Below are 72089 nucleotides of genomic sequence, written 5' to 3' on the forward strand. Positions count from 1 at the left end.
CCCCTTAAGGAATGAGTGGCACACAAAAAAAGTGTCACTAGAAGCAGTGCCACTAAAAGGCTTTAGTGGCACTTTTTAGTGTGCCTCTATAATTCTTTTAGTTATTAGTGGCACTTTTCTTTTAGCCACAATATAAAAAAACAAACTTTTTGTGGCACAATTTTTATGCCTGTAAAAACTAATCCTAGTAATATATCTATACTACTTTTAGTGACACATAATTTTTGCCACGAAAATAAAATGCCACTATAAACATTTATCATATTAATTTCATTAATTTAGCTGTTATTTATTTACGATATAATATAGAAATAAAAATGAAAACATGTAGCAAAATAATAATGTCATAACTTCAACTAAAAGTTCGATCCAAAACATACTATAAGTGTTAGAAAACAAATTAATGTCTACAAAAGAAGTCAAAACGTTCTTTCGATACGAATCATACTCTAAAAAAACTTAGTGCCAAGCAATCCATTAATCTTGTTATCTCTATTCCTCCAAGGCTTCACATGTTTTCAGCTCTGTCATCAATATCGTCACTTCTTGAAGATGATAATTCGTTACTAGGTAAAGAGTTGCTAGGAGCCGAAGAACCGACGCGGGGGACCTAAAAAAATTTAATGAGAATAAATGCTAATACAAAGATATATATATGTAAAAGACCACATAGTAGTACATGTATGTAAGTACCTGTATGTTCATATTGCTAAGAACTGTAGGCAAGTTTGCATCGGGGATACGTTCTTGGATAATGTTCATCATAACGTTCACAACACTCTGAAGCTGATGAATAGTATGTGAATTAGTCGAAGAATCACCTTTACTTTTTGTGGCTGGCATTCTTCCAACTAATCGAACATACCCTCTTTTCTCCGGGCCTTTAACTTTTGAGTATTCATCATTTGTAAAATCATGCGGATCTATAGGTTTGCTTGCAGAGTCACTTGCAATAGCTTTTAGTGAAGCCTAAATACATAATAATATAGGTAAGCTTATAAAAAAGTGAACACGCACATGATATGTAAAAATATTTTAACGCATAAAAATACATTACCACAACATTAGCTGCTTTATCATCAACAAAACTTCCATCTTTACGAGTGCGAGTTGTTATATACATTTCTCCTCGGGTCGGGTATACACCATCATTCTTCGTTGCCTATAATTTTTGCTTAATGATTAGTAACAGAAATAAAAAACAAAATTTTACAATAATATGTCAAAATAACTAGAATAATACCACTTCATGAGCAAGTCTAGCAAACGACTTTGTCCCGGTTACATGAGGCTCCTTCATCTTTGAGCGACTCAATCTTTTTGCAGCGCATGTAGTCTATAGTAAATGGTAATTTAACACATGATAGGATTTCTTTCATCTAGTTTCAAAATTATATATATTGCATAAGAAATCAAATTTACATATCATTGTTACCTGAAATTTCGGAGTGAACCAACGAGTAACAAGTTCTTTAAATTGCGTTGGATTCACTCTATTGTCATTATTAGTTTGTTGCGTCACAATTTCGTCAATAGTAAGGCTTGGATCATATCCACGTGACTTTAATACACCTTTCCACGTTCTCCATTTTTTCCCCATGTTTTGGAATATCCATTCTTTAATCTCACTTGTTTCAACTGGATGAATAGCAAATTTGGACTACAAAAAGTTGCAATATGTTAGTGTATACCTCTTACCTTAATGAATGGATGCATATCATGTTTGATAAAAGACATACCTTAACAAGCGAATACATATCCTCTTTATTTTTCATAGGAACTTTTCTCCAGTCAGAATACTCAATTGATACATGATCAGCCATCCTCACAAGTGTCCCAAGATACTGAACAAGTTCTTTGCCTTCTTCCCCCACTGGTTGTCCATGGTCGTTAAATGTGACATCTATTCTTTCAGTAGTATTCATTTTCCATATTTCGGCCTTTTGGGTATGACCTCCAACCTTTTTGGGAGCACCTAAACAAGTTTCGATAAAATAAGACCTATAAAAAACATAGTCTATGTGTATTATCATCTTCACGAAGTCACAATAATAATGGTAATTTAGTTATATATAGATAACGAGTCGCTGAAGTAAAAGGTCAATATTTTTGCAAATTGCAAGATATTGTTGGTGTAGGCAACATAGTGAGCTTTTGTACTAACAATTGGACACCAAGTTCTAAAGCAAGTGAAGATAAACAAGTGAAGATGAGTTTGGGGGATGATGCGTGGAAGTGGAATAATTTTGCTTTATGTTTTACTAGGACCATCGGTGGAATGCATATACCATTAGATATTCGAAAAAACTTATATGTACTATTGAAAGAGAACATAATTTTGTTAATAAGTTTAATCAGAACCTGTTGCTTTATCTTTTCCAGGGCCATGCAATTGTTCTTGATTATTGTTTTCATCTTCAGAATAGTTGGGATCTGCCATGATTCCATGCTCATCATCTTCATCAGCACCATCTACTTCCATATCCACTTTATTACCTTCTTAAAGCATAGAAGAGTATATCAATATAAAAGGTACTTTTAATTGAATAAACTTTATGATTAACAAAATAATACCTTGAAATATTTCCTCGTCCTCGTCATCAATCATCCTTCTCTTTGCTACTTCTTTATTCGGTTTTGTTGCATTTGAAGTAGACAGAACCTTTTGGGAGACATTTGGAGCAAGCACCCGACGTAGTTTCGTTAGATTAGCAGTTCTACTCATGGACATTGGTGGAATATATTGTGAATGGTGTCGCTAAAACGTATTTATTTTCATTAGATGTCATTTCTATATAAAATAAAATAAACAAAGTTTGAATAATCATATTACCTTTTTGGGTACTACAATACTTCTACCAACTTGTTGGTTATCTTCCTCACAATCATCACCTGAATCTTCACCTGGATCTGGAATATAATCTACATCCCCCGCACGAGTGTTCCGTTTCACTGGTTTTTTCTTCATTTTGTTACTGTCTACCAAACTTGTCATAGAGTCCACAACGTTTTTAACTCCTAATTCTCGTAGTCTTTTTTGGTTCTCCTGAATCCTCGCTAGTCTAGCTTCCATGTACACATTACCTAGTCAAAGTCAAAAACTAACCAATGAGAAGAGAAAAAAAATACATCAGAGAATTCGGATAATTTGCATTAGTTCCTTGTGCATCAGAATTTGCTGGATAATCTTGTATTTTACTGATGTCGGTAGAAGTGATATGTAGTTGTTTGCGCCTACCCATATTGTCTATTCAAAAACATACAATACAATAACAATATTTAGTATATAATATTATAATAACATGCAAGAAACAAAGTGCGTTCGAAGAAGAAACGAGGGCTGCGCATATCAGGTATCAACATCAAGGAACTGAATATGGGTCTAATCTCCAACCGGTGGTGGCGTATCAAGGCCTTCGGCTCCCAACTTTTGGCCTTAGTAGTTAAGGCGAGGTAACATTGGCTGCATTAAAATGATTCCGAGTAGGGGTGCAAACGAGCCGAGCTACTCGAGCTCGGCTTGAAAAAAGCTCGAACAAGCCAAACTTTAACGAGCTCGAGCCCGAGTCTAAAAAGAAGCTCGTTTAGTAAACGAGCCCGAGCCCGAGCTTTGCTTACCGAGCTCGAGCCGGCTCGCGAGCCTAAATGAGCTTTCTGTTTATATATTTTATATTAAACATATATTTATATAATAATAATTACCATTTATATAAATAGAAAAAAAATAACTAAATTATATGTATAATAATTATTAATTACTATAAATTATTTAATAAATACTAAACGAGTCTAGCACGAGCCAAGTTCGAGCTTGAAAAATTATCGAGTCGAACTCGAGTTTAATTAGAAACAGAGCCCGAATCGAGCCGAGCTCGAGCTTTCATATGTTAAACGAGCTCGAGCTCGAGCCTGGTTGAGCTCGGGATCGGCTCGACTCGTTTGCACCCCTAATTCCGAGCAGCAATGACGGGGTTTAGACTATACCACAGCAGTTAACAAGGAGCTTGGGAAAGTTAATTTGGATCTCAATAAATACATCAAGTGTGATTGGAAAGGGCGATTCAGCCTTGTTTTGGTATGACAATTGGACCTAGGGAGATGCGCTAAAGGTCCGGTTCTTGTGCCTATTTCAACCGCTTAAAGACAAAGCAGCTTACGTTTCTCATTACTCTAAGGAGATGGGATGGGGGTAGTATAATATCAATGTACTGGTGAGTCAAGGGTGGTTTTATGGGTCATGCTGGGTGCTGGTGCCTTGTTAGCATCTTGCTAATGGGTACTGTTGTAATTCTTTTGACGTGGTGTGGAATAAAAGTTGTGTTTGGCTGTTAAGAATAAGAAATACAAGTATCCTAAATATAATACATACACATGTATAGTAAGTTTAATCAGAACCTGTTGCTTTATCTTTTTCAGGGCCATGCAATTGTTCTTGATCATTGTTTTCATCTTCAGAAGAAAAGTTATGATCTGCCATGTCTCCATGCTCATCATCTTCATCAACACCATCTACTTCCTTATCCACTTTATTACCTTCTTAAAGCATAGAAGAGTAAATCAATATAAAGGTACTTTTAACTGAATAAACTTTAAGATTAACAAAATAATACCTTGGAATATTTCCACGTCCTCATCATCATCCTCATCAACAAGAATCATCCTTCTCTTTGCTCCTTCTTTATTTGGTTTTGTTGCATTTGAAGTAGACGGAACCTTTTGGGAGACATTTGGAGCAAGCACCCGACCTAGTTTCGTTAGATTAGCAGCTCTACTCATGGACATTGGTGGAATATATTGTGAATGGTGTCGCTAAAACAAATTTATTTTCATTAGATCACATTTCTATATAAAATAAAAGAGTAAATTGCTAAAATCCCTGACGTTTGTTCACATTTGCTAGATCCATCTAAAAAAGGTTTTTTTCTCATAGGAACCACTACTGAGGTTTCAAAAAAGTTGCTAAATCCATCCAAAAAGACTAACACCCTAACAAAACTAACTTGATAGAGGGTTAATTTAGTCATTGTCTTAATATATTTAATTTACCCTTAATGGAAAATGCAGCGAAAACATCAAAGCTATTAAAGCTATTATTAGTGGACTTGAATCAAATCAAAACTTATATCAAATCAATGGACTTAAATTAAATCAATCCTTCGATTGTTGATTTCAAGCAGAAGGCAATGTGCTAGCTAGACATTGTGATTTTTTTAGTTTTATGGTGTTTATAAGATTGCACATCCAAAGGACTTGCTAGCACCAACTTCAATCTTTTCAACAACGAATAAATATTTTTCAATCATCTATTTGGGTGTGCATTATATATTTTCATCAATCATCTATATGGGTCAAACAAACAGGTCTTGAAACAACTTACAGGTCTGTTAGTTGAAGGCCAGCTAGATAGATTACAGGTATGTTAGTTACAGGCCAGCTGATATGGGTCAAACAAACAGGTCTTGAAACAACTTATGATCAGCTGTAATGCAGGTGTTTAACACACCACTGTCGCATCATGCGTTGTTGTAAACGGATACATCGTTGTTTCAAAGAATTTCTATTGACATAATTGAACGAACACAAATGAACAACGATGTATCCGTTTTACATTTATTTGTAAGTCGTAACCACTCATTGCGTTTTGAACGAACATTCGAAGTTATAATGTATCCACCACTGCATTTTCAGTACCTATTCGACTCACAGAAAGACACTACTGTCATGAAATGTGGACACACAATGCGCTCTCAATGTTGTAACGAGATGATAAGCCGTAATAAGTAAGTATTTATATGATTCTTTGGTTCATGTATTTATCTTTTTGCATTTTTACTAAAATTTAATTCTTTTTTTTTTCAACAGATTCTCCTGTCCTATATGCTCCAAGTCAGTAATGGATATGTCTATGATTTGGAGAAGACTAGATGAGGAGGCAAGTCTAGTTAATCATTTTTATCTTCGTTGTAAACGGATACATCGTGAGGTCGTAGCTTCAAAAATTGGGTTTTAGGGTTTTGTTTATAAAAGGGTGGGGGGCAAGATATAACTCTTAAAAAAGGGTAAATTATATATTAAGACAATGACTAAATTACCCCTCTATCAAGTTAGTTTTGTTAGGGTGTTAGTCATTTTGGATGAATTTAGTAACTTTTTTGAAACCTTAGTGGTTCCTATGAGAAAAAAAAAACCTTTTTTGGATGGATCTAGCAAATGTGAATAAACGTCGGGGACGATTTTAGCAATTTACTCAAAATAAAATAAACAAAGTTTGAATAATCATATTACCTTTTTGGATTCTACAATACTTCTACCAACTTGTTGGTTATCTTCCTCAGAATCATCACCTGGATCTGGATTTGGAATATAATCTACATCCCCCGCACGAGTGTTCCTTTTCACTGTTTTTTTCTTCATTTTGTTACTGTCTACCAAACTTGTCATAGAGTCCACAACGTTTTTAACTCCTAATTCTCGTAGTCTTTTTTTGTTCTCCTGAATCCTCGCTGGTCTAGCTTCCATGTACACATTACCTAGTCAAAGTCAAAAACTAACCAATGAGAAGAAGAAAAAAAAACAATACATCAAAGTAGAACTGGCAAACGGATCGGTCGGGTCGGGTCATGGGTCAAAACAGGTTCGGGTCGAAACGGGTTCGTGTCTAAACGGGTCAATTAAAAAAAGGGTTGTTTTGGTTCGGGTCGAAACGGGTTCGGGTCAAACAGGTTCGGGTTGGAACGGGTTCGGGTCGGAACGGGTTCGGGTCGGAACGGGTTTCGGGTCGGTTAAAAAAATGATTTTTTTAAAGTGATTGTACATCAAGGGGCAATTTTGTCGGGTTAAAACGGGTCCGGGTTGGTAACCTTCGAAACTGAAAAAGTTTCTGTGAGATACAGTCCCGCATAACTCCCTTTCACTCTAAATGATAACCGGCTGCAAACACTTGTATCGATCCTAATCACTAATCTTTTCACCCGTTTATTTCAGATTCAGCCGTGAATTCTTTTTTTGTTTTCTAATCACAGACGCAAGCTGCAACTATCAAACTAGATCAGTCTTTTTCTACGTTCGAAAACCCGACTGCAGAAATCGAGTTAGCTGTCGCAGACGCCATTAACATTGAAAAGTCAGTTGCTGATAGATCAGCAGTAAACTCGTAAAATCCAATATAATATGTCGAGTATTGAACCCAAATCAAATCCAGATTAACTTTGTAAATAACAGCAACAGCAACAACACGACTCAGATTCATAACTAAAATAAGCCGTGATATGCGTGTATAACTAGATTTTCTTTGATTTAGTTCCTTCTTTGAACCAAACTCAGATCTTAATCATCAAACTGATCTGATTTCGATTCAAAATATTCTTTCAGCCAATTTAAACATACAAGAAACAGATCTAATATCGATGTTCTGATTTTGTTCTTAAAAAAAAAAACTAAAACTAATCGAAACAATCAACTGAATTCACAATCACTGAAACTTATTTCACTAAAATCAACAGAAACTAATCGAAACAAACTGAATTCACTATGTACTCAATTCAGACTTAAATTTTGTCTGTTATCATTTCCATCAACGACAACAAAATTTAACTTTTCAGTCATTAATTAGATTCAGTGTATAACAATTTCAGTCGTTACTCATAGAATACTGAGATGTGAATCAGTTTCAGTTGTAATAACGCTTATACAGGTCTGCATGTATTAGGGGTACGGGTCGAAATGGTTCGCGTCGAAAATGGTTCGCGTTGAAACGTTCGAAACTCGTCCCGACCCGAAACTCGTCTCGTGCGAAAACTCGTGTCGGCCCAAAACCCGTTGTGATCCGAAACCCGTCCCATGCAGAAACTCGTGTCGGCCCGAAACCCGACCCGAACCGACCCCGTTCCAATCCAAAACCTACGTCGTGCCGAAACCGTCTCGGCCAGAAACTCAATTTGAACTGAACCCACTCCGATCCGAAACCTGCCCCATTTATTTAAGACACTAACCCACATCGACCCATTTCTTTAATGTTGTCGACCCGCTTTGACCCGAAAATAACAAGATGGAATTTCAAGTGACCCATTGTGACCCATTTAATTAAAATATCTTAGCCAAACCAACTCACATAATTTTAAAAGCAACCCAAACTGACCCACTTGGAAGGCTTTGGGTCAAGAATGCCCCCTCTACATCAAAGAATTCGGATAATTTGCATTAGTACCTTGTGCATCATGAGAATTTGATGGATAATCTTGCATTTTACTGTTGTCCGTAGAAGTGATATGTAGTTGTTTGTGCCTACCCATACTGTCTATTCAAAAACATACAATACAATAACAATATTTAGTATATAATATTATAAGGTTCGAAGAAGAAACGAGGGCTGCGCATATTAGGTATCAACATCAAGGAACTGAATATGGGCCTGATCTCCAACTGGTGGTGGCGTATCAAGGCCTTCGGCTCCCAACTTTGGGCCCTAGTAGTTAAGGCGACGGTAACATTGCCTGCACTAATGTGATTCCGAGTAGGGGTGCAAACGAGCTGAGCTACTCGAGCTCGGCTTGAAAAAAAGTTCGAACGAGCCGAGCTTAAACGAGCTCGAGCTCGAGCCTAAAAGTAGATTGTTTAGTAAACGAGCCCGAGCTTTGCTTATCGAACTCGAGCCGGCTCGCGAGCCTAAACGAGCTTTCTATTTATATATTTTATATTAAACATATATTTATATAATAATAATTACCATTTATATAAATAGAAAAAAATAACTGAATTATATGTATAATAATAGTTATAATTAATATAAATTAATTAATAAATACTAAACGAGTCTAGCACAAGCTGATTTCGAGCTTCAAAATTACCTTCGAGTTGAGCTCAAGTTTAATTAGAAATAGAGCTCGAATCGAGCCGAGCTCGAGCCTGGTTGAGCTCGGACTCGGCTCGACTCAACTCGTTTGCACCCCTTATTCCGAGCAGCAATGACGGGGTTTAGACTATACCACAGCAGTTAACAAGGAGTTTGGGAAAGTTAATTTGGATCTCAATAAATACATCAAGTGTGATTGGAAAGGGCGATTCAGCCTTGTTTTGGCATGACAATTGGACCTGATGTAAACCAAAAGAATACGTATATGTATGAACTTATCTACTCATAATGAACACAACAATTGTGTACAGCCCTTTTCAAAATCTACATGGCCGAATTCAGCAAGATTGTTTCTTTGAACATATTTAAATAGAACATAATCATCTATCTTTTACAATTTACTGACCTAAAATTGAAGGTGGTTGAGGTTGCGATTGAACCAATGGTAACCCTTCGATCACTGGCAGTTGACTCCTTCCAGCGAATGAACAAGTTCGTCAAGTTCTAATTTCCCCTGGATCACTGAACTAGGTTGAGAAATGCGGTTTCAAAGCGGTTTTAATGAGAAAGAGGGAAAACAAAAGCTTTTAATTCTAATTGCCGCCTAATATCTTTAATAACCTGTATCCCACTTAAAAAGATAAGTATTAAAATTTAAATAAACTTTTTTACTCATCTCTATCTATTAATAAACCAAATCAAATAAATAGTGTTTATATTACTATTTGGGGGCGGTCACACCACGCGTCATATTATTATTATTATTATTATTATTATTATTATTATTATTATTATTATTATTATTATTATTATTATTATTATTATTATTATTATTACTAGGGTAAATTACTTTTTGAGTCCAGAGATTAATCTTATTCTAAATATCAAATATATGTATTTATTTTTCTTTTATTTTGTATCGTGAGTATTATATAAAAAGATTCTAATATATCACTATACATATAATTTATAAACAACGATTGTGTTAGTAATAATACTATTTTAGTTTCCATCCTTCTACTATATGTTATAACTAGTAATAAGACCCGCGTGCTTTGCGGCACGGGTACCTCGCAAATATCGAATGGATTAATCCAAGCATTATGTGATGTGTTAACGATATGGAAACGCACGTTTTGAAGTATCTGATTGAACTCAATCTATCCTATAGTTGCATTGCGATTGAATCAAACGCAATAGAGTATTACTAAACCTGGAAATAGAGTACTAAAAACTCGGAAATAAGGTATAGGAAAACCCAAAAATAGGTTATTTTAATACTCGGTTTCTTAAGAACCGAAAGTGAACCCTACCCGGAACCGTGCACATTGGGTATAGTTTTTTGGTTAAATAACCGGAACTAGAACCCGTTCCAACCCTTAAAACGTGAAACCGAAACTGGTTATTAAAATTACCCAGTTTGTGCTCCTCTATGTGTCACTGGCCACAACGAATATCTATATGAGCACAAAACAATGGTTTTAGATTATTAATCTAGAGTTAATTGCCATTTTAGTCCCTGTGGTTTGGGTCATTTTGCCAGTTTAGTCCAAAGGTTTCATTTTTAACATCTGGATCCAAAAAGGTTTCGTCGTTGCCATTTTGGTCCAACTAACTTAACCCCATCTAATGAACTCTGTTACTCAGGGGGCAATTTTGTCATTTCATATTTTTTTAAAATTTCACTTTATTTTTATGATTGTTAAAACCATTTCTTTGTTATAATATATAACATATGATTATATACATACAAAGCTATCCCTGATACACTCACCTCCACCTCCGGATTCCCTCTCCACCACCGCCTCCCTCTCCACCACCGCCTGGTCACTATGCCACACACTGCCACCCATCTCCACCTCCGATTGGCTTTGATACTTGTAGGTTGCAACAGATTCTATGGGCCGATTGGGTTAAACACCTGCGGCTAGGGTTCCACCACCACCGTTGACGGTGGTTCGTGTTTCCGGCAATAAACTTTGGGTTCCAGTGAGTTTGCACTGTGCTTTTTTCAGCGACTGGGGTTGTTCTGTGAGTTCCGAGAAACGATCTAGCCAGTGGTAACAGACTAAGAACCCTAAGGCTCCGATTGTTTTCCGACGACTAAGGGAATCCAAGAGCATCGGTGGTTTGATTTTGGGTCTGATTTTGATATTTGGTTTAAATTTGGGTTTGATTTTGATTTAGGTGAACCGTTCAACGGTGGTCTAAGATGTTGGTGAATGGTGGTGTTATGAGATGGTGGTTAACGATGGGTGAACGGTGGTGTTATGAGATGGTGTCGGATCGGACGCCGAAAGGGTTCGTCGGAGTTCCCCAAGTGGTAAGCAGTGATGGTTTTTCATCAAGAATGATGGGTTTTTTCATCCAACCTGAGGAAGACGATGTGTTGGATGTAAGATATTCAATAGGATTTGGCTCGTCGATGAAAAGGGGTTTCACTAGAAGGGGGATGGGGCGATGGTTTCAGGCGGCGGTTGGAGTGGGTGGTGGTGGCGGTGTGGGGTGGGTTCTTGTTGTTGGATCTGAGCAACCATCAACATCTACATCTTCTAGTTTTTCCGGTGGGCCAACGGTTGTGGATAGTGGTGGTTTGTCTTGTAATACAACGAAATGGGTGACCGAAAAATCTATGTGACCTGGGTTTGGAGGGTATCACAGGGAAGAAGATTTAGTGGAAGATGAGGCTGAGTTGAGGGTTTTTGTTAAATTTGTTTGATTGTTTTAAATAAATTAAAAAGGAAATGACAAAATTGCCCCCTGAGTAACAGAGTTCATTGGATGGGGTTAAGTCAGTTGGACCAAAATGGCAACAACGAAACCTTTTTGGATCCAGATGTTAAAAATGAAACCTTTGAACTAAACTGGCAAAATGGCCCAAACCACAGGGACTAAAATGGCAATCAACTCATTAATCTATGTTACATAACATGTAGGGATAAATTCGGTACCAGAACCAAAAGTACTAAATTCAAGGTCATGGATGTCCCATTATGGTCAATTAGGATTAATGGTAGTCGATTAGAATCATTGGTGGTGGATTAGTCAATGGTAACCAATTAAGATAAACTTGGTCAACCACAATCAATGTTGGTTAAAATGATATTCTAGTGGTACATTATTATCAAACACAGTGGCTTATAGTCATATGCGGGTGTATATGACCCATTGTGACTTCTTTATGGAGTGTTATTGACTTATAATGGATCCATTACAACCCATCATGCTGATATATCATGATTATAAATAACAGTCAACTAAAAATATTGATGTTAATTTAAGGCAAATGATGGTGAATTAGGACGGTTGATGTTCTATTATCACCAATAAAGGTAAATCAAGGTCATAGATGGCCAATTGTGGTCAATTAGGATTAATGTTGGTTGACTATGGTTATTGATGATGGATTAGAGTTGGTGGTGACCAGTTAAGGTCAATTAAGTAAAATTTGGTCAACCATAATTAATGTTGGTTAAAATGACAGGCAACAGTGGTAAATTATTATCAAACATAGTAACTCGTAGTCATATACGAGTGTATATAGGGTATACATTTTGAACTCAATACCTGGGACCGAACCAGAATCGGTCATACCCGATTAATGCCCGAAACCGGACAAGAACCAAAACCGATTATACTCGGCTATACCTGATACATGATTCTAATATTTATCCTTTAAATTTATGTTAGTGCATTTATTTTAGTTTTTTTTACATTATACAATGCGTATTTAACAATAACAATATTAATTATTATAATAAACAAAAAGTCGAAAAAATAAGGTAATACAAATGATGTATAAGAATTTATACATCTTTTAAACGTCAAATACGCCCCGTTTATGCGAAAACTCTTTGTATTTTCATTGATTTTGGTACTTATTTGAGTTGGAGCATTTTGGTGACTTTTTCTCTCAAGAATCTGGTCTTGGAAGCTTGTTGGAGCCAAGAAGGAGCCTTGAAGAGGATTAAACCACTTGAAGATCTACTCAAACACCATTTAATTCTTGTCTTTAACTTGGTTAGCTTACTACATTATGAACAATTTATGGTTATTTATGCTTGATTTGGTAGTTATGAGCCTTGTAGGCTAAACATTTGTGTTGTCTAAACTATGTTGAAGCTTATGAACATGTGATAATATGGAAGTAGATGTGATGATTGTTCTTGTTAATCTTCATGTTGTCATTTGATTTTGTTCTTGGAGTTCATATGCATGCTTAAAGTTCTTGTTCTTGAATGTTTGCTCATAAGTATTTACATGTTGTGTTGGAAAGCCCATGTAGAGATTATGATTATTGAATCTTGTTAACTTGTTAGTATGATTCATAGCATGAAACTAGGAATGGTGAGTGCTAATATGATATGAACAATGATTTGAGCTTGTGTGTGAATTCTTGCATCTAGATTTGGAAAGATCAAAAGTATGTTTATATGAATTCTATAGTTTGTGTTCATGTTTGGTTGATGATTTAGGCCAAGGTTGTTAGCTAGCATGACCATGCTTGTGGTTCATATCAAGAACATAGTGATAGTGCCAACTACTTAAAACCAAGTTAGGGTGATTAGTGTGTTTCTCATATTAGTTTTCCCTAATTTGTAGAGTTAGGAGTTTTGACAAATGAATAACTCATCATCAAAGATTAACATCAACTTAGCAAGTGAGCTTAAAGGAATAACTTTTAGGTGATTAGAATGTTAATTCATTTTTAATTTTCCTAAGAATTATAAACTAGGAAACCTTGATTGGGGACTTAGTTAAAATTGGAGCTTGCATCATCACAATCCCTTCCTCTTTGTTGTCACATGTGAATAAGTGGACACTTAGTTTAGGCAACCTTTCTTAGTTATTGTTATTTGTTAGAAATTTTAGTAGTTTATTTATTTTGCATGATAAGTTAGAAAAACCAATCCAATCATTTGAAAAGGCTTTGAAGTAACAAAAGTTTAGTATCGAGACACCGCATCCACGGATTGATATCCGGTTCTTACCGATTAGCTATATTACCACCCGACGGGTACACTTGCCCTTTGTGTGTGTAGTTAGTTTCTAGGTGAAAAACCATTTTAAAACTAAATTTGTGTGAAGAAAAACTCAATTAAAAATATATATAATTCACGCACATCAACAAACGCAATAGAGTATTACTAAACTTGGAAATAGAGTACTAAAAACTCCGAGATAAGGTATTGAAAAACCCAAAAATAGGGTATTTTAATACTCGGTTTCTTAAGAACCGAAAGCGAACCCTACCCGGAACCGTGCACATAGGATATAGTTTTTTTGATTAAATAACCGGAACTAGAACCCGTTCCAACCATTAAAACGTGAAACTAGGGGTGCAAACGAGTCAAGCCGAGCCCGAGCTCGACCAGACTCGAGCTCGAGCTAGATTAACTTATGAGAGCTCGGGCTCGAGCTCATCTTGTTGGTATTTTCTTAAGCTCGAGCTCGGCTTGTTTATTATCTATAAATTAATATATTAAATAAAAATAATATAAATAGACTTTTTAGGCTCGCGAGCTCGATAAATGAAGCTCGAGCTCGTTTACTAAAGAAGCTTATTCTTAGGTTCGAGGTCGGCTTGTAAACAAGTTTAAATAAGCTCGGCTCGTTTACACTATGGCTCGTAAGGTTCGACAAGCCTAACGAACTTCACATGTGAGGCTCGAGCTCGAGCTCGAGCTCGATAAACAAACGAGCTTTATTTTAGGCTCAAGCTCGACTCGGGCTTGATAAGGCTCAGCTCGTTTTGAGCTTTAGCTCGTTTTGAGCTTTTTCTGGAGCCGATCTCGAGTAGCTCGCGAGCCGCTCGGCTCGTTTGCATCCCTAGTTTCAAACTAATTCAAATCTTCATCGGTTTAAATTTAACCTTTTATTGATATATATATACTTAAATTTAGTTTGTAAAATATAATTTATATCTATCATACATTAAAATAAAATATTTTCTGATAGGTTTTGTAATTAGTTTGAAACTAATTTATCTTCCCTCCTTCCCAAATTAATTCCCGCACAATCCTTCCGCCCAATATTTGGATTTCCCACACACCAACACCAGAGCTTAACTTCCCTTTCCCTAACCTAATTTGTTCACTTCTCCCCAGGACCCCAGCGATTATCTGTGTTTTGCCTCCATGGCATCAGTTCTAGGAAGCAACCATGAAGGAGATTCCAGAGCCTGAAAGACATGTATGCTTCACTATTGCTACTGGTTTTATACTATATTCATTGTTCCTTGTTTTTAATTTGATTCATATAACATTATTTAGAGGACTTTGTTGATGATGTACATATATTTCTTGGTTACCAACAACATGCCCACCAAGTGTTCGATGATTTGCTTACCACTAGGGCCTTGATTTGTTTGTTTGTAATCCTAAAACACTGATGATTCATGAATGTTTATTCTGATTTTCAAATTGCTACTCGAAAGTTGTGTGTTTTTAATAATCTTATCTTACTGTTTTTGTTTATTCCTACTTGTAGTTGTCTTGTGGTACGCTTTCAATGCTTTCAGTTTGTCTACATAGAACTATAGGCACTGATTTTTGTTCTTTTAGGGTTGTGGAAGAAGGTTGTGAGGTTTTTTTTTTTTTTTCAAATAGTCACCTTGTAAAAAGACTTTTTTTTTTTGTAGTACTGGTGTGCTGAGTTGTTCCATAAAGCAAATCAAAATCGCCGGTGATCCAAGGGATACCAAGCACGACTAGAGGATCGCAACTTCAACTCCTTCAATTTTAGGTCAGTAATTGTTAAAATTTAAAAAGATTATGTTCAAATGGTCAACAATGTGTGATTGTGGGTATATGTGCAACAATAATGATGTATTTCTGTGATTTTTACCGGTTTGAACAGTGTGTGTGTGTGTGCATGTGCAATAATCAAGTTAGTCGATCATAAATGCCTTTTGTTTGTTCATGAATTATTCACTGAATTTTATAACACCTAGTGCCGGCCAATTATAAATTTAGGTTGTGCTATATGACCCATATCAGTTGTTTGTTCAAATATTTGCTCGTTGGTTCATTTGCTTCAGAACACCAAAAGCTACTTGAGTCATATGAACCAAATGAATAAACAAACAGATCTGACCAAATTCAATCATCTCTATTTTTCAACTAAAAAACCATATTATAGAAATGCTAAGATCAAAGGTGTTGTAGTGATAAACTCCTCCATTTGTCCCAAAGGTCAGAAGTTTGACCCTATTCCACATGTTTTATATTAAATTTGGAATTTGTTTTTTTCTTTTTCTGAGCAAATACAGACAACCTGAAAGTACTGGTCCAATATGGAATTACAAATTACAACACCAGCTTGAAAAACAAACATAATTAAATCAATATCAGCAGCTCTGCATATCTTAACTCCTGGTTTCCATGTAACTCACTTCCATATCGATCAGCACATCCACTAATAGATTTAGTTCACCTACCATAATGTTAGCATGATATTAAGCAATTTAGGTTTATTCTTACAAAGTTTGGCTTCATTCCTCTGTTTGTACTCAGTTATATGTTTTTGTATAATATGTAATACTTACAAAGTTTGTTATTTTTCACTTTGAATAGTAATGGACAGATCATGGATGTACCTTGCACCAAGATCAAGTCAAACTTTTGTTAATGGGGTGCACACGTTCTTGAATTTTGCATTTGAGAGAGCTTGTGTCAATGGGGGGAAAATAAAATGTCCATGTACAAAGTGTCTAAATATGAAATATCAGAGTAGACAAACTGTTCTGGATCACCTCATATGTTCAGGGTTCCGGCCTGAATACTTGAATTGGGTATATCATGGGGAAGGCGCAACGGTTGCATCGAGGAGCACAACCCATAATGATGACGAAGAGATACTTCGCCATGAAATGCATGAAATGTTGGATGATATATTTGAAACAGAAGGTGGAAGTGGAGTGGGGATACATGAGAATGCTTGGAATAATAGTCAAGAGACGAACAATAGAAGAAGCAAATTTGATGACCTTGTTAAGGAAGCCGAAGAAAATGTGTACCCGAATTGCAAATACAGCAAGTTATCTTGTGTGGTGCATTTGTACCAAATAAAATGTCTCGGTGGATGGAGTAACACATCTTTCTCTATGTTATTAGACTTTTTAAAGGATTTGTTACCTAAAGGAAATTTGTTACCTAAAACAACACCACAAGTGAAAAAATTAATGGCCGACATCGGATTAGGATATGAAAAAATACATGCATGTCCTAATGGTTGCATGTTGTTTTGGAATGACAAGGAGAAAGATGAAGTGTGTTCTTTTTGTGGATCTTCTAGATGGAAAGTTCATGAAGCTAATCCAGAACACGAAGTAAATCCTCCCAAGAGGAAGGCTTTAAAAATATTACGATGGTTTCCCTTAAAGCCTAGACTTCAAAGATTGTTTACGTCATCAAAGACGTCTAACCTTATGAAGTGGCATCATCTAGAGCGTGTAAAAGATGGAAAATTGCGGCATCCAGCAGATGCATTAGCTTGGAAAGATTTTGATGAAAAGTTTCCTGAATTCGCTACTGATCCTCGCAATGTTCGTCTAGCTCTGGCAACTGACGGCTTCAACCCATTTAGGACAATGAATTCGGTAAATAGTATTTGGCCAGTTTTTCTTATTCCATACAACTTACCACCATGGTTGGTTATGAAACAGCCAAATTTTATTCTTTCTTTAATCATCCCGGGTCCTAAAAGTCCTGGAAACAAGATAGACGTGTATATGCAACCTTTGATTAAGGAATTGAAGGAGTTATGGGAGGATGGAGTTAATACATTTGATGCCTCAACGAAACAATACTTCATGTTGAAGGCTTCTATTATTTCTACCATATCAGACTTTCCAGGTTATGCCAATCTATCTGGGTGGAGCACTAAAGGAGAACTTGCATGTCCCGTATGTGGTTTTGGTACTGAATCCAAATGGCTAACTCATGGAAGAAAGTTTTGTTACATGTGTCATAGGAGGTGGCTTCCATCTGACCATAGTTGGCGTTCAGATATTAGATCGTTTGTTGGACGCCACGAATTCAGAGTTGCTCCTATTCCTCCTTCTGGAGAGGAGGTTCTACAACAAGTAGGCGACATAGAATTTCTTGTCGACAATGATGTTCGTAGTCCATGGAAAAAGAAAAGTATTTTTTTTATGTTGCCATATTGGGAGCATCTGCTGTTGCGTCACAATCTTGATGTGATGCACATTGAAAAGAATGTTTGTGACAACATAGTGGGGACTTTATTAGGACAAGAAGGAAAGTCGAAAGATAACTATAAAACAAGACTTGACTTACAAGAAATGGGTATAAGAAAAGAATTGCATCCAAAGAAGCGGCCTAGAAGTAGTATCACTTTCATGCCAAAAGCTTGCTATCAAATGACTCGAGGTGAAAAGGCTCAATTTTTAACAACCCTTAAGTCAATCAAGCCTCCTGATGAATTTTCATCCAATATCTCTCAATGTGTACACTTAAATGAGGGCAAGCTAATTGGGATGAAAAGTTATGACTGTCACATGTTGATGCAAGAGTATTTGCCGATTGCATTACGTGGAAGTTTGCCGGATCATGTAAGCTCGGTTATAATCGAGTTATGCGAATTTTTAAAGACCATTTGCTACAAGGACTTATCTGAAGTTGATCTACATTTTCTCGAGTCTAAAGTTCATCTCACTTTATGCAAACTAGAGAAGATATTTCCTCCATCATTCTTTACTATAATGGTTCACTTGGTGATCCATCTAACGAGAGAGGTTAGGCTTGGAGGTCCTGTCGCATTTCGGTGGATGTACCATGTTGAAAGGTAAATAATGTTTTTATTAATGTTATCCATTATCTGCTACATTCCTATATATTTAAAGTGTATCGGGGGGGGGGGGGGGGATAGGCCCAACTGGCTATTGGCTACAAAATTTATAACCTGATTTTACAAGCTAAGCTCCATATAAATTTCAAGTTTCATCAAACAATTCAGGTAGAAGTTCAGTACAACTCGTTTGATTTTGTATGATAATTGGAGTTGGGTTTGTGTATATTGAATGATTTGTGGATGGTTACATTTGAGTATATTGATATTCTGATTTATATGTTGAAAATGATTGCATTGAAGTGCACATAAGTTGGTCGATCATATGCCAAAATGAATTTTTGCTGTTTTTTAATGATCTCTTCCAACTTAGGCTGAGTCGATTCAATTCAGATTGTTCGAACCAAACCGGTTCCATACCCTATCCTACCCGGTTCTTATTGGGTAGGATTTTCCATCCAAAAACTAGTTATGAACCTGGCCCAGTTCCTCTTCCTTGCGTATGGTGTATTTGGTACTCAATACACTATGTATGGCATAACAAACGCAAGACAGTTGTTCATGCATTTTCTAACTACTTACAGATCTAAACCAAGTGTCTTTTGTAACTATACAAGCTAGGCCTATTGTATGACATTAAGTCAAGTAAAAACAACACTTAAACTATAACATGTCCTAAAACTAGTTTATTTTATTTCTAAATGATCAATGACTTAGAAGTATGACATGTACAGGGACCTTCTAAAACTTAAGTCATACGTTCATAATCGAGCTCATCCCGAAGGATCAATTGCTGAAGGCTATTTAGCTGAGGAAAGTATAACATTTTGCTCTAGATATCTATCCAAAGTAGAAACTGTTTTTACTAGAGCAGTTAGGAACGATGATGAGGGTCACCAAAATCACATCGAAGAATCCAACAATCTTTGCCCTGGTCGTGCCTTAGGTCGTAAATTGGATTTGGGAGTACCTATTCGCAAAAGAAGGAGATCTTCAAATTCAGACATTGATGAGAAGTCTCTCACTCAAGCACATCGCTATGTATTATTCAATGTTGAGTCAGTTACACCTTTTCGAGAGTAAGATAATTTGTGTTTGCTATTAGTTACTCTTGCTCTTCATTCATCTATCACAAAAATATATAGTAATATCAATTTTCTTTTAAGGGAACACAAACGGATAGTCAAGGGACAATACGGTTCTCGTCGGATACCAGATTATGAAATGAGCAAGATTCATGGCCAACAGTTTGCTGACTGGTTCAAGAAAAGGGTAATTCAAAATAAATACTATGAATACCTTATAATTTATTGTTTCGGATCTTAGTAAATGACTATTAACAACTCTGTTGTAGGTTGCACGTTTGGAAGAGCAAGGTGATGAAGTAACTGAAGATCTAAAATGGCTTGCTCGTGGTCCGCTTAGAAGTGTGAATCGATACTCTGGATACCTTGTTAAGGGTTATCGTTTTCATACAAAAAGTCGAGAGAAGTCACTAAAAACCCAAAACAGTGGTGTTGTTGTTACTGTAGAAGGTGAAAATTATGCTAGTAGTCGAGATAGAAGGCCTGTTCAAGGTGTGGTTAACTACTATGGTAAATTGAATGACATTATTGAGTTAAACTACTCAGGTCAAATACGAGTAGTTTTATTCAAATGTGAATGGGTTGATATCAATAGGGGCTACAAGATAGATAATGGTGTAACATTGGTAAATTTCTCATACAAGGCACATATAGGGGCTAGTTTAACTGATGATCCATTTGTATTGGCAGCACAAGTTGATAAGGTGTTCTATGTCACAGATCCCAAGCATAAAGACTGGGAGGTTGTCAGATTTGTAAAAGTAAGAGATGTATTTGACATGGGAGTTCTTGATGATTGCACATTTAATGTGCCTAATTTGCATAGGATTGGGGATGATGGTGAAGATGGCATTGACATTACACCTGATATGGAACATGAAGTAGATGTTGAAGAAAACGGCGATGAGTCTTTTTTTTAATTAGTTACAAATATTATGTTGTAAACCTTTGATGTAACTTTGTTTTCGGAATTTAGTATTATGTGGTGAGTATGTTGACTTTAGGATGTTAACCTATGAGGTCGACTTTCTGATTTAGTTCACTTAGAATGCTAACTTTCTGTTTGAATATGATACTACTACATATGGTACAGTTGACCATAGTTAGATCAGTTGACTTTCTAACCAATCATATACTGACCATAATTATACACTGAACTGGTTTTTAATTCTTAATGCTATTGGTTTTTTAGGTTAGTGAACTTATAGTTGCAGTTAAGGGAGAAAAGGAGGTACTTGTGCATGGTGGGATGATGAAACCCACAAAAATTCTTGTGGATATATCGGAGTCAGTGGCTGGAGTTGTGTTTGTGGATGGTGAGTTCCTCTGCCCCTATGAGTTTCTTTGAATTTGATTTACGTGTTTAATAGGAAACTTAGAGGGTGAGTCAAGGTTTTGATTAATGGGTTTGATATGAAACTTAGAGGGTGAGTCAAGGTTATGATTAACGGGTTTAATATGAAACTTAGTGGGTGAGTCAAGGTTATGATTAACGGGTTTGATATGATCTATTCAGGTATACAGATGCATGCATGCCTGCCTGAACCATTAGTGGTGCTTAATGTCATTTGGGCTCAACCGCAACCTGTTTCAGCACTATATGAGGCGTCTAAAAAAGATGAGAAGCAGGTTGATATACGTTACTGGTGAGATGGTAAATATCTCTCTCATCATTTATTAAATGGCCGTCAAAATATGTGAATCGGGTTGGATTAGGTGTCAGATCATGATCATGCTCTGTTAATGTTTGAATGTAAACGGGTTTAAGTCAGAATGGGTCAATTTAAAAAAGGCATCATTTTGCCATTTGGTCAAATTGGATCTCAGACTTTCACATTCGGTGAGCATGCAACTATAACTCGTATTTTTTAGCCCTGATTGTTTTTTAGGGGAAGGTGGGTTTGGATCAGTGTATAGAGGGCATCCGACCCTCGTATTCTTGGCACTGAAGATTATATGCAAACTCCGGGGGTATGTGTGACAGTGAACAAATTGAGAAATTTTGTTATCTGAATTTTCATTTAATAATGTGAATCTGATAACTAACATTATAATTGCAGGTAAGTAGCGGGAGGTTGTCGGTTGGTATGACGTCGAAAACTTTACGGCTTCCAAAACAGGGTGAGATGCTTCTGTCTGTCCATGGTTCGCCGCTTGGTGTTTCATTTATTTTACTTATCTTTTTCGTCAGTACAGATAATTTCTGCTATGCTGTATTGCTTCACACTCCTGCAAAATGTTATTTGGTTTGTGTTTTGAGATACACTTTTCAGTTAATGTAAGATTATTAACCATCATTTGATAATTCATCTGCAGAGACAGAGGAAGAATGAATTGTTGGCTGCAGGTTATATCTTTTTAAAGCCTCAAAAGGTTTATTTAGGGTCGCTTCTAATAATATTCATCGTATTAAAAATGTATGTTGCGTGTTGTTTTTTTATGCTTGAGCTTTTCGCTTCAATTTATCATGCTATTTGCTTGCTTTTCATTACACCTGGCAAACGGGTCGGGTCATGGGTCAAAACGGGTTCGGGTCAAAATGGGTCAATTAAAAAGGGGTTGTTTTGGTTCGGGTCAAAACGGGTTCGGGTCGAAATGGGTTCGGGTCAGAACGGGTTTTGGGTCGGAGCAAGTTTCAGGTCAGGTTGGTTACAAATGTTTTTTTAAAGAGATTGTACATCAAGGGGCAATTTTCACAGGATTTGGGAACTGAAATCTATTTACACAGATATCATGTCATCTTTTTTGTTACAGTTGGTTCGTGTAGTGGTTTATTTGGTTCACCCTTTATTTGTCCAGTTAAATGATATACCGAACACCGCTCAAACAGCAGTTAATTTGGATTTGAATTCCGTAGGTGGGCATGAAACTAACAATCGTGCTTCTACACTTTATTCGTCTAGAAGACGAACTGAACTTCTTCGGCGGTCTTTATTGTCTTCCATTGATTCACAGGCTAGTAGTAGTGGAGGGCAAAACCGTAATCTTTTCTCTAGAATTCCACCACATGTGAATGCTTCAGCTTCACACGAAACTGGAATCCCGATTGTAAATACTATCACGGGTCATCATCATCATCGGGCAAGAACCTTAAATAGACAGGTTAATGGTGCTTTTGGTTTCCCGTATCTATCATCAACAACATTTTCTGGTGGAAGTGAAAGGAGAGGCAGACTTGTAGCAGAGGTATGTTTAATGATTTACAAAGTTATATAAATTATGATTTTATCTTTTTGTTATGCTGAAAACATGTGGTCTTTCTTCGATGCAGATGCACAACGTTTTGGATCGTATACGCAGGGGAGAGGGTCTGCGATTCGAGGATGTTATGCTTCTAAATCAATTTGTCTTTTATGGCTTGGTTGATATTCATGATCGGCACAGGGATATGCGGCTCGATATTGATAACATGTCTTATGAGGTAATGAAAATAACATTCTTTGTTCATTTTATTTATAATGATGCAATTATGAATAGAGATAATATAAATTTTAATATCTGTTCAGGAGCTGTAGCCGTTGGAAGAGCGGATTGGAAACGTGAATACTGGATTGACCAAAGAAAACATTTATAAACATTTGAAACAGAAAACATACGCGAGTGTAGCGGGTGAGACAGATGCCAAACCTTGCTGCATATGTCAGGTACGCGTATATTTCTTTTATTTGTATCTTGGCGAAAATGTTAGTTTGGTTTGTGTTGGTGTAAACTTTGATGGTTTAACAGGAAGAATACAAGAATGGAGATGATTTGGGAGCACTAGGTTGCGGGCATGAGTTCCACACGGGTTGCATCAAACAATGGCTGCTTTAGAAGAACGCATGTCCGGTCTGCAAGTCCGCGGCTTCAAAATGAGAGATTTAAGAGGAGGTTTTTGTTGAAGATAACAATTACTTCATCATACTGGATTGGATCAAGAATCATGAAGGTGGAGTTGGTCATGTTTATTCAGGCAAATAGTATTCTTCAAATATGAAGTATATTGGTATTCTTTTAATGCCAGTTATTTATGACTAAATAGTTATTAATGACTAAATAGTTAAGAGTTTGTTTACATATCTATACTGGATTTTATTCTCTAGGAATATAGAAGTTTTCATAATTATCTTTTGTCACTCTTGATTTTGTTCCATTTTTTAGGCTAATCGATGTGGCGTGGCGCCCTCCACGTAGGCTGTCAAAGGCGCCAAACACCGCCCTATCCATAGGCTATTTAATTTGCCCAACCCAAAGAGTCGTTGAAGTAGCTGTTTGGGTCCAAAAAAATGGCGACACCGTTATTGAGCCGTTAGTCAGATTGTGTTGTAATATTAAAATGCAATAAGTAAATATTTGTGTTAATAGATTCATTCACATTGTTAGTATATAATAAATCAACGTAACCCGTCCATCGGACGGGTATTAAACTAGTTGATTATAGATAAACCCTAGGTCAAAATTTCCACCTCTAAATTATATACAAATTCAAGACCAACTAAAATCTTTAGACATGCTTAATAATCTCAAGATGTTAATATAGTTTGTTGATGATGCATGCAGGACTTGCAGAAAAAAAAAGGTGAATAATGCGGCACAGAGTCACCCTTTGGTGGCTCACTTACATCTGAATCAAGCATTTACATTGTGGACACATTAGGTTGCAAAGTCATGCTTTCACATTTTTCTTTTCTCCGAGTTAGTTTTGCGATTTATACTAAAATAAGATATGTTTTTAATATATGTAGGTGCAGAGGTTATTTTGCCAGGGAAACAACACATCTTAGACTGTGTACTGACTACACTATTGCCTGCTTACATAAGCAGCGCAACGGATTACCTTTGAAAAACTTGCAACTAATGGGAAACTGTATGCTAATGACAGGAAGTTGTACGCATAAGCGTCTCAAATTTTGTTCGGTGCACTATAAACAACACCATGATAGATTAATGACAAACTGTTATTAACATGAGGAATGCTTGTAACCGTACCTAATTGAATCTAAGTTGTGATGTTGCGCAACGACTGAAAAGGAATACCCCTAGTTACTTTATATTTGAAAAAGCACGGCTGGAAACAATACCCTTCTTATTTTGGGTCGTCTGATTGTCAATCCACGGTTATAGTTTTAGAGTAGCTTTCTTGTAATATGTATATTGGATGATGGTTTTAGACCATTAGTCTATGTATATTGTTGAAAGAAACAAAGTTTAGAAAATGAAAAGTTGAAACAAAATGGAGATTAGGTGTGTAGATACCGAATTTAACATAGACTAATGGTCTAAAACCATTGTTTTGTGTTCCTATAGAAATACGTTGTGGCCAGTGACACATAGAGGAGCACAAACTGGTAATTTTAATAACCGGTTTTGGTTTCACGTAGGGGTGCAAACGAGCCGAGCGGCTCACGAGCTATTCGAGACCGGCTCGAGAAAAAAGCTCAAAACGAGCCGAGCCTTATCAAGCCCGAGCCGAGCTTGAGCCTAAAATAAAGCTCGTTTGTTTATCGAGCTTGAGCTCGAGCCTCACATGTGAAGTTCGATAGGCTCGTCGAACCTTACGAGCCATAGTGTAAACGAGCCGAGTCGAGCCGAGCTTATTTAAACTTGTTTACAAGCCGACCTCGAACCTAAAAATAAGCTTATTTAGTAAACGAGTCCGAGCTTCATTTATCGAGCTCGCGAGCCTAAAAAGTCTATTTATATTATTTTTATTTAATATATTAATTTATAGATAATAAACGAGCCGAGCCCAAGCCGAGCTCGAGCTTAAGAAAATACCAACAAGCTGAGCTCGAGCCCGAGCTCTCATAAGTTAATAGTCGAGCTCGAGCTCGCCTTTGCTCGTTTGCACCCCTACTTGAAACTAATATAATCACTCCTTTTTATTTTTTTAATATATATTATTTTTAATGTTTATGTGTTTAAATTATGAGTTTAAAAAAATGAAAAAAATAGTATAACTTATTTGCATGGATCAGGTTGTCACAAATTGTCATGAATTATGGCTTATCATATCTATTTTTTTGGACATTGATGGATTCATTAGTTAAAGTGGTTCTTAACTAACTATGATGAAATATTGTTTGTTTTTTTATATATTCTTTTTGTTAGTATTATTTTACATTTTGGAATTAAAGATCAGATATGGGTTTCAATAAAGGAAATTAGAGTTGCTTGAAATTATCAATGATATACGCAAAGTGTCATTATAAACATAAATTAGTGGTATAAAAGGTAAATGCCAGTAAAAGTATGTGTTAAATAAATGTGGCATGCACAAAGTGCCATTAAAAATCTATATTAGCGGCATAAAAACTATATGCCACCAAAAGTGTGTGTTAATCAAATATGGCATACTCAAAGTGCCACTATAAACCTAAATTAGTGGCACAAAGGCTAAATGTCACTAAAAGTGTGTGCCACTAAATGGCATTTTTTTTGTAGTGTTTTCTAATATTGTGTTCTGTGCAATAGTGATCGGAGTAGCAAAAGCGTTGTAAAACTCTTCTTCCATGATTTGAATTCAAAATTTTCACAAACTTAGTCTTTCAAACGAAATGATATAAACACGGAATGAATTTTGGTGCGAAATGACCTTGTCAAACGAAATAACCTGCAAGATAACTTCAAACGAAATGAATTCACACGAAATAGAAACTTTCACACGAAATGAATTGATTTCGTACGAAATAACTGATTTCGTACGAAATAACTGATTTCGTACGAAATAACTGATTTCGTACGAAATAACTGATTTCGTACGAAATAACTGATTTCGTACGAAATAACTGATTTCGTACGAAATAACAGAAATTTCAAACGAAATAAGAATGCTGTTTCATACGAAATGAACTTTTGTTGCAGTTTCAAACGAAATAGTGTTTTCGTGCGAAACGAAATAGTGTTTTCGTGCGAAACGAAAACCAAACAAGCTATTTCGTGCGAAATGAAAATATTATTTCGTGCGAAATAAATGAGGCTGAGTGATTTCGTGCGAAATGAAATCCTCAATTCATGCGAAATGCTGCTGATGTCATCATCTTGGCGATGATTTTGTCAAATTGATCAAGTTTTAGTCCGATTATAGATTCAATTCTCTCAAGGCTTTGTTAAAACACAGTTTCACATATAATAAGAGAAAATTAGACCAGTTTGACCCAGAAAACTTGTTGATTTTGTGAAAGAAGGTGTAGAAATCAGATTTTCAGCTGAAATGGTAAGAACTCTTCCTCCTGAGCTCTGATACCACTTGTAGGATCGTTTGCACGACCGAAACAAATCGTTCAGAAGTGTTCTAAGTAATACGAGTGGCGGAAACAAACGTATTGGAAACACAACAAATTACAGCCTGGAGACACTTCGGCAGCACTTCGGCACCGGAATCAGATCGTTACAAATGAAATGGCATGACATGTATTTATATACAATTGATTTCGTACGAAATCAACTCACATGAAATAGTGATTGCGCATGAAACAACACAAACAAAATGGCCAGCTCATTTCGTACGAAATGACCAAGTCATTTCGTGCGAAATAGCTTCCCATTCATTTCGTGCGAAAAGCCATAAACACTCTTTTCTCGTTTTACGTGCCCTGATCTATCTATTCTAATACAAGACTCGATACAAGACCAAGTCGACAAACGTATGCACCAACAATGGCTACATATAAGTTTTCTTCACATCTGGACATTATATTTCAATTGAATGCATAATGACGGAGATCTGAACAAAGGATCTGCAGAACCGCCTGAAAAACTTGAATCAGAATGAATATTCATCAGCAAATGGCCATGGTTGTCTGAAATTTCTTCAAATCAGTCATGAACAAACGCGTTTTCAGCAGTTGATAAGGCCCAATTAACAATATCTGGCCGAGATTTGGAGCCACATCCATTGTGCAGTAGCAATTTCCCTTGGCGTTCTTCAGATCTGGCGATGATCGCCTCCAATTGCGTTAAGAGATATGAAGGTGGAGAAATAGAACCTGAAGACGAATCTGGAAATTGTGAAATCGATCTAGAATTAGACCTCGAATCCTGATGGTGCATCCAATTGAGAACGAACTTCTGGAATTCTCGTTGTTGCGCATAAGCCTCATTCACAACCTTCAAAGATGCCTTGATATCAGCGAATGAATCCTGAAGCATCTCATTTCGTGAATATCCAATTGTGAATCCAAAGCAGTGGCCATTGATTAGCAGAAACTGAAATGGAAATTCAAATTGAAATTGAACTGGGAAGAGCAGAGGTAGGGCGGGTCAGACCAATGATAGAGATAGGATATGAAATGATTGTGATAGATTAGATTTAGAGAAGATAATAGAAACAAGGACAAAAAGATTGTATTGCCGAATACGTAAAGGAACAATTACAGAGATAGGCCTAGCCCTCTCTCATTGCACAAGCAGGAGCCCTAACGAACTAACAAACTCAATCCTACTTCCCTAAGGATTATTGATACCTATTTAAAGAAATATAAGTTGCACTTGACCCCCTCCCAAAATAGATAAATGACATTTAGACTAGAAACTAGAACATGATTCCTATCAATAGTCTTCATTCTTTCTGTATATACCTTGTATATTGTTTATCAGAAAGACATAGATAATATATAAACTTTAATGGTATCAGGGCTACAAAGATTCAATACCTTCTTTTTCTCCCTAAATCTTCCCTGTTGTTCCTTTTTTTCTCTAAACCTTTTGGTGACCCAATTCTGGCAACTATTCACACCACGCCGCCTCGGTCTTGAATCTCTCTCAAGAGACTGACTCAACCAAACGTATGGGTGAACCCCCATTTTGTACCTTTTTTTGTTAAATTATATTCAAAATCTTATCATTCACTGAAGATATAAAAATCATAAACTTCAGAGTACCAAAGGGTGTTATTGTGTTAAAAGATTAACCCACAACAATGAAAGTTAATGTGTTAAGTTGATGCCCATGGCATTATAGCCTTGTGGCATATTAGCGGGTGGAATAAGGCTTAGAGACCATTAAGGGGGTTCTTACCCGTTTCCTCCTGAATTGGGGTATAGGCATTATAGCCTAGTAGAGATGGATATGATGGTCAGGGATCCAAATTTGCCATTAAAAATATGTGTTAAGTTGCTAAAAAGGTTAAGAAATAAAATATAAAAATTGTGGTTTTGGTCCATGTGGTTTATTAGTCATTGCAATATTTTACAATATTGAAATTTCTTGCAATTTTAATACTAATCTTCTCATTTTATTGCAATTTCAATCCACCTTACTAACTCCATCCATAACCTAGTTAAACCAAGTCACATGTTTATTCACATTATGTTCTTATTCATGATTCCTTTTTAGCTTGTGGTTGCTGTTAAAACAGTTAAACTGGTAAACTGTTATATAATGCAATGAATCTGCTAAACTGGTTGCTGGTAAAACAGTTTAAACTGTTAAACTGTTAAAACTGGTAAACTGTTAAAGCTATTAAAACAGTTAAACTGATGCCAATATTAGCCATTTGGTTAAAGATCGGCTATTAAAACAGTTTACAGTTAACCTGTTAGAACGTGATGCCGTTGTAAACTGTAAACTGTAAACTGTTTTAAAATTTATGTGAGTGTCACGCAGCAGCGTCGTTAAGTGCACACGCAGCAGCATCGTTAAGTGCACACATAGCAGTCGGACACGCGCAGCAGCGGCGTCGGCTGCACGCAGCAGCGGCGTCGTCAGACGCGCGCAGCAGCGTCGTTAAGTGCACACGCAGCAGTCGGACACGCGCAGCAATGTCGTTGAGAGCACAGGCAATAGCGTCGTCGGACGCGTGCAGCAGCGTCGTGAGATGCAGCGAGCAGCATCGTCGGACGCGCACAGCAGCGTTGTCGAGTGCACACACAGCAGTAGCGACGGTCGCGCGCAGCAGCTTTGTCGGGCGTGCACAGCAGTGTCGTCGAGTGCACACGCAGCAGCGGCGTCAGTCGCGCGCAGAGCGTCGTCGGACGCAACGCAACAGCCTGTGTTGAGATATTTGCTGGTGCCATTGCTATTAATCAGCGTGTGTTCCAAATATTCTTGAAGTAATAACCCTGCAGTGAGATATTTGTTGGTGCCGTTGTTGTTAATCATATAGAAATTGGATAAACTCGTTAAATAATTAGAAACTAACATGATATTTTTTTAAATAAAAAAAGAAGATATGAGAATATGATTCTTTTTTTTTTCTTTGTTATATTATTCAGGTCGAATAGAACAGAAACTACAAGCTAAAAAGGTAATAAAAAAGTGAAATTTATTGATACGAATCAAGAATAAGAACCAATGTGAATAAATTATTACAAAAATATATAAACTAATCAGAGTAGTTAAATAACATTCTTTCTTTAAATTTAGGGCTATTTACGATTTTAGCCTTGCACATGACTAACACGTGAGTTTGTTTTAACTAAGATATGGATGGAGTTAGTAAATTGGATTAAAATTGCAATAAAATGGAAACATTGGTATTAAAATCAGAAGAAGTTTCAAAATTGTAAAATACTGCAAAGGCCTATAAACCACAGGGACCAAAACCTCAATTTACTCTAACAAAATTCGAACTTGCAAACATTACAATTTCTTAAAGAATAAACGTAAACATTATTTGTGGTTCAATGACGTTGTCTTCTGGTTTCATGGATTCCGCACCTGGTATTTGTGGTTCTTCCTAACTCATTATTTATATCCATATCTTGTAATTATTTCATGTTTGTATGATATGTGTGCTTGTAACAATTTAGGGTTTTTGGAATTCCACAGCCTTCGAAGTTGTGCTTTTATCATAGTAATCTGTGTTTGCTGATTTTCCAGTTGCAATCGAATTGGATTTTCCCAGTTGTTTTTTTTTTTTTTTTTTCTTTATCAAGATTGACTCTAACCTTGACTTTTTATGTGTTCCCAAACAGGAGACTGGTCACCGTCAAGATTTCCTGCAAACTATGCATGGTTAGTCCAACGCACATTTGATCTTCTTTTGAAGTAATATTATTTTCGCTGCCATCCTTGGGTTTACATGAATTATTTTAGTGGATATGAAGTATATGGTTCTATATTTAAGGGTTTTTTTTTTTTTTTTTTCTATTGGGGTGTTATATTCTTCCCAATTGTGTTCCAAAGTACATATTACAGCCTCATGGAATTGATATGTATGTTTAGTGTAGAAGCCTGTGTACCCTATCTTGTGTTGTCTTGCAACATTTTGTACGTATTTGAGAAGTGTAGCATATAAGCAAGTCCCATCTTTGTAACTTTGCATCTTTTGTGGCTTTTGCATGTGCCAAGAACTCCCATAATAATTATTCTTTTGGCAAGTTCATGGTTGTAAAAATTGCTAGGCGTTAATTAGGTGGTGAGGTACCGGCTAGTGATTAATCAGATTATTTTACAACAAACATATATACACACACCTACAAAGTTTTTCAGAATTTTATATATAATTTTTCAAACTTATTAACCGAATTGGATTAATAAGCATAAATTCTAAAATAGTTTAAAGATTTTGCCCAATTTTGACTGCCTTCATCCGATTGCCGGTTTAGGTCCAACTAGGTGAAATTTAATGGGTAAAGTTTACTAATAAATTCCGATTTTTACAATGCTGGGCAAGTTTAGGAATGGCTAGTACAAGTGGTCAAAATAGACTTCTAACAATGGTTCCAAGTCTTAGCCATGATGTGTTATGCAATTTGGATTCCTTGATATTGTTTCATTCAGTTGCGCTTTGAAAATCATGGATGTCGCTTGCATTCTCTAACAGGAACATGTTAATCAAATCCAAACAGCCAATCAATGTCTTAAATAGTGAGAGGCGCTTTGAGGTGATAGATAGGTCCCTAGAGCCAACGTGAGAGGTGAAGGCACTTGTAATACAAAACCACTTCAAATTTTTATAAATCATATTTCATAAACAAAACACTATAATACTACATCTGACAACTAATGCACCAATGTGTATCATGTCATACCACAAGTGTTCTCATGATTTTTTGTTCCATATAGCTAAAATGCATAAGCAGGAAGTAAAAATATATATTTTAACTTCATTTATCATATTCAAGCTCTTAGGGTAGGTATGCTTGATATGGGGTAATGGAATAGGCGGTGGAATGGAATGGACAAGGTAATGGAATGAATGAGGTAATGGAATTGATCATTACCATTCCATGTATTGTTTGGTTACCATGTGATAATGGAATGAATCATTACCTTTTGTTGTTTGGTTGACAAGAAAAGACGAATGAATAAAATTGGATGGTGGTGGTCAGTGTTGGGCAATGACGGTGGGTGGTGACAGGTGGCAGTTGTACCGGCGGCAGTGGTAGGTGGTGATGGCGGCGGGTGGTGACAGCGGCGGTGGTGGTGGGTGACGACGAGGTGGGTGGTGGCGGTGGCGATGGTGGTGGTGGCGGTGGCGATGGTGGCAGTGGCGATGGTGGCGGGTAGGTGGTTGGACGTGGTAGCGGTGCCGACGATGGGTGGTGGCGGAGGTGGGTGGTGGCGGTGATCGGAGATGGGTAGCGACGATTGTGGGTGGTGGTGGTGGTAGACGTGGGTGATGGCAGTGATCGAAAATGACAGCGACAATGGTGGCGGAGGTGGGTGGCGGAAGTGGGTGGCGGCAGTGGAGGTGGCAGTGGCGACAATGGGTGGCGGCGGTGGTGGTGGGGACAAAGGTGGGTGGCGGTAGCGGAGGTGGCGGGTCAGGCGGTGGTGGCGGCGATGGTTGTAGTGGCAGTGTTGGTAGTGGTGGTTTCATCGATGGGCGGCGGCAGTGGTGATCGGAGTTGGCGGCGGTGGTGGATGGCGGTGGTGGTGGGTGGTGGCAATAGTGGTGGGTTGTGGTGTTGTTAATAAAGGGCAAAGAGGGAATGAAATGAAAAAAAATAGGGGGGGGGGGGGAAGGATGGAATGATTTTGAGGGAATGAAATGCATTTTGGAATGGACGATTCCATTCCATACACCAACCAAATACTCTTTTCTTCGTTCCCTCGCAATGGTCCATTCCATTCCACCTCTGATTCCTACATACCAAACGCTACCTTAAGGTAACTAATTAATTGTAATGCCTTTAATCTTGAAATACATATGAGCATAGTTGTCAAAGTCGCAAGTCGCACTTAAGGCGCAAAGGGTGAGCCCGGGGCTTTGTGCTAGGTGCTAAAAAAGCGAGGGCTTTTTTAAGCTAGGCGCATAGTGTACACAGAAAGTTTAAGGGTACTTAGACATGTTTAGTGCTAGTTTTGGGCTAAATTAGCCTGTTTTAGGTTAAACCCAGCATTGTTTAAGAGTTTTGGACAACATTTAGGGGGTTTAAATAGGTTCACACGACTCTTGGCGGGAAATTAGCACCCGAGTGCCTGAATAACTACATAATCTGGCCTGATTGCGCCTGGACTGCTACAAGGCGCTTTTCTTGCGCCCGCGCGTCTAGGTGTGCGCCTTTGACAACATAGGATATGAGTATAATTATCCTTGAACTGTTTGGTAGAAACCAAGAAAATAAAATATCACCCAAATCAAATAATAAGGATGTCTCCTTAGTTGTCTATGTACATGATCTTATTAGAAAGTTATCTTATTTTTATCAAGCTATGCTTATAATTCAATATTCGTAAGAAAGTTAATAATTATTGATGTTATCATGCTTAAACCCTAAACAATAAAATTTTATCTACATGAAGCGCCTTTAGGCATTCAAAATTTTTAATCTTAAGTTTGCAATATTAGTGGTGTCTAGAGAACATCTATTTTCATCTTAAGTTTGCAATATTTTAGTTATTCTAGCCATGTAGGAAACAGGAACGAGAAAGAATGCCATTACTTTTCTGGTATATAACACTAGAAATCCATTACTAGCAATAAAGTACTCGTTCACAAGTATTTGCTTTTCTAGAATGGACATATGGTAAAAAGACACATACTTATTGTGTTCTTCTACAAAAAGCAGAAAGCCTTGCTTTAAGCAATCCAAGAATTGCCAAACACTATTAAGCATGGTGAAGGTAGAAGAGCATATTTGTATGTGGAAGTATTTTTTTAAAGTTTCTTGAATGTTTAAATTAAGTAGTGGTGTCAACATCTTTTAACAATAAAGTTGATTATGGTTATTATTGATTGGTATTACAGAGATCTTTAAGCAAGTGTGGGACTTGTCTCATGAGGACAAAGACAGCATGCTTTGTCTCAAGGAATGTTGTATTGCTCTGTACCTTGTGGAGCGGTTCAAGGATATCTATGAGGGTCTAACACCTGCTGCTTCACAATGGATACCTTCACTAGGTATAGGTACTTGTAATAATTTGGTACTTGTTGGGTTGATCTGAAACACTTACTTTTTGTCCAAAAATGTTTATTTATTTTTTCGATAAATATATATTGTGTCATATATGATTACAAAAATTTTGTATCTTTTCAAGATTATTTTGATACAATGATTTGGGAGTTCTCATGCATTAGAGTTGGAACATGCAAGTAAATGGGACATGTATCACCTGATTCACCTTACCAACCACTAGTTATAAGACTAAATGGTATGGGGCCGGCCCTACCCCGGCGAGCCCCGGCGCCGCACCCCCACACCGCCCCCCTCACCTCCGTCCCGTCTTCTCCGTCGGCCAGAAGACGCCCAAGCCGGGCCTGTTTCTCTCTCCTCTCTCTACGTTCTCTCTCCTCTCACTCTCTCTAAAATCAAATCAATTTAATATTTTTTAGTTGTTTTTATAAATAGTGTGAGGCCCCATCCTCCACCCCCTTGGTCCATCCCCTTTAGGCCCATCCTCACTCTCGATGACGATGACGTGGCGGGTGACGTGGCGGCCCATCCCCTTGGGGATGAGCCTCACCATACCGGGTAGCCTAATTAATTAGTTATCTTGTAGGCGTCCAACAAGCACATGGGATGACGGAGCCATGACAGGTGGCCCTGTTTGAGCTAAAACCACCTCATCCAGTTCCAATAACTAAGGCTGATGAATAGCAGCAGAACCAGCGTAAGCAGATGATTCCTGTGTTGAAGAAGCATCTAGAGGACAAACTTAGCACTGAGGAGCAAAAATCATTGACTTCTAAGTTCCAGGAGGAGGCAACTGAGGGAGATAAAAGGTAAAAACTTAAATTCTTGTTGCCATCAACTCTAATATAATATTAACAGCTTATGACTGAAATTATACTGCATCTAAAACTAGTCCTAGTAAGCTGCATGTGTTTGGTTAAACATTATAAACACAGACTGCTTTGTTGCAGATTGTATATTAATGAAAGTGCCTCAGGTGTGAGGCAAGAGTGTTCACTTTAAATTCAATTAGGTGTATACTATAGAAAAGGCGCAGATTAGGCAGATGAAAAAAGGCATGAGGTGCAGTCTTGAGGCGTGCTTTTTGTAGAGAGGGGTGGTTTTTTGCATTAGGAATTTAGGGTAGAGTTGCATCTTTCTGAGGACATGGTCCACCATAGGACTTCGTGGAGGCGTAGGATTAGGGTTAAGGACTTCTAGAGGATATTGCAGTAAGGTCTTAGGTGTATTTCAGGGACGTAGGTTTTTCTTATTCTTTAAGGGACTTTTCCGGTGATTGCCTTCTTGTGTTTATGCCCAAATGATGTTGTATGCTATTATACATGATTTATATTGTGTTTATGCCCAAATGATGTTGTATGCTATGATACATTATTTACATTATATTGTTCCACTCTGATCACTTTCTTGGTATGGGCAACTTTTTATTTCTGTATTCTTTCTATATTCTTTGACTTGGTGTGTTGGTTTGCTGTTCGTTTTCGAGCTGAGGGTCTCTCTGGAAGCAGTCTCTCTATCCCTATGAATCAGTTTATTGAATACGTAATTGATATTCCTGATAATAAGAGGATTACAACCAAATATATATAGAGAACCTAAATACACTTAGATACCCTATACAATATGTAAAACATTAATAATAGACTTAATATAGCCGACATAGTCTAATACTCCCCCGCAAGTTCAGGGCGGTTTGCAATCTGTAACTTGGACCGCAAAAATTCAAATTGTTAAGAAGATAAAGGCTTTGTGAAGATATCAGCTATTTGGTCCTTTGTGGAGATGAACTTAACATTGAGATTGCCCTGAGTAACTTGTTCACGAACAAAGTGATAATCAACTTCAACATGTTTGGTACAAGCATGAAACATTTGGTTGCCAGTGAGATACGTGGCGCCAAGATTGTCACACCAGAGTGTTGGCGTGTCGCTGTCCAAACCAAGCTCACGAAGAAGAGACTTTAGCCAAAGTAATTCTGCAACAGTATCTGCAATCGCCTTATACTCGGATTCTGTTGAGGAGACCGTTCATTGTTTGTGAGCAGACCAAGAAATAAGATTTGAACCCAAATAGATAGCAAATCCCCTGAGCGACGGTCGATTGGGCAACCAGCCTAGTCAGAATCGGAAAAAGCCTGTAAATCAGTAGCCCAATGAGAATCAGAGAATGCTTGTAGTTGATAGCTCGTTTTATGACGAATCCAAAGACCTATGTTAATTGTTCCTTTCAAATACCGCAAAATACGTTTTACACTGGCCCAATGATTCTTGGTTGGGCCGTGCATGAACTGGAAAACCCGATAAACAACAAATGCAATGTCAGGATGAGAAAGGGTAGCATACTGAAGAGCTCCAACCGTGTGCCTGTACTGAGAGGGATCATCTAATAGCGGACTATCATTAGGTATTAAAATCTGAGATGTGCTCATAGGGGTGGATATGGGTTTGCAATCCGCCAAACCAGACCTGTGTAAGATGTCTCCAATATATTTCCTCTGTGAAAGAACTAGATCAGAATTTTTGTGAACAACTTCTACCCCAAGGAAATAATGTAGTTGCCCCAATTCCTTAAGAGCAAAAAGTGAATTGAGACGATCAATAAGCATTGCAACAGTATCAGAGTTGTTACCCGTGATGATAATGTCATCAACATACACAAGAAGATAAACCAAAGTGCCCGAGGAATTGAGAATAAACAACGACGGATCTGTCTTGAACCCATAAAACCCGAGTTGTTGATGAAGGGCAGCGAACAATTTATTGAACCAGGCACGAGGAGCCTGTTTAAGACCATATAAAGACTTATTCAAGAGGCGAACATGATCTGGTTTAGTTGGATCAACAAAACCCGGCAGGCAACTGACGCATATAAACGGTTTCCAAAAGATCGCCATGCAGGAAGGCGGTCTGAATGTCCAACTGTCGCAAGGACCATTTATTAGTGATAGCTAAGGACAAAATGGTCCGAATTGTAGCAGGTTTGATAACAGGACTAAACGTCTCATGGTACTCCACACCATGTTGTTGATTAAAGCCTTTGGCAACTAGACGTGCCTTATACCTGCTGACCTTGCCATGTTCATCAGTTTTCAACCTGTAAACCCATTTACAATCAACAATGTTAGTGTTAGGGACCGGGGCACAAGAGTCCACGTACCATTCTTATGAAGCAAGTCCAACTCTTCGGACATAGCATGGCGCCATTCAACATACTTGTTAGCAATGGTAAAACTGGTTGGTTCAACAGGGTTGGATGGAGAAGTAGTGGCCGTATAGGCAGCCGGATTATAACAGTCGGGTTGTTTAGGGTTTGGATGAAGGTTAGAAGGTCGAGGCCTAGGGCCGTTGGTTTTTGGGCAGAAAAGGAGGGTTGGGCCATGGGAATTTGGGGCGAGGGAATTTGGGCCATGGGAATTTGGGTCAACGGAACTTGGGCCGTGGATGAGGAAGGGTTAGGATTAGTAGGGTGTTGGTTCATGGGTGAGGAAGGGTTAGGAATTTGGAACGAAGGGTTAGGATCAGCAGGGTTTTGGGCCGCATTAGCATTTCGGTCCGATGAAGATTGGGCCAAGGTATGCGAATTCGGTGGTGAGTTAATGGTTTGGGTCGATGATTGTTGGTGGGTAGAGTTGTGCTCAGGTGGGAAGCCGAGTGGAGGATTGGGAAAAATTGAGATGTATGGAGAAGCCGGCGAAGGTGACGGGTTGGGATTTGGTGAAGGTTGGTAAGGAAAAACATATTGGTTGAATCGGACATGTCGGGCAATATAGATGCATTCAGTAAAGGGATCAAAGCACCGATAGCCATGATGAGAAAGGCTGTAGCAAAGGAAAACGCAGGGAGTGGAACAAAATTCTATTTTGTGACCATTGTAGGGGCGAAGGTAAGGAAAGCATTGAGAGCCAAAGACTCGCAAAAAGGAGTAATCAGGTTTGCGATGAAAGACAAGTTCAAAGGGAGACTTGTTGGATGAGACATGGGAAGGAAGCCGATTGATTAGGTAAATGGCTGTCTCAAATGCAAAATGCCAGAATCGCTGAGGTAGGCTTGATTAAGCCAATAAGAAAAGACCCGTTTCGACAACGTGCCGATGCCGACGTTCGACAAATCTGTTTTGCTCACTCGTGTGAGGGCAAGACCGTCGATGGATAATGCCAAGGTCACGACAAAGGTTGGTAAGGGTGCAAAATTCACCCTCCCAATTAGATTGAATGCATTTTAATTTTGTGCGAAATTGATGTTCGGTCATGGTGATGAAATTGGTTAAGATTTTATAATTGTCAGATTTTTGTGTTAAGGGATAAATCCACATATATCGAGTACAGTGATCAACACATAATAAGAAATAACGGTGACCATCAAAGGACTGTGACAGGGATGGACCCCAAACATCACAATAAATAAGATCCAAAATATTATGACTACGGAAATTAGAATCAGGTAAAGGAAATTTGGATGATTTTCCCATTTGACAAGAAGAACATAAGTTATTAGATAATTTGCCCGAAAGAGTAAAGAACAATAAGAAAGAACTGAACGAAAAACTTGAGCATGAGGATGTCCTAAACGTTGATGCCAAATGTTCGAAGAAGCTTTGACAGCAGTGAATGCAACCTTGGGCAGAGACTTGAGTTGTGGAAGGCGGATGGAGTACAAACCCTGTTCACTTGGGCCCATAAGGAGGGTAGTGCGTGTAGACTCGTCCTTCACAACAAAGTAAGCAGAGTGAAATTCAAAATAAACATCATTATCAAGACAGAATTTTTGAACAGATAAAAGGTTATGTTTAAGAGCAGGAACAGGAAGAATATCAGAAAGTTTAAAAATTTTGTTTGAGAAGTGGATTTTGGACCACCCAATATGAAATATAGGGAGAGATTCACCATTGCCAACAAGTAAGGAATCATTACCATAATATGCGTCAGAGTTGTCTAAGCTTGATAAGTCTGGAGTTCCATGATGGTTTGCACCAGTGTCAGGCTTCCAAGTGTTTCCAGAAGCTGAAGCAGCATCTGAGAAAGCTATAAAGTTGGCCTGGGGTGGGGGCCGATTCTGTGTAGTAGGCTGATTTGGGAATTGAAAAGACAAGTGACCGATTCCGCTTCGGTTTCAATGACCGTAAACGGTATTCTGAGTGGAAGCCCATGAGAATTGTCGTGCACCACCATTATCTCTAGATCGTGGAGTGAATGAACCATGTGAGTTACCTCAATAATTGCCACGAGAAGTTCGACCACCACGGTTTGTATTAAAAGAGCGAGATCCAAAATACGCCTATGGGCGAGATGACAAAGTGGGATTCAGCTGGTAACCCAATTGAGAAGCCATCAGTTAGACGTTCTGAAGTTGTTGTTGCAATTGTTCAAGGTTCGGTTGAGTAGTTGCAGGGTTAGTGGCAGTCGAGGGCTGCTGTAAAAGTGAGGAAGTCATTGCAAGAAGAGCCTACGGGTTAGTGTTCATTAGTTTGGTGACCACAAAATCATGATCACATAATAAAGCATAGATTTCCTGAAAAGAAACAGGTGGTGGACGAGCCAGCAGGTTTGATTTTAAGCCATCGTAGTCTTCTCGTAGTCCTGCAAGAGTTAACATTACGAGATCTTTGTCTTTTACCGGTTTGCCGATGTTGGCAAGAGCGGTTGCATATTCTTGAGCCCTACAGAGATAATCAATAGGTTATTCGTCGCCCTTCATAGTAATGCAGTGAAGTTGACTTTTGAGAGGGAATTCGTGAGAAGCAGTAACTGGCGCATAGGCCCGTTCCAGAGATAGCTAGACTTCTCTAGACGTTTTTCCTTGAATGTGTTTGTACGAATCTTCAGACACGGTGGAAGTAATCAACATGAGGATGTGAGCATCGTTTGAAAGCCATGGATGATAGCTAGGGTTATCGTGTGACAACTCGTATTTCAGAACCTATTTATGTGCTTAATGTAACGCATGTGAACTTGGCATGATTACCTTATATGTTGACTTAATGAATGTTATGTTTGATATGTGCTATGTGTAATATATGTATGTATGCAAACGAGCCCAAACGCACAACACTCACCAGATCGCACAAGCCCATTTGGGCTACACTCTTGTATTCAGATCAAATGGGCAGCCAAGTGAGGGTTCGGCCCACTCTCTTTTATGCACATAACACTTAGGAGATAGGGTTACTTTTTCATAATTTGCAAAAACACTTTACACCCAGAAACCCTAGCTCTTTCTCTCCTCTCAAACTCGACGGCAAACACACCCTTTCCATCGAAGATCTTTGTGTTCGTATCATCCTCGTTATACACTCTCAACCGGTTAGTGTTTTGTTATTAGTTGATTTTATGTTATGTGATTATACATGTCTCATGTGGTGAATTGTAAATGGTACATGATTGTTGATCAATATATGATGATCTAATCCGGTTAGGGTTTCTGTTAGAAAAATCATTGTCCATTATTCGTTGCATGATACTAAGGTTGTACGATTAAGTCGGATGTGGTAATAGGCTAATCGGTTCGAGTGTATGCATGATAACCGGCTGTGATGTGTTGTTATGATTGTTGTATTGATGTGTTGGGTGCATGATAGTAATCAAGGCCATAAATCTGCTAATGTGTTTGAAAGTGTGGTTGATGTTCAAGCTATGAAATATATTAGGGTTCATATGAGTATTGCGATAAAAATGTTGTTTTGATCGACTTTTGGTTGAGTTGAAAACGGTTAGTTGTTGATTGATTAACCACGAAAATAGGAAACTATTTGATTGCTTTGACCAATTTAATGTATGATTGGTAACTGTTGGTTTTCTATAAATGATAAGCATGCTATTCGGATAATAACAACCAATCGCACAAGTTGGTCGATCGCACAAGAACAAGTCACACGAGACTTGATCTGATCGCACAAGCCCAGTCGCACAAGGTGTCCCCAGTTGCACACGACTGTTGGATCGCACAAGTTGTTATGTTTGCTTAACTGTTGGGCCGGGTATACATGTTGGGTTGGGCTAGTTCCGATCGCACAACCCAATTGGATCGTACAAGCCATCCGGATCGCACAAGACCTATATTTATTCATTGGGCCGTATTCTGTTGGGGTTGATTATTGGACCGGGTTATTCTATTGGGCTTCACACAAGGCTTGGGTTAATGAACTTGTACGAGCCCAATCCCTTGAATCGTACAAGAGTGATTATGTTATGATTCCATGATTGATATAACGATTAAAGTGTTGCCATGATCTATACGTTCTCGTAACATGTTAACTTGTGTGAAACTTGTGTGCATTACATGAAACCAAAACCTAACTTGTATGGTAACCATGTTAGGACGTGGTTGACCACTAGCAACTAGACTTGACCTTTCTGTGTATCTGCCGAGCAAATCAAGGTGAGTTCACACTCTTACCAAGGCATGGGATTCCCGGGGTTGGGAATGGGATTGAAGGAATGAGATTGAACAAATACTTGTACTTACATTGTTACTAGACTATCTACCATCGTCCTCGGATGCGAAGGATACATACGTAAAACCTACGTATACTTGTACTCATCACTGTCCTAAGGATGCGAAGGGCACTTACGTAAAACCTACGTAAACTTATACTCACGACTTGTAACACCTCGAAATTTTTATGTCCAATAAATAAATGACAAGTGTCAAATACGACAAAAATAATATAAACCCGAATTTAATTAAGATATGCGGTAGGGTTTTCGAATATGTCGACATGTTAATTTTATACCTCTGAGCGACTTCGTTATTATAAATCCCGAGACCCCAAGCAAATTTATAAGCACCTAATCATAATCGGGTCATTAATAATAATCAAAAGTATCCAAGTTGATTAATTTGGGTCTTAAGAAAATAATGCAAGATAAATAACTAGCCATGAGCCCATCCTTCTTACAAACCCATATTGCAAAATGGGGTAGACATCTGGGCAAGTATGGGTTAAAGGCAATCCATCAAAATTATTAATTTCAAGTTGACCATTCAAATCATGAAAGGTTAATTTTTTTTGCCACTGATGATTGCTTACGGACCGTAAGGATCATGCCTTACGGACTGTAAGGGGGTGAAGGGGTAAAAGTGTTTCTGCCACAGGCTTACGGACCGCAAGGCCCATGCAATACGGTCCGTAAGCGACGCCCAGCGACAGAAAGTTGGCCGTTGGCTGTTTTAAGCGGTAAAACATTAATGCCAAGAAATTCTAGAGATATGGGCGACCCCTAATCATGTTTTAGCACTGAGGGACAGTTGTTGATCATCAAAGGAGCCTTGTAGACCCTTGTGTGATGATCTTAGTGATCCTCATTGCCTATAAAAGGCCATAATGTTGCAACAATGTACCTCACACCCTCTTGATCACATCTGGAGCTCAAGAACACTCTCAAGTCTTCTCCTATCTGCATTGGACTTCTGTAAGTCGTTCAATCCTTTGTGGTTTAGTTTTTGCTTAGTTATGTAGCTAAAAATCAAACCGTCGTAATTACGGTTTGACTTCGAGATTAGTCCTCAATGGCTCAGTCATATCTCGAATTGAAAGTAGTTATAAGTTGGTATTTATGTGGGTAATAAACCCTTAAAAAGGGTTCCCCCTGATCACCACTCTAACTAGTTCAAATGACGAGTCAAACATGCTTAGAAAAAGTCAACAGAAGTATTATTTTGCGATTTACACATAATCTGTAATGTGGATGGTATGCAACCTATTTAAACACTCATAAAACATGATAATAAGTATATTAACAAGTCTAAGCTTGTTTGATCCGGCCATTTACTATATTGACCCGGTTCGGAGCCGAAAGTCGCAAAACTTTGACTTTGGCTTTGACTTCAGTTCTGACCCGTTTTAGGGTAATATAGATATGCCTTAGGACTCTCTTAGGACCAGGTTACATGATGGTATCACCCTCTGTAGCCGGTTCGTCGTTTGTCCAAGTCTTTTACACCTTTCCGTTAAGTGCTTAAAAGTTGACCGTAATGCCCTTTTCAAATTAAAACGAGAATTTCGGACATGTGAAGGGACCATAACCTTGGTTACTGAATTCTAAGAATGTCCCTAAAGTTTCACGTCAATCCGAGGTCTAGAATAGAAGTTATGCTAAATAGCGCAATTAAAGAAGACTTTTGTAATAAACGGCGCAATTAGCATAACACCTATCTAAACCAAGATTTCGACACCAAACCTTTTACACACTGATGTAAAATAATATTTTGGAATTTTTAAAGATTTTTAATTATTTTTAGCCTGATCATAACCTGCGGTCATGGCAACGGTTCGGTAAATACCGAATATGCCCTTTTCGGCCATAACTTGAGTTCTACAAGGTCTTTTGACCCGATTACAGTTGCTACTGATTTTAAGTAATAAATAAAGTATTTTAGACTATTATAAACTATTCGGGAAACTCATATTTCCTGTAGAACTCTAAAAACCTCTTTTATAATCTTTAAAAAGACCGAAATACCCCTAAGGGGCATAATATCAACTTAAACTCGTTACGGGCATTACGGAAGGTATCCTACTAATACCACAACCTCTTTAAAGCATGTTGACTTAGGAAAACAGTGTAGGACTCTTACGGTTACCCGTTGCGCCTTTTGCGCGCACGGTTCGGCTTATGTAACTAGTTTACATAAATTGGCCGAAACGGGTCAAACCATATTGTTTTGACCCCAAAATCCAGAGTATGATTATTATACCCATATAAAACAAGTCTTCAAATTTGTTGGGTCAAAATCACACTCCATTCATGGTTTTCGCCTTTTACGCGATTAAACCTTAATTATACTTTGAAACTGACCGGTCTAAGCTACGGCTAAATTAAAGACCCCTTAGGATTCTAATAGGTTAAATTAAACCTTCGTTCCAGATTAGGGGACCAGTAAAAGCTATCTGCAATTTATTTCAATTTAAGGAAGTATACTTGCAAAGGTAAATACTTTTAACTTATTTTCCGTTATACGGGCTTGGGTTACGGTATCTAAAATACCGCTTGGTCGGGCAATTGACCCCAACTCATTTGCAGTTGGGTATTATCATTGTGACTCGTTTAAAAACTTGTTTTGTTGGCTTAACGCCTTTGGGGGCTTAATGACCATGTCCCGGATATCCTTGGCAGCATTTACGAATGGCCACGACCTTGACATCCCGGTGTAGGCGTACACCCGACAATATGTCTATAACTATAAAAGTGTAGCCGTTGGTTACCCGCCACGGTTTTATGCTATGTGGTGTGTCTATTAAACTTTAACCCGACACGACTCGGGCGACCGAACGCATAGTAACATGTAATTCTTCACAAGATTTGATTATAAATTATCCCAAGTTATAAAGAGTTTGTGCTTTGAGCATTTAATCCAATTTTATTAAACATTTTTACAAAAGTGTCAGTTGAATGTATTTACCAGTGTAAACTGACGTATTTTCCCCAAAAAGACTAAATGCAGGTACTATGCGTAATTGGCTGGGATTTCTCCTTAGCATCACTAGAAGTCTCGCAAGCTTAAGATGCCTGATGTGACAACTCGAATTTCCAAGATTTCTATTTCGCATTTATTGCACGTTCTTGTATTATTTAGTTGATTGATTTCACAATTAGTTGCTATGGAATTGTATATGTTTTGATACAATGAAGTGTGTTGTGTGATTTTGCATCGTTATGTGTTAATTGTGATAAACTTGTCAAATATGTAAACTTGGTGGTGGAACTATGAAATTGTTATGAGATGGTGTTCAAGTGTAAAACATGATACTTAGGGAGGTAGAGGGTAATTAGTGAAATCATAGAGATACTTAACCCTAATCCCTTTTCACTAATCATTTGCACACAAAACAAAGCACGTACTTGCAACTCTCTAATCCCCTAGCAATCATCATCACCACCATCATTGGCACAAGGCATTCATCACTTTCGATTCCTCTATTTCTCTAGAATCATTCAAGGTAATTGTTTATTGATCATTGTAATACTTGTAAACCCTAATTGATTGTTGATTGTGTCCATCCTTGATTCCTGTGATTCTTGTAAACCCTAGTTTCTCATGATAGTTCTGTAATTGTTGATTCATTCTAATGATTGTGAAATGATGTTGTATGTTGTGTAATTGTTGCTTGATGTTAAGATACAAGAACTGTAGAATTGTGATTGACAATTGAGTTTCAATGATCGCATTGTAAGAAGTTAGGGTTTTAAGCGTTTTTACGTAACTGTTGTTTATGTGAACTATGTTTTGCTCGACGATTGATGTGTACATGATGTCTGAGTTTTGTGATAATCTATGATCCGATGTTTATAATAAGTGTGGTGATCCGAGTTTATTCATATAAATAAGAGGCCCGACCTTTCTAGTAACTAATCTTGTCCGAACTTTAATAAGGTTGATAAGGGAATCCGAGGTTTGATATATATGTTGTTGTCCGAGTTTAATGTCACCCTATGGTCCGACCTTTGGGCTTTGTTATGTCCGAGTTTTGATGTTAAATAAGATGTGGTCCGACTTTTTTGAAAGGATTGAATTGGTCCGACCTTGTACAATGCATAAGGTCCGAGTTTTAATCCCAAGACCCTTGTCCGAGTTTTGTATAGGGGACAAGGGGTCCGACCTTTACTACACACTATTGGTCCGACTTTGTTCATACATAGGGCAGTCCGATCTTTATCAATGTTAACATGTCCGAGTTCTTGCTTGTGTTGGTAATGTCCGAGCTTTGGCATCCCCATATGTGGTCCGAGTTTTATTAAAGACATCAAGAGGTCCGACCTTCATAACTTGTGGATATCCGACTTTTATTGTTTAGAGATGTCCGACCTTTTTATGATGCAAAGGAGTCCAAAGTTGTTAAGTGGATTGTGTTGTCCAAGTTTTATTGATTTTATATGCTGAATAAGTAAATGAGTGTTCTGTGGTTACAAACACCAGTAATTAAGCCCCCTGTATGCTTCTTTATATAGTTTCATGCAACTGTTCATGTTTGCTCATAACTGAATGATTCGATATATGATTGCATGATTTTGATTTCAACTGCATGACCCCGTACACAATAAACACACAAAACACAATCGCTTGGATATCAAAGATGTGTAAACCCTAACTTGATGCAAACACTTACATCGTATCATGTGTAACATATCCTAGGTCGTGTGTAACGGACTTAGACATTTGATAAACCCTAGAGCATAGCATACCGAGCAAACCAAGGTGAGTTCACACCCTTACTAAGGCATGGGATTCCCAAGGGCTTGGGAATGGGATTGAAGGAATAAGGTTGAATAGATTCGTACTGACACTAATACTAGACTACCATACCACTGTCCTCGGTTGTGAAGGACACATACTTATGCTACTCACTGTCCTCGGTTGTGCAGGACACATACTTATGCTATTCACTGTCCTCGGTTGTGCAGGACATATACTTACAATCTACGTAGACTTATACTTACTACTATCCTCGGTTGTGAAGGATACTTATACTTACTACTATCCTCGGTTGTGAAGGATACTTATACATACTACTATCCTCGGTTGTGAAGGATACTTATACTAAATTACTATCCTCGGATGTGAAGGATACTTATACTTATTACTATCCTCGGTTGTGAAGGATACTTATGGTTATGAATAGTCTAGTGGTTATACAACATGGGAAGCCCCCACCAATAGAACGTACTATCGGCCCAGTAGAGCCACATGTTACATACGAACTTACTATTACGCATTTACTTTCTGTGAACTCGCTCAACTAGTTGTTGATCCTCTGTTACATGCCTTGCAGGTCGTTAGATACATGGAGCTTATACAGGGAGGAGCTGGTCGTTGTGGAGCATGGATTGTGTTTGAAACTTATTGAACTTATGTTACACATTTGGGTTTTCGTACTTATGCTTCCGCTATACTTTGAAACTATGATCTTGTTTTGAACACCTATCGTATTGAATGATTGGTTTACATTTATTATTTGATATTAATTACATGTTCGATATGATTGGTGGCTTGATCCTGGTCAGTCACGCTCCCAAGCGGTGATACTCCGCATGTGGATTTTGGGGGTGTGACAGATTGGTATCAGAGCCAGGTTTTAGAGAACTTGGTTTTAATATGGGAAAACGTTTTTATTAAAACCAGACTATAACCAGAACAGTGCTCTCAAACGATCCACAACGACGCTTCGCTCCATGTGCAAGACTCAACATACTAGGTAATAAGGTTTATGTTTATTGCCTACTTGCTAGAATTGCATAGAACTTTGCTCGTAGTATGCTTACATTACTTTGCTCACTACTTGTTATTGCTTGAGAACACCTACGTGCTTACACTCTTCTGTCATCGCACTATTCGCGAACCTCTCTCACTTACGTTACATTTGCTATGAAGATCATGGCCGGACATATCAACATGACACAAGCCCAGTTGACGGCTCTCATTAACGAAAGAATTGTTGCGGCACTGGCAGCCATACAAGCAGGAGGTCAACACGCTCAGTCACCTGCTTGCACCTTCAAAAATCTCAAGGATTGCCAACCTAGTACCTTCAGTGGAACTGAGGGGGTTGAAGGCCTCCTCCATTGGTTCGAGAGACTCGAAACTGACTTCGAGGTTCATGATTGCCCTGAGTTACGTAGGGTAAAGTTTGCTACTGGAACACTCGAAGGTGCTGCATTAACCTGGTGGAAAGCACTGGTTCAGATGTTAGGGCTGGCAGCTGCTAACGCCACCCCCTGGAACGAGTTCAAGGACTTAATTAAGGAAGAGTTTTGCAGTCGAGAGGACATCCACAAACTTGAGGTAGAGTTCCTCAACCTACAGATGGTGGGGTCTGAAATTGAAGTTTATACGAGGAGATCAAACGTTTTAGCCACATTTTGTCCTACTATGGTAGACCCTCCCACCAAACGCATCGAACTGTATCTCAAGGGTCTAGTGCCCGAAATTCAGAATCATATGACCACAGCTAACCTTGGCACTATCCAGCAAGCCACTCGACTGGCTCATCGTCTCACAGACCAGGCTGTAGAACAGAACAAACTACCGAAACGAGCTAAGACTGATACTGCCTGTGCTTCTAGAGATAACAAACGCAAGTGGGATGAAAACCTGAGCACGGGATTAATTTTGGTCCAGCCTCTGATGCAGCAGCAAGAGATAGATGACTACCAGAGCCCCAAACAGCAGTTTTCTAGTAGTCATGGGAAGAAAAGATATCGAGGAATTGACCCATGGTGCAACAAATGTAACAGACACCACGGTGGCCAGTGCAACAGGGGTCGTTGCCAGCGGTGTCTCAAGATTGGTCATGAAGCTAAGGATTGTCGAAACTCACGTCCTGTAACTCAAGAACAACAACGACCGCCTCAATCTTCACAGAATCAGCAGCAACAACAAAGTTTTAAAGGATGTTTTCAGTGTGATACTAAAGATCACTACAAGAGGCATTGTCCGCATATGAACCAGGACCAGACTCAGAACCACGACCATGGAAACAGGGACGACAATGGTGATAGCGTTGGGGGAAACAGAGGAAACAATGACGCCGGGGCCGCGCGTACGTGATTGGTCAGGGTGACGCAAGGAACGGTCTTATCGTAATAATGGGTAAGTTTCTTCTTGTCGACTTTTATGTTACTATATTGTCCGATTCGGGTGTGAATACCAATTATATGTCTTTGAAAGTTAGTCGAATGTTAAAACGTACACCAACTCCCTTGAACACCAAACCTGTCGTAGTGTTAGCTTATGGTACAAGCCTAGAGGCCACACATAGTTCAGGGTTGTAATATTATCCTCGCTGGGTAGACGTTCCCTATCGACTTCATTCCTATAGTTCTGGACAGCACCTACACCTCGCGCACCGTATCGCTTAGCTCCGTATCGCCTTGGGGAGCTCCAGTACTATTCGTGAAAAAGAAGGATGGCACTTTCAGAATGTGCATTGATTATCGCGAACTGAACAAGGTCACAGTGAAGAACCGCTATCCTCTTCCTCGTATTGACGACTTATTCGACCAGTTGCAAGGGTCGAGCTACTACTCCAAGATTGATCTAAGTTCTGGTTATCATTAGCTGAGAGTCCGGGATGAGGACGTCTCCAGGACAGCATTCAAAACTCGCTACGGCCATTACGAGTTTCTTGTCATGCCATTCGGGCTTACGAACGCGCCTGCAGTCTTCATGGATCTTATAAACATGGTGTGCAAACCCTATCTTGACAAGTTCGTCATTGTCTTCATCGACGACATTCTGATCTACTCCAAGAGTCAGGAGGAACACGAGCAGCACTTACGTCTTTTCTTGGAACTCCTTCGAAAGGAGCAATTGTACGCAAAGTTTTCTAAATGCGACTTCTAGCTTCGAGAAGTCCACTTCTTAGGCCATGTGGGGAACAGGGATGGGATTCATGTCGATCCATCCAAGGTAGATTCGATACGGAACTGGCCTGCACCGCGTACACCGACGGAAATACGCCAATTCTTGGGTTTGGCGGGATATTACAGGCGATTCATCAAAGACTTTTCGAAGATCGCACAGCCGCTTACTATGCTGAGGCAGAAGGGTGTCACCTACCGTTGGGGAGATTCCCAGGAAACCGCTTTTCAGTACTTGAAGGATAGGCTTTGCAGTGCACCTATTCTCTCATTGCCAGAGGGCACCGACGATTTCGTGGTCTATTGTGACGCATCGATACAGGGGCTTGGTTGTGTATTGATGCAGCGTGACAAAGTTATTGCCTACGCTTCGCGGCAACTCAAGGTTCATGAACGGAACTACACGACGCACGATTTAGAGCTGGGAGCTGTTGTTTTTGCGCTTAAGATATGGCGACACTACCTGTACGGTACCAAGTGCACAATTTACACCAATCACAGGAGTCTCGAGCATATCTTCAAGCAGAAGGAATTGAATATGCGTCAACGACGATGGGTCGAACTGCTTCATGATTACGAATGCGCTATCAAGTATCATCCAGGCAAGGCCAACGTTGTGGCCGACGCCCTTAGTCGGAAAGACACCTTACCTAAGCGCGTGCGAGCGCTACAGCTTACTATCCAGTCCAGTCTTCCTGCACAGATACGAGCTGCTCAGATAGAAGCATTGAAACCCGAAAACGTCATGGCCGAAGCCTTACGTGGCTCAAGACAACGGTTGGAACAGAAGGAAGACGGCGCCTACTATGTAACAGGACGTATTTGGGTCCCATTATATGGCGGTTTACGAGAACTTGTGATGGATGAAGCTCATAAGTCTCGCTACTCGGTACATCCAGGTTCGGATAAAATGTATCACGACATCAGAACCACATATTGGTGGCCTAGCATGAAGGCTCACATAGCAACCTACGTCGGCAAGTGTTTGACTTGTGCGAGAGTCAAGACGGAGTACCAGAAACCCTCAGGCCTACTGCAACAACCCAGAATACCACAGTGGAAATGGGAAGAAATTTCCATGGATTTTGTTACTGGCCTGCCTAGATCTCAGCGTGGGAATGATACTATATGGGTGATCGTGGACCGACTCACCAAGTCTGCACACTTCCTGGCTATTAAGGAAACGGATAAGTTCTCCACTCTCGCAGACATCTATCTTAAAGAAGTTGTTTCAAGGCACGGGGTGCCCACCTCCATCATCTCGGATCGGGATGCACGATTCACGTCAGAGCTATGGCAAGCGATGCACAAAGCGTTTGGCTCTCGTTTAGACATGAGCACAGCATATCATCCTCAGACGGATGGGCAGTCTGAGCGCACGATTCAAACTCTAGAAGACATGCTTCGAGCGTGTGTTATCGATTTCGGCAACGGCTGGGAAAAGCACCTCCCTTTAGTGGAGTTTTCATACAATAACAGTTACCACACCAGCATTCAAGCCGCTCCATTCGAGGCATTGTACGGACGTAAATGCCGGTCACCTCTCTGTTGGGCAGAGGTGGGGGATAGTCAGATTACGGGTCCAGAGATTGTGGTGGACGCCACAGAAAAGATTGCACAGATACGACAACACATGGCGGCAGCACGCGACCGCCAGAAAGCCTACGCGGATAAGCGTAAGAGGCCATTGGAATTTCAGGTCGGGGACCGGGTTTTACTCAAAGTCTCACCCTGGAAGGGTGTGGTTCGATTTGGTAAACGAGGCAAACTCAATCCACGGTATGTTGGACCGTTCGAAATCACTGAAAGAATAGGCCCAGTAGCCTACAGACTGAACCTACCAGCTGAACTCGGTGCAGTTCACAAGGTATTTCACGTGTCGAATCTGAAAAAGTGCCTGTCAGATGAGACCCTCATAGTTCCTTTTAAGGAACTCACTATCGACGAGCGGTTGCAGTTCGTCGAGGAGCCAGTTGAAATCATGGACCGGGATGTTAAGGTCCTCAAACACAAGAGAATCCCTCTTGTTCGAGTTCGTTGGAACTCCCGACGTGGCCCAGAGTACACCTGGGAACGCGAAGACCAGATGAAAGAAAAGTACCCCCAGTTATTCGAAAACCGCGCAACCACTGCTGAGACTGAAGCTACTACTGCGGAATTTCGGGACGAAATTCCAAATCAACGGGGGGATGATGTGACACCCTAGGAAAACCATTAAACGATACAGCTTACCTAGCTTCCTCAGTGAGTGCGTACCAAATTTCGGGACGAAATTTCTTTTAAGTTGGGGATAATGTGACAACTCGAATTTCCAAGATTTCTATTTCGCATTTATTGCACGTTCTTGTATTATTTAGTTGATTGATTTCACAATTAGTTGCTATGGAATTGTATATGTTTTGATACAATGAAGTGTGTTGTGTGATTTTGCATCGTTATGTGTTAATTGTGATAAACTTGTCAAATATGTAAACTTGGTGGTGGAACTATGAAATTGTTATGAGATGGTGTTCAAGTGTAAAACATGATACTTAGGGAGGTAGAGGGTAATTAGTGAAATCATAGAGATACTTAACCCTAATCCCTTTTCACTAATCATTTGCACACAAAACAAAGCACGTACTTGCAACTCTCTAATCCCCTAGCAATCATCATCACCACCATCATTGGCACAAGGCATTCATCACTTTCGATTCCTCTATTTCTCTAGAATCATTCAAGGTAATTGTTTATTGATCATTGTAATACTTGTAAACCCTAATTGATTGTTGATTGTGTCCATCCTTGATTCCTGTGATTCTTGTAAACCCTAGTTTCTCATGATAGTTCTGTAATTGTTGATTCATTCTAATGATTGTGAAATGATGTTGTATGTTGTGTAATTGTTGCTTGATGTTAAGATACAAGAACTGTAGAATGGTGATTGACAATTGAGTTTCAATGATCGCATTGTAAGAAGTTAGGGTTTTAAGCGTTTTTACGTAACTGTTGTTTATGTGAACTATGTTTTGCTCGACGATTGATGTGTACATGATGTCTAAGTTTTGTGATAATCTATGATCCGATGTTTATAATAAGTGTGGTGATCCGAGTTTATTCATATAAATAAGAGGCCCGACCTTTTTAGTAACTAATCTTGTCCGAACTTTAATAAGGTTGATAAGGGAATCCGAGGTTTGATATATATGTTGTTGTCCGAGTTTAATGTCACCCTATGGTCCGACCTTTGGGCTTTGTTATGTCCGAGTTTTGATGTTAAATAAGATGTGGTCCGACTTTTTTGAAAGGATTGAATTGGTCCGACCTTGTACAATGCATAAGGTCCGAGTTTTAATCCCAAGACCCTTGTCCGAGTTTTGTATAGGGGACAAGGGGTCCGACCTTTACTACACACTATTGGTCCGACTTTGTTCATACATAGGGCAGTCCGATCTTTATCAATGTTAACATGTCCGAGTTCTTGCTTGTGTTGGTAATGTCCGAGCTTTGGCATCCCCATATGTGGTCCGAGTTTTATTAAAGACATCAAGAGGTCCGACCTTCATAACTTGTGGATATCCGACTTTTATTGTTTAGAGATGTCCGACCTTTTTATGATGCAAAGGAGTCCAAAGTTGTTAAGTGGATTGTGTTGTCCAAGTTTTATTGATTTTATATGCTGAATAAGTAAATGAGTGTTCTGTGGTTACAAACACCAGTAATTAAGCCCCCTGTATGCTTCTTTATATAGTTTCATGCAACTGTTCATGTTTGCTCATAACTGAATGATTCGATATATGATTGCATGATTTTGATTTCAACTGCATGACCCCGTACACAATAAACACACAAAACACAATCGCTTGGATATCAAAGATGTGTAAACCCTAACTTGATGCAAACACTTACATCGTATCATGTGTAACATATCCTAGGTCGTGTGTAACGGACTTAGACATTTGATAAACCCTAGAGCATAGCATACCGAGCAAACCAAGGTGAGTTCACACCCTTACTAAGGCATGGGATTCCCAAGGGCTTGGGAATGGGATTGAAGGAATAAGGTTGAATAGATTCGTACTGACACTAATACTAGACTACCATACCACTGTCCTCGGTTGTGAAGGACACATACTTATGCTACTCACTGTCCTCGGTTGTGCAGGACACATACTTATGCTATTCACTGTCCTCGGTTGTGCAGGACATATACTTACAATCTACGTAGACTTATACTTACTACTATCCTCGGTTGTGAAGGATACTTATACTTACTACTATCCTCGGTTGTGAAGGATACTTATACATACTACTATCCTCGGTTGTGAAGGATACTTATACTAAATTACTATCCTCGGATGTGAAGGATACTTATACTTATTACTATCCTCGGTTGTGAAGGATACTTATGGTTACGAATAGTCTAGTGGTTATACAACATGGGAAGCCCCCACCAATAGAACGTACTATCGGCCCAGTAGAGCCACATGTTACATACGAACTTACTATTACGCATTTACTTTCTGTGAACTCGCTCAACTAGTTGTTGATCCTCTGTTACATGCCTTGCAGGTCGTTAGATACATGGAGCTTGTACAGGGAGGAGCTGGTCGTTGTGGAGCATGGATTGTGTTTGAAACTTATTGAACTTATGTTACACATTTGGGTTTTCGTACTTATGATTCCGCTATACTTTGAAACTATGATCTTGTTTAGTACACCTATCGTATTGAATGATTGGTTTACATTTATTATATTTGATATTAATTACATGTTCGATATGATTGGTGGCTTGATCCTGGTCAGTCACGCTCCCAAGCAGTGATACTCCGCAGGTGGATTTTGGGGGTGTGACACCTGAAGTCTGTTGAAAAATACTTTTGTTATTTCTATTTGATCCCCTGTGCATTATTATTTCAACGATGGTGATACATTGATATTACACTTAATGTTGAAATATAATTATCTTTATGCTTCCGCTGTGCATTTAAATATTGTGGTTTGACTATATTGTTGCCAACTACGTCACGGTAATCCCCCACCGGGCCCACCGGTGATACACGTGGAAATCGGGGTGTGACAGGTTGGTATCAGAGCCAACACTGAGTGAATTAAACACTCGCCTTTGTGTTTAATCTCAGTTACACAATTGCACATACTTGAGTCTAGACTAGAACATAGGACAAATTCGAATTGTTATTCCAGTTTGTCTTTTTATTGTTTATTGTTATTTAAAGTTTTAAAAGCAGGAAAAATGCCACCTGCAATCAGACGAGGAAGAGGTAGAGGAACGATCATTACTCACAATGATCACGAAGCTGGACCTTCGAACACGCGAGCTCCTTCCAGTACAAGGAGTGAAGAACCACAGAGACGAAGAAACCTTTTTGAACCTGCGGGACATTCTACCTCGCATAGCTCAACACCCTCATACCGCCATTCATTTGGACCAGACTCGGAAAATAATCCCAATAACCCTCAACCATCCTTTTTACCTCTACAGCGATTTACATCGCACCGTGCTTTTGATGATCCCACTCCTTACTTCAGAGGCCAGTTTAACCTAGCAGATTACATTCAGGAACCTGCAGGCTTTGTCCCGTTAGGACCACAGGATCACTTCTCAGAAGACCATATGGATGAGGACACAGATCCCATAGAACCTGCTCGTGGTACGCCCACACATCCTATCGAGATCTCTGATGGATCTTCTTTCCATGGCACACCTTATCAAGGGCCAGATAGTTTTTAAGCGATGTTCAACCAGCACGAGTGGTACTTCACAACAGCAGCAACAACAGCAAGATCCCTCTGAGGATCCACGTTTCGTGGCAGTTACGCCACCACGTCCGCCACCGGTTCAACCAGAATTGCCTGATCCGCCAAGGCGTATGAGATCGGGTGCTCGTATGTCCACCCGAAGAGGGGAATTCCACTTCAGCACCCTCGACACTCAAGTGGTAGTCACTACCCGCCACTACAAGAAGAAGGACCTTCAAGTCCAGTACAGGAGGCGAACTCCGCACCAGTTGCACCATCTTCGCCACCATTTGGGTATGACCACCCAATACCTGCATACACGGGTCCAACAGCATACAACCCATTCGAACAGCCGTCGCACACGCATTACAATTACAACTACGAGCGCGACCCATATGTGATAGCGGCTAGGTATAATGCCCGCTATCCCGACGGAGCTTTTGGAAACCTAGGGATACCAGATTACTCAGCACATGGGTATCCAGCACCTCCTAGACCTCCAGTTCCGCAACCGGCGCCACAACCACGTTTTTCTCCGCCCGAACAAGAAGAGATCCTCCACCGGTTAAGTCGTGTGGAACGAGATTTCGAGGAAGAACGAAAGAATAACACGGGATTCCTTAAGGGTCTAGCAAACCTGTTGAAGGGCAAGAAGAAGAAACGTGACCATTAGTCCTTATATATGTTCTAATGTAGTGCCTATTTTAAATAAGTCCCTGCGTGGACATTTATCGTATTTCAGTCCCTACGTGGACTTATCTTTTAGTCCCTACGCAGACACCTATCTTGTATTGGTCCCTGCGTGGACATGTCTTTTATTAACCTCTATGTAGGTGTGTACTTGTTTAAAAAGTCCCGTTTAGGGCAGCATGTAACCCTTACTATAAGTAATGGAATATTATGTTATAAATTTCATTTTATTACTATGTATGAAATAAATCAAAATGCATTCCTTTTAAATTGATCTGCCTAATATGTATAAAGAATCTTAAAGAGTGAAACCTAGCCAGGTGTCATTTTAAAGACCCGGCCAAGATGGTAAGACCTGATTAAAAGATTCAGAATTCCAGTTAACCTCTGTAATCATGTTAACATTCATGGCAGATGTGATTCGTTAAAAATCGCACGCGTCATTCTTATATAAGAATCCTTCTAAGGATTCCAAAGCCCAAATTAATGATATAATAAATCATGGGTTAAATCATCAATAAAGATGATCATTTATTAAACATCCATTAGTGATGTAGTGCCTACGGGCCGAATTATTAAGCATCCATTAGTGATGTAAGCGCCTATGGGCCATAATGATTGTCATATAAGACAAAAGACAGTGGTGGTCTATGACTCCCTGTCAGAAAGGGTAAAAGGACTACGGTTCAAACCTTCATACCTTGATTCTCTGTAATCTCGGCTAATATTATAAAAACGTCCTTGTGACTAGGCTTTTATGCCACTAACATTTTTGTTATAATTAGGATAAGTATGTTCAAATCCTAAATAAAAGTGAGTAAAAAATTAACCAGATATGGTCTCTGTTACCATGGTTAATGAATTGCCATAAAAGACAATTCCAAAATAAACTCCTAAATAAAATTTTTGTTATCTTCTGTAACAGATACAAGTTACCATGGCTAATCCTAGTGGAGAAAATAGCCACTCGAAGGAAGAAAAATATGATAACGCCCAAGTGCATTTGACGGGCGCAGAATTGAAAGCTCTTGTCGACGGTGCTGTTAAGGCAGCCATAGATCGACAATATGAAGAATATTCTGAATCCCGGAGCAGAACCACGTCTAAACCTCACTCAAAACCAAGAACACACTCAAAATCTCACAACAAACCCCCGTCTGAGCCTAAAAGGGACGATGATAATCACTCATCCAATGAGAACAGCGTCCGTCCGGTAAAGGTGCTTACTGATGCCTCTCGCGCAAGGGGCTGCACCTACAAGTATTTTGTATCTTGTAAACCCCGAGACTTCACTGGGGAGAAAGGCGCGGTTGACTGCATGACGTGGCTAGACGAGATGGAAACCGTGGTGGACATCAGTGGGTGCGCAGAGAGAGTTGTGGTAAAGTTTGTGTCACAATCGTTCAAGGGTGAGGCCCTGGCTTGGTGGAGGTCACTGGTTCAGGCCTCAGGGAAGGCTGTTTGATACATCATGTCATGGGAGGAATTCATTTCTCTCATCAAAGAAAATTACTTTCCTCAACATGAGGTTGAAAAGATTGAATCCGACTTCCTATCACTGGTGTTGACAAACCTTGACTGTCAAGGTTACCTCACGAGCTTCAATACAATGTCCCGGTTGGTTCCATATCCGGTAACCCCGGAGCCAAAAAGAATAGCTTGTTTTATCGGTGGGTTAGCCCCCGAAATCAAGGCAAGCGTGAAGGCCTCTCGGCCAGCGACCTTTAGATCTGTAGCAGACATCTCTTTGTCCCTCACTCTGGATGCGGTCCGACTGAGATCGCTGAGGAATAAAGAATCTGAGAAGAGAAAGCGTGAAGATGATACTTCACGGAGGTCGGACAAGAAGCACCGTGGAAACGGTGATAACAGGAGAGGATCGGAGTCAAGGAAGGATGGGCAACAGTCTGGTGAGAAGCCCAAGTGCAAGACTTGCAAGAGACATCACTTTGGAAAATGCAGATTAGAATCGAACTCGCAGACTCAGTCGAAGTCATATGCTTGCGGGTTATGCAAGTCCAAGGAGCACAAGACCTTGGATTGCAAAAAGATCAAGGATGCAACTTGCTATGGTTGCAATGAGAAGGGGCACATTAAAAGCAACTGCCCTAAGAATGCCAAAAAGCCTGAAGAAACCAAGTAGACCAATGCGAGAGTCGTCAGAATGGATGCGAAGGAAGCAGTGTTGGACGATAACGTAATCACATGTACTTTTCTTGTAAATAATATCTTTGCAAGAGTACTTTTTGATTCGGGCGCTGATAAGTCCTTCGTAGATCATAAATTTTGCAAATTGCTGGATATGCTTGTCAAAGCCTTAAACATGAATTATGAGGTAGAGCTAGCAGATGGCACCATAGAAACCGTCTCCACTGTGTTAGATGGATGTGTGATATCCATTAAGAACCACTCTTTTCCTCTATCTCTACTTCCCTTTAAATTGGCCGGTTTTGACCTAGTATTGGGTATGGACTGGTTATCTTACAACCAGGCCCAAATTGTCTGCAACAGAAAGCAGGTGGTGATAAAGACTCCGTCTGGTGAATCGCTTACCATTCGGGGAGACACCCAGTACGGATTGCCTGAGCAAGTGACTATGCTCAAGGCTTCAAAATGTCTAAAGAAGGGTTGTGTCATCTACATGGCACAGGTGATTATTGAAGAGCCCAAACCGAAGATAGAAGACATTCCCGTCATTTCGGAGTATCCAGAAGTTTTCCCTGAAGATCTACCTAGGTTGCCACCAGATAGACATGTGGAATTCAGGATTGATATCATCCCTGGAGCAGCGCCTATCGCTAGAGCACTTACAGGCTAGCACCAACCGAAATGAAGGAGCTAAGGACCCAGCTGGATGAACTGCTAGCTAAAGGTTTCATCAAACCTAGTTCGTCTCCCTGGGGAGCACCTGTCCTGTTTGTTAAGAAGAAGTGTCACACCCCCAAATTCCCACACGCGGAGTACCACCGCTTGGAGGCGTGACATGACCAGGATCAAGCCACCAATCATATTGAACATATAAATGAGTTATAAAAGTGTCCATCAATACAAAAGGTGTTTATCAAAACCAACGAGAGTAAATATAGCGGAAGCATTAACGTGGAAAACCCAACATAAGTATTAACGTATGAAAAGTAATAAGTGTTTGTTCACGATCCAATTCCCACAACGACCTGCTCCTCCTTGTGCAAGCTCCTTAAGTACCTAAGGTCCTGCAAGGCATGCAGCAGAGAGTCAACAACTAGTTGAGCAAGTTCACAGAAAGTAAGTTCAGTAATAGTAATTGTATGAGTCGTATAATGTTCGTTCATTGTTCATGTATAGTATTGGTTTCCATCGCGGGCCCTTTCGGCATGTATGCGAAGATTTGGGTTAATACTCCCAAATATCCTAGACTATGTATATTTGTATCGTGGCCACCCTGGCATTTCTTGCGAAGATTTAGTTTCTATAGTTCGCAGCCTCCCCGAAGCATGTGTGCGAAGATCATTCATAATTATCGCAGCCAACCCTTGGCGTGTGTGCGAAGATCAGTTCAAGTAGGTATACTAGTCTAGCCGTATCTTATCACTTACCATCCTCACCCTGAGGACTATATCATTAGGTTCCATTAACTAAGTACGCACGAAATAATCATCCAATCCCATTCCCACCCTGGGAACCCCATGCCTTGGCTGTGTGAACTCACCTTGGGTTGCTCGGCAGATACACAAAAAGGTTCTTGAACTAAGGAGGTCAACCACATCCTAACAGGGTTACCATACAAGTCAGGTTTGGTTCACGTAATGCACGTATAAATCATACAAGTTAACACGTTACTAACACGTATTGATCAAAGCAACTAAGTAACAGTCATAACATAACATTCTCAATTTGTGCGACTCGGATGGTTGGGCCATCGAGCTTGTGCGAGCCCAACCGTCTTGTGCGATATAAGTGTCTAAGCCCAAACTATACCCGGCCCAACATATAAGAAGTCCAACATAAAGGTCTCGGCCCATGCAAGAGCCTTGTGCGATCCGAATTGGATTGTACGTTCCGGATGGGTTGTGCGATCGGATATGGGCTTGTGCGGTTCTACTTGGGCTGATCGGCCCAACTGCTTAACAACGTTACAACAACTATCCAGCCCGGTCCATGTGTCTTTTGCGACTCGTTTTGGGCTTAGAGGCCCAACCGTTAAACACATGCAGCATGTGCGATCCGGCAGGCCTTGTGCGACTGGACGTGTCTTGTACGACTGGCCAGACTTGTGCGAGAGAACCCCTTATGCGACTAGGGGCCTTGTGCGACCGGTTTAACAAAGTTCCGGATTTCTTGCCAATCGGTTACAATCAATTTAATCAGTTTCCTTTTTACACTTATCAATTAACAAGTTTCCAACTAATCATACAACACATAATAGATCAAACATGCATGATTCCAATGTTTTCTCAAGAACCCTAACCGATTCAATCATGAATAATATTCAAAACATTTAAACATATAATCTAGATTCGTGTTCTTGATTCCTAACATCAAACATGTGAACAACATTCAGTCGAATTACATCATACAACAGCCGATTAACCATGCATTCGGTCCAAATCATCAACATCATTATCATCATACAATTATCAACCTATATTGATCTATGCATACTACACATGAGAGCCGACTACATGAACAACAACCTTAACAGTTTACACTATAATCACACAAAGCATCTATAATTCATTATGTAAAACTATATAGATCACAACATCATTAACCAAAGCAATACATCAAACACTAACCGGTTGAGAGGGAACAAAATCAAAGAGAGCTTCGAGAGATGGGGAGGGTCGCCGGCTTCGAAAGAGAAGTGTTAGGGTTTGTGTGTGCTGTGCTTTGGTAACAAATGTGAGGTGGTTACAATAACCTAATGTTAATCGAACTACATGATGGGCCGAACCCAACTTGGCTGCCCATTCGGTTCATGTGGAGTCCATAAGGGCTTATGCGACCGGCCCACATGGACTTGTGCAATCGGGTAAGTCTTGTGCAATTGATTCAATTAATATACATACCATATAACAAAATCATGCATTCATTCAATTAGAATAATTCACTTAAACACGTAACGTTACACAAAATGAGTTCGAAAAACGAGTTGTCACATTATCCCCAACTAAATAGAAATTTCGTCCCGAAATTTGGTACGCACTCACTGAGGGAATTTGGTAAGTTGTATCGTTCGTTCACTGGTTTTCCTGGGGTGTCACATCCTCCCCCCGTTGATCTAGAAATTCCGAAGTAGTAGCTTCAGCCTCAGTAGTGGTTGCATTGGTTCCGAATAACTGGGGGTACTTTTCTGTCATCTGGTCTTCGCGTTCCCAAGTGTACTCTGGGCCACAACGGGAGTTCCAACGAATTCGAACAAGAGGGATTCTCTTGTTTTTGAGGACCTTAACATCCCGGTCCGTAATTTCAACTGGCTCTTCGACGAACTGCAACCGCTCGTCGATGGTGAGTTCCTTGAAATGAACTATGAGGGTCTCATCTGACAGGCACTTCTTCAGATTCAACACGTGGAATACATTGTGAACTGCACCGAGTTCAGCTGGTAGATTTAGCTTGTAGGCTACTTTGCCTGTTTTCTCTATGATCTCGAATGGTCCGACATACCGCGGATTGAGTTTGCCCCGTTTGCCAAAACGAACCATACCCTTCCAGGGTGAAACTTTAAGTAAAACCCGGTCCCCGACCTGAAATTCCAATGGCTTTCTACGCTTATCCGCGTAGGCTTTCTGACGGTCTCGAGCTGCCGCCATGCGTTGTCGTATTTGTGCAATCCTTTCTGTGGCGTCCACAACAATCTCTGGACCCGTGATCTGACTATCCCCCACGTCTGCCCAACAGAGAGGTGACCGGCATTTACGCCCGTACAATGCCTCGAATGGAGCGGCTTGTATGCTGGTGTGATAACTGTTATTGTATGAGAACTCCACCAAAGGGAGATGCTTTTCCTAGCCGTTGCCGAAATCGATAACGCATGCCCGAAGCATGTCTTCAAGAGTTTGGATCGTTCGCTCAGACTGCCTATCCGTCTGAGGGTGATAAGCTGTGCTCATGTCTAAACGGGAGCCAAACGCTTTGTGCATCGCTTGCCAAAGTTCTGATGTGAATCGTGCATCCCGATCCGAAATGATGGAGGTGGGCACCCCGTGCCTCGAGACAACTTCCTTGAGATAAACGTCAGCAAGAGTGGAGAACTTATCCGTTTCCTTTATAGCCAGGAAGTGTGCAGACTTGGTGAGTCGATCCACGATTACCCATATCGTATCGTTCCCACGCTGAGATCTAGGTAGGCCTGTAACGAAATCCATGGAAATTTCTTCCCATTTCCATTGAGGTATCTTAGGCTGCTGAAGTAGGCCCGCTGGTTTCTGATATTCAACCTTGACTCTCGCACAAGTCAAGCACTTTCCAACGTACGTAGCGATGTGGGCCTTCATGCTAGGCCACCAATAAGTAGTTCTGACCAATAAGTAGTTCTGATGTCGTGGTACATTTTGTCCGACCCTGGATGTACCGAGTAACGAGACTTGTGAGCTTCATCCATTACCAGCTCGCGTAGACCGCCATAAAGTGGGACCCAAATATGCCCCGTTACATAGTAGGCGTCGTCTTCCTTCTGTTCTAACCGTTCTCGTGAGCCGCGTAGGGCTTCAGCCCTGACGTTTTCTGGTTTCAATGCTTCTGCCTGAGCATTTCGTATCTGTGCTGGAAGACTGGACTGTATAGTGAGCTGCAAGGCTCGTACGCGTCTAGGTAGAGTGTCCTTTCGACTGAGGGCGTCAGCCACAACATTGGCCTTGCCTGGATGGTACTTGATAGCGCATTCGTAATCGTTCAGTAACTCGACCCATCGCCGTTGACGCATGTTCAAATCCTTTTGCTTAAGGATATGCTCGAGACTCCTGTGATCGGTGTAAATCGTGCACCTGGTACCGTACAGGTAGTGTCGCCATATCTTAAGCGCGAAAACAACAGCTCCCAGCTCTAAGTCGTGCGTCGTGTAGTTCCGTTCATGAATCTTGAGTTGGCGAGAAGCGTAAGCGATAACCTTATCCCGTTGCATCAATACACATCCAAGATCCTGGATGGATGCATCACAATAGACTACGAAATCGTCCGTGCCCTCTGGCAATGAGAGGATAGGTGCACTGCAAAGTCTATCCTTTAAGTGCTGAAAAGCAGTTTCCTGAGTGTTGCCCCAACGGTAGGTGACACCCTTCTGTGTCAGTAGCGTAAGCGGTTGAGCAATCTTTGAAAAGTCTTTAATAAACCGTCGGTAGTAACCCGCCAAACCTAAGAATTGGCGTATTTCCGTTGGCGTACGTGGTGCAGGCCAGTTCCTGATCGAGTCTACCTTGGATGGATCGACATGGATCCCATCCTTGTTCACTACGTGGCCTAAGAAGTGGACTTCACGAAGCCAGAAGTCGCATTTCGAAAACTTAGCGTACAGCTGTTCCATCCAAAGGAGTTCCAAAATAAGGCGTAGGTGCTGCTCGTGTTCCTCCTGACTCTTAGAGTAGATCAGGATGTCGTCGATGAAAACAATGACAAACTTGTCAAGATAGGGTTTGCACACCCTGTTCATAAGATCCATAAATACGGCAGGTGCCTTCGTTAATCCGAACGGCATGACAAGAAACTCGTAGTGGCCATAACGAGTTCTGAATGCGGTTTTGGAGACGTCCTCATCCCGGACTCTCAGCTGATGATACCCTGACCGTAGGTCTATCTTGGAGTAGTAACACGACCCTTGCAACTGGTCGGATAAGTCGTCTATGCGTGGAAGAGGATAACGGTTCTTCACCGTTACCTTGTTCAGTTCACGGTAGTCGATGCACATTCTGAACGTACCGTCTTTCTTTCTCATGAATAACACTGGAGCTCCCCAAGGCGAAGAGCTTGGACGAATGAAGCCCTTTTCCAAGAGCTCTAGTAGCTGCTTTGACAGTTCCTCCAATTCTGATGGAGCTAGACGATATGGTACGCGAGCTATGGGTGCTGCTCCTGGAGCGAGCTCGATTTGAAATTCGACCTGACGATGAGGCAGTAATCCAGGTAAATCTTCAGGAAACACCTGAGGGTAGTCGCGTACAACTGGAATATCCTCCAGTTTCTTTTCCTTCCCTGATGCATCTGAAACGAGTGCCAAGATTGCGGTGTGACCCTTCCGCAGACATTTCTGAGCCGTCAAGAAAGAGATGATGCCAACCACATCACCACTCTTATCGCCTTGGACTTCGAGAGGTTCTTGACCAGTACGGAGAATACGAACAATCTTTTCTTTGCATAGGATCTCTGCTTGCTATTGCTGCTGGAGATTCTGATTTGCAGGACGTGGGCTCCTGAATCCTTAGCTTCATGGTCCATCTTGAGACACCTCTGGCAACGTCCCTCGTTGCACTAACCACCGTGGTGTCCGTTGCATTAGTTACACATTGGGTGAATTCCCCGATATCCACCCTGCCCCTAACCACCAGAAGTTGGCTGACTCGGCTCTGGTGATTACTATTCTAGCGCTGCTATGCTTGAGACTGAACGGTAGCGGAACCCTTGCTGGAATACCCCTCCCATTTCCGCTTGTTGTCACTAGTAGAAGCGGGAGTGGCAGAAGTGATAGCGGTAGTAATAGCGCTGATACAACTAGGCAGCCTGTTCTGTTCCACTGCCTGATCCGTGAGGCGATGAGCAAGACGCTGAATGTCTTGGATATTGTCGAGGTTAGCCGATGTATCATGGCTCTGAATCTCTGAGGCTAGACCCTTGAGGTACAATTCGATATGCTTGCTTGGAGGGTCCACCATGGTTGGACACAAGATGGCCAGTTCGTTCGACTGTTTCGTATAAGCTTCAATTTCTGACCCTGTCATTTTCAAATGATAAAGCTCCACTTCTAACTTGTGGATGTCATCACGCGTGCAGTATCCCCTTTTAATGCGTTCTTTGAATTCGTTCCAGGGAGTGGCATTAGCAGCTGCCAACCCTAGTATCTGTACTTGCGCGTTCCACCAGGTTAGCGCGATTCCTTCCAAAGTACCAGTGGCGTACTTGACCCTGCGAGCCTCAGGGCATCCACACATCTCGAATACTGACTCGAGCTTCCCAAACCAATGGAGTAGTCCCACTGCTCCTTCTATGCCACTGAGGGTGCTTGGACGACAGTCCATGAAGTTCTTGAATGTGCAGACAGGTTGTTGTGCGTTCTGACCCGTTGCGCGAGAAAGATAGGTCAAGGTTAAGCGTGAGAGTTGGGTCACGAGAGTAGGATCTAACATCCTAGGATAGGTTTGGAATAACAGGTTATACTTCCTGCTTGTGCGGCTGCAAGCGCCGCAACAACTTGTTCGTTAATGAGAGCCGTCAACTGGGCTTGAGTCATGTTCACACGTCCGGACATGATCTTCATAGTAAAGGTAGTGTAAGTAAGAATGGTTCGCGAGTAGGGCGATGACAGAAAAGTGTAAGCACGTAGGTATTCTCATGTAATGGTGTCATGTGTATCTAAGTGTACTACGAGCAAAGTTCTATATAGTTCTAGCATGCAGGTAATAAACATAAACCTTATTACCTAGGATGTCGAGTCTTGCACGTGGAGCGAAGCGTCGTTGTGGATCGTTGAGAGCACTGTTCTGGTTATAGTCTGGTTTTAATAAAAACGTTTTTCCCATATTAAAACCGAGTTCTCTATAACCAGTGGCTCTGATACCAATCTGTCACACCCCCAAATTCCCACACGCGGAGTACCACCGCTTGGAGGCGTGACATGACCAGGATCAAGCCACCAATCATATTGAACATATAAATGAGTTATAAAAGTGTCCATCAATACGAAAGGTGTTTATCAAAACCAACGAGAGTAAATATAGCGGAAGCATTAACGTGGAAAACCCAACATAAGTATTAACGTATGAAAAGTAATAAGTGTTTGTTCACGATCCAATTCCCACAACGACTTGCTCCTCCTTGTGTAAGCTCCTTAAGTACCTAAGGTCCTGCAAGGCATGCAGCAGAGAGTCAACAACTAGTTGAGCGAGTTCACAGAAAGTAAGTTCAGTAATAGTAATTGTATGAGTCGTATTATGTTCGTTCATTGTTCATGTATAGTATTGGTTTCCATCGCGGGCCCTTTCGGCATGTATGCGAAGATTTGGGTTAATACTCCCAAATATCCTAGACTATGTATATTTGTATCGCGGCCACCCTGGCATTTCTTGCGAAGATTTAGTTTCTATAGTTCGCAGCCTCCCCGAAGCATGTGTGCGAAGATCAGTCATAATTATCGCAGCCAACCCTTGGCGTGTGTGCGAAGATCAGTTCAAGTAGGTATACTAGTCTAGCCGTATCTTATCATTTACCATCCTCACCCTGAGGACTATATCATTAGGTTCCATTAACTAAGTACGCACGAAATAATCATCCAATCCCATTCCCACCCTGGGAACCCCATGCCTTGGCTGTGTGAACTCACCTTGGGTTGCTCGGCAGATACACAAAAAGGTTCTTGAACTAAGGAGGTCAACCACGTCCTAACAGGGTTACCATACAAGTCAGGTTTGGTTCACGTAATGCACGTATAAATCATACAAGTTAACACGTTACTAACACGTATTGATCAAAGCAACTAAGTAACAGTCATAACATAACATTCTCAATTTGTGCGACTCGGATGGTTGGGCCATCGAGCTTGTGCGAGCCCAACCGTCTTGTGCGATATAAGTGTCTAAGCCCAAACTATACCCGGCCCAACATATAAGAAGTCCAACATAAAGGTCTCGGCCCATGCAAGAGCCTTGTGCGATCCAAATTGGATTGTACGTTCCGGATGGGTTGTGCGATCGGATATGGGCTTGTGCGGTTCTACTTGGGCTGATCGGCCCAACTGCTTAACAACGTTACAACAACTATCCAGCCCGGTCCATGTGTCTTGTGCGACTCGTTTTGGGCTTAGAGGCCCAAACGTTAAACACATGCAGCATGTGCGATCCAGCAGGCCTTGTGCGACTGGACATGTCTTGTACGACTGGCCAGACTTGTGCGAGAGAACCCCTTATGCGACTAGGGGCCTTGTGCGACCGGTTTAACAAAATTCCGGATTTCTTGCCAATCGGTTACAATCAATTTAATCAGTTTCCTTTTTACACTTATCAATTAACAAGTTTCCAACTAATCATACAACACATAATAGATCAAACATGCATGATTCCAATGTTTTCTCAAGAACCCTAACAGATTCAATCATGAATAATATTCAAAACATTTAAACATATAATCTAGATTCGTGTTCTTGATTCCTAACATCAAACATGTGAACAACATTCAGCCGAATTACATCATACAACAGCCGATTAACCATGCATTCGGTCCAAATCATCAACATCATTATCATCATACAATTATCAACCTATATTGATCTATGCATACTACACATGAGAGCCGACTACATGAACAACAACCTTAACAGTTTACACTATAATCACACAAAGCATCTATAATTCATTATGTAAAACTATATAGATCACAACATCGTTAACCAAAGCAATACATCAAACACTAACCGGTTGAGAGGGAACGAAATCAAAGAGAGCTTCGAGAGATGGGGAGGGTCACCGGCTTCGAAAGAGAAGTGTTAGGGTTTGTGTGTGTTGTGCTTTGGTAACAAATGTGAGGTGGTTACAATAACCTAATGTTAATCGAACTACATGATGGGCCGAACCCAACTTGGCTGCCCATTCGGTTCATGTGGAGTCCATAAGGGCTTGTGCGACCGGCCTACATGGACTTGTGCAATCGGGTAAGTCTTGTGCAATTGATTCAATTAATATACATACCATATAACAAAATCATGCATTCATTCAATTAGAATAATTCACTTAAACACGTAACGTTACACAAAATGAGTTCGAAAAACGAGTTGTCACAAGAAGGACGGATCGATGCGTCTGTGCATCGATTATCGCGAGCTTAACAAGGTCACGATAAAGAATAGATATCCCTTGCCGAGGATCGACGACTTGTTCGATCTGTTACAAGGGGCAAGTTATTTTTCGAAGATTGACTTGAGGTCAGGCTACCATCAACTTAAAGTCAGAGATGAAGACATGCATAAAACCGCATTTAGGACTCGTTACGGTCACTACGAGTTCCTAGTGATGCCTTTTGGGCTCACAAATGCACCGGCTGCGTTCATGGATCTCATGAATCGCGTCTGCAAGGCGTACTTGGATAAATTCGTCATCGTCTTCATCGACGATATTCTTATATACTCGAAGAACCGAGCTGACCATGAGAAACACCTTCGCTGTATTCTCAAGCTGCTACATCATGAGAAACTCTATGCCAAATTCTCTAAGTGCGAATTCTGGATACGAGCAGTCCAATTTCTAGGACACGTTGTCAGCGAGCATGGTATCCAGGTGGATCCCGCTAAAGTAGAGGCTGTCATGAATTGGCAAGAGCCAAAGACGCCTACTGAGATTCGTAGTTTCCTGGGGTTAGCAGGATACTACAGGCGATTCATTGAAAATTTTTCAAGGATTGCTGCGCCCTTAACCTCCCTGACCAAGAAGAAGATAAAATTTGTTTGGGGCCCTAAGCAGCAAGAATCCTTTGATATTCTAAAGCAAAAACTGAGCAACGCCCCTGTGCTGACATTACCTGAAGGTACCGACGAGTTCGTAGTTTACTGCGACGCGTCGCACACTGGCATGGGATGTGTGCTCATGCAGAAAGGCAAAGTCATTGCCTATGCTTCGAGACAGTTAAAGGTGCACGAGAAGAATTACACCACCCATGACTTGGAGCTGGGTGCTGTTGTGTTCGCACTAAAACTGTGGAGGCATTACCTGTATGGTATCAAGTTTGTGATCTATTAAGATCACAAGAGCCTTCAACATCTGTTTAATCAGAAGGAGTTAAACATGAGGCAACGTCGTTGGATGGAAACTTTAAATGATTATGATTGTGAAATCAGATATCATCCCGGCAAGGCGAATGTAGTCGCTGATGCCTTAAGTAGAAAGGAAAGGGTGAAACCCATTCGAATCAATGCCAAGAGCATTGAAGTCAAGAATAATTTGATTGAAAGGGTGTTAGCTGCACAGAGAGAAGCTGTGTTGGAAGCTAACTATCCTAAAGAAAAGTTAGGAGTAACTGAGGAGTAGTTAACTCTTAGCAAGGACGGAATCTTACGATTGAATGGACGAATATGGGTTCCGATTTATGGAGGATTACGAGATGTTATCCTCCAGGAAGCCCATAGTTCCAAATATTCTGTTCACCTGGGAGCTGATAAGATGTATCAGGATCTAAAGGCAAATTATTGGTGGATAGGCTTGAAAAAGTCTGTAGCTGCCTATGTAGCAAAATGCTTAACTTGTGCGCAAGTCAAGGCTGAACATCAAAAGCCATCTGGCTTGCTACAACAGCCTGAACTTCCCGAATGGAAGTGGGAATGTGTAACTATGGATTTTATTACCAAGTTACCCAAGACGAGGAAAGGAAATGACACAATATGGGTTATAGTCGATAGACTGACTAAGTCAGCTCATTTCTTACCCATCAAGGAGACTTATAGCTCCGACATGTTAGCCCAGTTATACGTTGATAAGATTGTAGCCTTGCATGGCATACCTGTGTCTGTTATCTCTGATCGGGATACTAGATACACGTTGCATTTCTGGAAGAGTTTCCAGCAATCTTTGGGCACACGATTGAATTTTAGTACGGCTTACCATCCTCAGACAGACGGTCAGAGTGAGCGTACTATTCAAACATTGGAAGACATGCTACGTGCATGTGCTATCGATTTGGGTGGTAGTTGGGATAAGAACCTACCACTAATCGAATTCTCCTACAACAATAGCTACCATACCAGCATAAAGGCTGCGCCTTTCAAGGCATTATACGGTAGAAAGTGTAGATCCCCTGTTTGTTGGGCGGAAGTCGGAGATGTCCAGTTATCAGGACCAGAGATAGTCTTCGAGACGACGGAAAAGATTGTCCAGATTCGAGACCGTCTCAAAGCTGCCCGAGATAGGCAGAAAAGTTACGCAAATCCAAAGCGTAAAGATTTTCACTTCGAAGTAGGTGAAAAAGTGTTACTTAAAGTATCACCCTGGAAGGGGGTGATGCGTTTCGGTAAGAAAGGCAAACTAAGCCCGAGATACATAGGACCTTTCGAGGTTATCGAACGTGTCGGGTCGGTTGCCTATCAGTTAAACTTACCAGAAGAGCTCAATGGAATTCACAATGTGTTCCACATCTGCAATCTAAAGAAGTGCTTCGCCGATGAATCATTGGTGATACCACATACAGATGTGCATATAGATGAGAGCTTAAAATTTGTGGAAAAACCTTTGTCGATTGAAGATCGACAGGTAAAGAAGCTTTGAAGGAAGCATGTACCTATCGTAAAGGTCAAGTGGGATGCCCGTAGAGGTCCCGAATTCACGTGGGAGGTTGAATCCACGATGAAGGAAAAATACCCTTATTTATTTCAGTAAATCTCGGGTTGAGATTTATTTTAAGGGTGTGAGGATGTAACACCTCGAATTTTTGTGTTCAATAAATAAATGACACGTGTCAAATACGACAAAAATAATATAAACCCGAATTTAATTAAGATATGCGGTAGGATTTTCGAATATGTCGACATGTTAATTTTATACCTCTGAGCGACTTCGTTATTATAAATCCCGAGACCCCAAGCAAATTTATAAGCACCTAATCTTAATCGGGTCATTAATAATAATCAAAAGTATCCAAGTTGATTAATTTGGGTCTTAAGAAAATAATGCAAGATAAATAACTAGCCATGAGCCCATCCTTCTTACAAACCCATATTGCATAATGGGGTAGACATCTGGGCAAGTATGGGTTAAAGGCAATCCATCAAAATTATTAATTTCAAGTTGACCATTCAAATCATGAAAGGTTAATTTTTTTTGCCACTGATGATCGCTTACGGACCGTAAGGATCATGCCATATGGACCGTAAGGGGGTGAAGGGGTAAAAGTCTTTCCGCCACAGGCTTACGGACCGCATGGCCCATGCCATACGATCCGTAAGCGACGCCCAGCGACAGAAAGTTGGCTGTTGGCTGTTTTAAGCGGTAAAACATTAATGCCAAGATCTTCCAGAGATATGGGCGACCCCTAATCATGTTTTAGCACTGAGGGACAGTTGTTGATCATCAAAGGAGCCTTGTAGACCCTTGTGTGATGATCTTAGTGATCATCATTGCCTATAAAAGGCCATAATGTTGCAACAATGTACCTCACACCCTCTTGATCACATCTGGAGCTCAAGAACACTCTCAAGTCTTCTCCTATCTGCATTGGACTTCTGTAAGTCGTTCAATCCTTTGTGGTTTAGTTTTTGCTTAGTTATGTAGCTAAAAATCAAACCGTCGTAATTACGGTTTGACTTCGAGATTAGTCCTCAATGGCTCAGTCATATCTCGAATTGAAAGTAGTTATAAGTTGGTATTTATGTGGGTAATAAACCCTTAAAAAGGGTTCCCTCTGATCACCACTCTAACTAGTTCAAATGACGAGTCAAACATGCTTAGAAAAAGTCAACAGAAGTATTATTTTGCGATTTACGCATAATCTGTAATGTGGATGGTATGCAACCTGTATAAACACTCATAAAACATGATAATAAGTATATTAACAAGTCTAAGCTTGTTTGATCCGGCCATTTACTATATTGACCCGGTTCGGAGCCGAAAGTCGCAAAACTTTGACTTTTGCTTTGACTTCAGTTCTGACCCGTTTTAGGGTAATATAGATATGCCTTAGGACTCTCTTAGGACCAGGTTACATGATGGTATCACCCTCTGTAGCCGGTTCGTCGTTTGTCCAAGTCTTTTACACCTTTCCGTTAAGTGCTTAAAAGTTGACCGTAACGCCCTTTTCAAATTAAAACGAGAATTTCGGACATGTGAAGGGACCATAACCTTGGTTACTGAATTCTAAGCATGTCCCTAAAGTTTCACGTCAATCCGAGGTCTAGAATAGAAGTTATGCTAAATAGCGCAATTAAAGAAAACTTTTGTAATAAACGGCGCAATTAGCATAACACCTATCTAAACCAAGATTTCGACACCAAACCTTTTACACACTGATGTAAAATAATATTTTGGAATTTTTAAAGATTTTTAATTATTTTTAGCCTGCTCATAACCTGCGGTTATGGCAACGGTTCGGTAAATACCGAATATGCCCTTTTCGGCCATAAC

General features: G+C 40.0%; 2 protein-coding genes, 1 long non-coding RNA gene and 1 pseudogene across 10 annotated transcripts; 3 read left to right on the plus strand and 1 right to left on the minus strand.

Moving 5' to 3' along the window:
* Positions 1–326: 326 nt before the first annotated feature.
* LOC110917364 lies at positions 327–8274 on the minus strand. Of its 5 annotated transcripts, none has more exons than XM_022161936.2 (13): positions 8207–8274; positions 6286–6530; positions 4611–4809; positions 4396–4533; positions 2834–3084; positions 2575–2758; positions 2362–2499; positions 1740–1975; positions 1436–1660; positions 1244–1336; positions 1058–1162; positions 694–969; positions 327–610 (listed from the first exon to the last, which is right to left on the minus strand). In XM_022161936.2, the coding sequence occupies exons 1-13, from the start codon at positions 8241–8243 to the stop codon at positions 509–511; spliced, it is 2229 nt and encodes a 742-aa protein (XP_022017628.2). In that variant the 5' UTR covers positions 8244–8274; the 3' UTR covers positions 327–508. The 5 variants fall into 5 exon arrangements, with proteins under 5 accessions (XP_022017628.2, XP_035841785.1, XP_022017627.2 ...); XM_035985892.1 differs by having other exon boundaries at positions 2575–2662; positions 4396–4536; XM_022161935.2 differs by having other exon boundaries at positions 2362–2496; positions 4396–4536.
* Positions 8275–14802: 6528 nt separating this feature from the next.
* Positions 14803–20816, plus strand: LOC110915784. Of its 3 annotated transcripts, XM_022160540.2 has the most exons (6): positions 14804–15043; positions 15492–15595; positions 16426–18658; positions 19396–19740; positions 19828–19933; positions 20016–20816. In XM_022160540.2, exons 3-6 carry the CDS (start codon positions 16428–16430, stop codon positions 20664–20666), a joined length of 3333 nt encoding a protein of 1110 aa, XP_022016232.1. In that variant the 5' UTR covers positions 14804–15043; positions 15492–15595; positions 16426–16427; the 3' UTR covers positions 20667–20816. The 3 variants fall into 3 exon arrangements, 2 of the variants coding, with proteins under 2 accessions (XP_035841786.1, XP_022016232.1); XM_035985893.1 differs by lacking the exon at positions 15492–15595 and having other exon boundaries at positions 14803–15043; XR_004884452.1 differs by lacking the exons at positions 16426–18658; positions 19828–19933; positions 20016–20816 and having other exon boundaries at positions 14808–15043; positions 19396–19516.
* A 182-nt stretch (positions 20817–20998) lies between these two features.
* Positions 20999–24695, plus strand: LOC110919836 (annotated as a pseudogene).
* Positions 24696–30254: 5559 nt separating this feature from the next.
* Positions 30255–34831, plus strand: LOC110917644. 2 transcript variants are annotated; one of them, XR_004884453.1, is made up of 4 exons: positions 30255–30387; positions 30642–30681; positions 33863–34015; positions 34615–34831. It is a non-coding gene; the product is annotated as an uncharacterized LOC110917644 (long non-coding RNA). The 2 variants fall into 2 exon arrangements; XR_002580734.2 differs by lacking the exon at positions 34615–34831 and having other exon boundaries at positions 33863–34139.
* The last annotated feature ends 37258 nt before the right edge of the window (positions 34832–72089 follow it).

This window comes from Helianthus annuus, chromosome 16 (genome assembly GCF_002127325.2).
Source record: "Helianthus annuus cultivar XRQ/B chromosome 16, HanXRQr2.0-SUNRISE, whole genome shotgun sequence".
NCBI lineage: Eukaryota > Viridiplantae > Streptophyta > Magnoliopsida > Asterales > Asteraceae > Helianthus > Helianthus annuus.

Excerpts from the sequence above, each read along its gene's own strand:
- LOC110915784 (XM_035985893.1), top strand. The coding sequence starts at position 16,428 with ATGGACAGATCATGGATGTACCTTGCACCAAGATCAAGTCAAACTTTT. Across the intron at positions 18,659-19,395 it reads TGGATGTACCATGTTGAAAG|GGACCTTCTAAAACTTAAGT; the intron begins GTAAATAATGTT and ends TGACATGTACAG. Across the intron at positions 19,934-20,015 it reads CTGACTGGTTCAAGAAAAGG|GTTGCACGTTTGGAAGAGCA; the intron begins GTAATTCAAAAT and ends ACTCTGTTGTAG.
- LOC110917364 (XM_022161934.2), bottom strand. The coding sequence starts at position 8,243 with ATGCAAGATTATCCATCAAATTCTCATGATGCACAAG. Across the intron at positions 4,810-6,285 it reads GTATTGTAGAATCCAAAAAG|CGACACCATTCACAATATAT; the intron begins GTAATATGATTA and ends AATTTGTTTTAG. Across the intron at positions 4,537-4,610 it reads GGACGTGGAAATATTCCAAG|AAGGTAATAAAGTGGATAAG; the intron begins GTATTATTTTGT and ends CTATGCTTTAAG.